General features: G+C 38.6%; 1 protein-coding gene and 2 long non-coding RNA genes across 5 annotated transcripts in view; 2 read left to right on the forward strand and 1 right to left on the reverse strand.

The window, feature by feature from the left end:
- Positions 1–21,574: 21,574 nt before the first annotated feature.
- On the reverse strand, positions 21,575–40,888 carry RDH10 (retinol dehydrogenase 10). The gene is made up of 6 exons (XM_072411055.1): positions 40,319–40,888; positions 38,244–38,482; positions 28,069–28,167; positions 27,463–27,608; positions 25,948–26,079; positions 21,575–24,084 (listed from the first exon to the last, which is right to left on the reverse strand). The coding sequence occupies exons 1-6, from the start codon at positions 40,599–40,601 to the stop codon at positions 23,961–23,963; spliced, it is 1,023 nt and encodes a 340-aa protein (XP_072267156.1). The 5' UTR covers positions 40,602–40,888; the 3' UTR covers positions 21,575–23,960.
- A 22,482-nt stretch (positions 40,889–63,370) lies between these two features.
- Positions 63,371–66,028, forward strand: LOC140331965 (uncharacterized). Of its 3 annotated transcripts, XR_011920996.1 has the most exons (4): positions 63,371–63,524; positions 63,807–63,983; positions 65,078–65,123; positions 65,885–66,028. It is a non-coding gene; the product is annotated as an uncharacterized lncRNA (long non-coding RNA). The 3 variants fall into 3 exon arrangements; XR_011920995.1 differs by having other exon boundaries at positions 63,371–63,983; XR_011920997.1 differs by lacking the exon at positions 63,807–63,983.
- A 3,459-nt stretch (positions 66,029–69,487) lies between these two features.
- The window catches only part of LOC140331966 (uncharacterized), a 7,900-nt gene continuing 5,298 nt past the window's right edge, over positions 69,488–72,089 (forward strand). The window contains exon 1 of the long non-coding RNA XR_011920998.1: positions 69,488–69,614. This is a non-coding gene — a long non-coding RNA (uncharacterized lncRNA). The remainder of the gene's footprint in view (positions 69,615–72,089) is intronic.

Raw genomic sequence — 72,089 nt, forward strand, 5'->3', positions numbered from 1 at the left:
ATCTTAAATGTTTTGTTTTTGTTTCTGGACTGCCGATTTGTTGGGTTTGTACTAATTTGTTTACTCTGTAAACTTCTAAAACTTGAACTATTTATCCATGGCCACTTCAATTTTAGGATAAGCAAAGTTTTGCATTTAGTAAAAAGAAAAAATAATCACAAGATTACTTTGGGCGGCTTTCCTATTAACAAAAAAGTAATAACCCAGTGTGTTACTACATGAATAGGTTCCTTCATCCATCTCTAATTAGCTTGCCAACAAGTCAGAGAATGTTTGAGAACATTCTCATTAGCACTCACAGTTATACAAGGTCTATTGTTAAATTAAAGTAATTGATTTTGTCTAATCTTTAATCTCCCATCATGTGCAGAAGTTTGGCTTTCCATCTCTATGCCACTAATGAGAAAATGTAGATACCTTGTGAAAAACATAAAACCTAATGTTTTCCATCAAATACATTTCTTTTTCCTTGATTGAGGGACAGGGGAAGTATTTCACCTTCAGTTTATACTGCCACCTAAAAGAGGACTGGACACTAGTAGACAAAAAAATGTAGGCCGGCCAAAGATGATCATTTTCTACCATCGTGCCTCAGTTTTAGGGATGTACCGTAGCTTGGGTGATAAAAAAAGCAGAGCAACAGGCATGTGCCTCCCTTTCTATACCTGAACAGCCACATGCCTTACCTCAACATTAGGTGGTCTCCTTGTCAAGGAACAGGACCTCTTCCCCATCTGACCTTTGACATGAATGTGAGGGTTTGTTGGGGGACTTATGGTGAAATCTGGAAGAACCTTTACAAAGGGGCAAACCAGATATCCTGGTATCATGGTACCTATTCCCACAAAGAGATAATGTAAAGCCAACAATAGTACAGCCAAACCAAAGTAAAAGTCGAATAAAAAAATAACTTAAAAATTATAACTAAAAGTAAAGCATATGTATGTCCTCTGTTTAGAAGTAGATCCACCATCATACTGCATGCAGCGCAGATCGGTCACTAAACACCGGTATTTTGTCTGGACTACTGTAACATCCTCCTCTCTGGTATTCCACTAACCCAACTCTCTCCTCTACAATTTATGAATGCTGCAGCCAGACTCATTCATCTTTCCCACCACTCCTCTGGCGCTGCCTCACTTTGCAGATTTCTACATTGGCTTCTATTTCACCTTAGAATCAAATTCAAGCTCCTGTGCTTTGCCTTCAAATCCCTCCACAGTTATTTTTCCCACTTACATTTCTGACCTGGTAAAAAAATATTCCCCCAGCCGCTCTCTCTGCTCCTCCAATGACCTACTAATGACTTCCTCACTCATAACCTCATCACACACACGGATACAAGACTTCTCTAGAGCTGCCCCCACTCTATGGAATGGTCTTCCTCGTCCTATTCGGCTTGCTCCTAATTTCTGCTCATTTAAAAGAGCACTCAAAACCCATTTTTTCAAACTTTCCTTCCCATCTTCTTCTGTCTTTTGAAACTGTCACTGCTTCCCACCACTACATATCTCCCATCCTATTGTGTGTAAATTCCCCCACCTACTAGATTGTAAGCTCTTCAGGGCAGGGTCCTCTCCACCTGTATCACTGTCTGTATTAGTCTGTCATTTGCAACCCCTATTTAATGTACAGCGCTGTGTAATATGTTGGTGCTAAATAAACCCTGTTTAAAAATAATAATAATAATTTTCATGAAAAGTAGGAAAGTAGAAGTGCGGGGTGCTGTAGGCCTTTCTGTGGAAAATACATTGTGCAATTAAAATACATTTCCTCAGAAATTCTGCATTAGCCTGAAAACCACAAGAAGAGTGATTCTGCAGAAATGGGACGCTCATTTCTAGAGGCTATAAACATAAATGGATAGCAACCAATACAGGTATTCATATTCACTCCTGCATCTGCCTAAGCATTTGTATTTGTTTTTTGCTTCCCTTGCAGACATCTCTAATTCCATCTCTTTGCTGCTGCATTAGACTTATTTCTTGTTGTCTTTTTCTCTCACTAGTGTACATTTGTGAGATTGTAATATCACGTATTCTCCATTTGTGCTCCTGTTTGGGTCCTGGTGTCTTCCTTGTTTTTCCAGACACCATACTGTGTCTTATCTTTGTTATGTTTTTGTATTAATTTCCACGTCATTGTTTGTTCTGATTTCACTGTCCCCAACACTTTGCACTTTGCATATTATTTGAAGTCTTAAAAATCTGCACAATGATTGACAATTTTTTGCCCTTGTATTGCCATCATATCCTTTTTGTTCCCTACATATTGTCATGTATAGCCATCTTTTTCCATGCACTATAATGATTGAACGTAATCAGTTTATTTTCACCATTGTCTTTTTGTTAAACCAAATATTGTTATGTTGTTGCCCGTTGCAAAACAATACAAACAAAAACAAAGCCACACCACAATTCACACTAATAGTTCATGAAATATTATATTATTGCTAAAAAAAATGTAAAAAGTGACAAATTCCCCTTTGCAAAAAAGTTCCCTTACCTCCCTTCTATCCCCTCTGTATATGGCAAAGAGAACATAGTAGAAGACTTTCTCCATAATGACAGACATTTGCTCATAAATACATTATTTTCCACATGCTTCCTGGATATATTCATGATTGCCTGTTTTCAGTAACATATTATCATGGTTGCCTGTTGGTAGGCCATGCATTTTTATGACCAGGGGAGCTCAGAGATCAACAGCCCTTCACCACTTGGGCAACCAATTGGCCATTTCCCACTCCCTCCACTCTTTTACTCCTCTAAATAAATAACAACAATATGTAATTATGTGAGTTTTATGTGGCATTAATTAACACTTGTGATATCAAAATACTGCATATAAAACAATCCTTTAATAAACATGAATTTTAACAGTTGTCTAACACAATTACAGTGTACCCCTAACTTCAATCTTTTTAACTTTTACTTTAAACCCTTTGCCACCACCTCAGCCCAACTGTTCCCAGCCACACCACAACGCCTTGGGAATGATATTAGTCAGATGCAGCCCCTTACCAGGATTAGGACCACACCACTTCTTACTTTTTGGAATTAATTTTGGAGTTACACCGGCCGATAGGTCCCCAACCCCCAGACAAAGTACACCCATAAAAACACTGCTTTTGAGGAGCTATAACTGCCGAAACCAACCCCAAATCCTAGCCTAAAACACAAGGGACAGGCAGGAAATTTTCACCCTGCAGATTTTCCAGTGGCCTCCCCTTCATGATCTCTTCCTTTTATAACCTCTCTCCTCCTGCCCACTCTTCATCTCTAAACAACCACCTCACCTGACCTTTTCCTCACCTCACCACCCCATCCTTAAACCTGCACTTGCTGCCTCCCCGAGCCCCTTGTCATGCTAGCCTTTACCTATGGTCCCCTGTCCCTTGGCTCCAGGTTATCCCTGTATTGCTATTTTCCCTATACAGGTAGCCCCCGAGTTAAGGACATCCGACATACGGACGACTCCTAGATAGGAATGGCGTTTCTCTGCTCGCTCGTGTGTGAGCTTGAGGCTTGATGGGGGGGAGGGGGCGATTTGCATGACTTACAGAATATATTTTTTGTTTTTATGCAACCTCTTGTAACTCTTTAATGACCAAGACAAACTCTGCAGCTGTTTCTTTTTGCATATCAAAGCACAGCTTGCTCTAGAAGTTAATAAATGTCTAGGCTCCATAAAGTTTTTTTTTGCTTTGTTTGTGATTAAAGCTACGTACACACTTCCAATTATTATCGCCGGAAAACGAACGACGAACGTTCCTGCACGATATATATGAACGATCGTATAGCACCGATACTGCACATAGAGGTAACGACACGATCGTTCGTAGATATTGTACACACAATAGATACGATCGTTTAAGCGATAGAGGAACTATGTGCACGACAGGAAAGTGAACGGACGTTCGTTCATCACGCATGCTCTGAACATGGACGATCAACGAACGACCGTACACACGAACGATGTTCAACGATCGTCGTCCAATCCGATCCGCCGGTCCGGTCGTTCGTTTCCAGCGACTTTCCTCGTTCGTCGGCGTCGTTGGTTACTTTTTTACGAACGATTTTTTGCCCAATCGATCGTTCGTCGTTCGATTGGAACGATAAAAATTGGAAGTGTGTACGCACCTTAACTCACAGTGAGGATTTTACACTGTAACTGACACCAGACTGCCTAATAATATTTTGAGACTAACATTTGTCCTAATTGCATTTATTGAAATAAACTTACATACAAATTAAATTTAAGAACAAACCTACAGTCCCTATCTCGTATGTAACCCGGGACTACCTGTAGTATAATCTCTTTCTGGCCTGTCACTATTAAGCTTAACCTCTATTACGCCTATATTTAATTCCCCAAAGCATATGATTACCTTATTAGTTGTTGGGTGTGGCTTGGGGGAATACGAACAATTGTAAAGCAATATGTAAACATTTTTAAAAATGGAACATTTTTTAAGCAAAAAAACTAATTCTAATTATATGTGATTGCCTTCCAACTGGAAGCAGACCCAGCTGGACCATATGACCCGTTTTAGAAGACAAGTGTATGGTATGTTCACTATTAACATTTATAAGTTAAGTGTTTTTATATTGTTTTTTTTCTGAATTATATCAATTTCCAGGATATTTGCTTCCTTTATAAACCTGACCCCATTAAAAGGAAAACTACTTTTATTCTTAAAAAATAAAATATTGTAAACCCGAAGAAATAAATGTCAGCAATTACTTTAGAATAAATCATACATTTACATCTATAAAGTGGTAGAAGACTCCAAAATATTGTAAATTCTACATATACTACACAGTTGTTAATTTTAGGAGTGCCAGCCACATGCTTTTACATTGATGGGATACCATTAACTTTATGACTAGTTTACCAAATTTCTGTTATTGTGTCAGACCCACCACAGTTCTCTCTTGGAGCTGTTAAATATATACTGGGAACAATTACCTCATATTACTTTCTTCTGATCGTGACCTGAAAATTACTCACTAAATGTGAAGGATTTTGTTTCCAAGGTAAACTGTTAAAAAAAAAACTGTTGCCCTGGAAATTTAGAACAATAATTAGTTTGGGGGATTAACTTTTTGCTTTGAGAATTATTTCACACTTCCAACTCATATGAACATTAAAACATTCAGAAAGTCACATGTAACAAATGAATCAAGAAAATACAATTATTTATTTATTTTTAATTGTACAGGGATACTGGAAATAATAACAATGGTAACAGCAGTACAGGAACAATTATGTTTTCCATAGTGGGTGGTGGAAGTGAAACTCATTTTCCGATAATAGGTCATATTTCTTTCTTTAGTACACAGTGTAATATACAGCTAGTAGCCATACAAAGACTGTGAATTGACTGTTTTAGATTTGTTTGTGTAGTATACAAAAATCAACCTAATCTTTCTTTTGATGTTTCGTGTGTTAGATAATTGATCGCCAATGTATAGTGCTAACAACTGTACCAAAGCAACATGTGTAATGAAATAGCTACTGGTCACATGTCTGGTATCTGAGATGAATGAGCAGTGAGAAAGCGTGGGAAGCTTGGGATTTAACAAATCTAGGATAGTGCATACCTGTACACAGATCAAAAGGGTAAAGCTAATCACATAGCCTTTTAGAAGTTTGTGAAATATTACCAAAATGTGTTTTTTAATAAAATTTCTTGCTAATTTAAAATAGTTTTTGGCAAAACAAATTTAAACCCCTCTGTTACTTCATCTGCTATAACTGCTGATGGTGCCCATGCCTTCACTCTCACAGCTGGATTTCAGACAGGGATCTTGCAGTAGAATTGCCACTGGCTGACGTGTTTTTATATTTCCAGGTTAGCAGTAAATGCAGGCAAGTTGACAGTACCTATACCAAGTATGTCTTTGTTAGCTGCAACAGTACACTCATAGATAGCTAAAGCTGGTACATACAAGCAGGTCCATTGCCAATTTTGCACTTAACCAACCAATTTAATTGATTTTCCGAATGGCAAATGTACTGGATGTAACCATTTAGATTCCTAAATGGTTACATCCAGTAAGGTTTTCATATTTTATGTGCTTGTATCGCAGTATGGGGACAAAAAGGTGATATGAACCAGCCAATGGGAGCATTATTATTGGTAACCCAAGGCTGCACAGGAGACAGTTCTATAAAGTCTGTGTGGCTTTATTACATAGGTAGGGCCTTGACACTGAAGACACAAAGGACAGGATGTAAATAAATACAAAAGGCTGCTGAATCAAGCTAAGTAGGTATCTGAAGAGGCCTGGTGGGCTAGGTTAGGCAAATGAATGGGGCAAAGTTTAGCAGCACACAAATACCATTAAGGAAGAGGTTTGATTATTTAATTCCTTATTCCACCGAAGGAGGTTTTATGTATTTCTGAAAGCCTTATAATGAAATAATCTTAAAATACCGGTATGCAAAATTTGTGTGGTTTAGGCATTGGAGATTAGGGTTTATGCAGGATTGACCTCATTTATACTAAAGGCAAGCACAGTATTCAACCTTTTTAACATACACTATTAGCTTGTTCGTGCATGTCAGGTACAAATCATGTTGTTTTCTATGTGGCTGGTTCACACCTATGCAATTGCAAAAGGAAACTAAATGGGGCCATTTCCACCTTAGCATATGCAATACCATTCAATACAATTAACACAAAACAGTGTAAATTCACCCTAAAGCCATTATAAGTGGTAAAATAAAAACAGTCTCTATGTCTCATTTGTGCCCCTTTGATGTGGATTATTTTATTTTGAACTATTGTTGTAATCTTATAATGTTTCTTTATTAAAGGATATTCATTTACCCAGAGACATATAAGATATTGGTTGCATCATATCCATATATATCTTTAGAAAATAACAACATTAAAGAAAACAATAACAAAATGCAAGGAAAAAAGATCCTAGCCTGAATTGGCCAGAAACACATAAAACCATAGAAAGAAAAAGAAAAGGAAAGGAAGAAGAAATTAAGACAAGATAGTCAGAAAGAAAGAGGAACAAAGAAACTACATTACACATAATATATAAACATTACACATGCATATTCCAATCCATAAACCTTGTAAATGTTTTAAATGTGAGGTAATACAAGTGTTCTTCTACTAGACGTTTGCACCAAGATCCTTTTACCAAACATTCTGCCTTTCCAGAGGAATATGCTTATATGTATGATTCATAGCCTGACCAGGAATAGAACATATATTCACTTGTAATGATTAAACTTAGAACATTTTCCTTTGCCCAGGCAATAATTGGATGATTTAGTATCATTGAATTACATATCGCTGGTGGATTTAATTTCCTCACTTTCTCCGTGTTTTCCTGTTAGTTATTCTTCATAATTACACAGTCATTTATAACAAGCCACACACTCATCAATGGAACACGATAAATTTACATCAAACACTCTGCCAGCATTTAAGGAAACAAGGAAATTGCACACATTCTCATTTGAGGTTTCTCTGCTATAGTTTGTTAACTTTGTTTAAACACATTTTAGGACACGGGAAAAATGTTCATTTTTTTCATACATTAGCTCATCAGATGTCTTGTTATAGAGAAAAAAACAATTTATTAATTCACACTACATGGAGAAAATGTTTTCAATATCTGATATAATGTGCAGTAGGTTTACAGATTTTTTTTTATCCAGTTATAAGGCAAAAAAAGCGTTCTTGTTACTATGCTTTCTTTTTGAGTAGCAATTGCACATAACTCTACACAAGACCTGTATAATCTGGCCAATTTTCCTTTGCACCTATTCAAATAGGGTAAATTTTGTCTAAAGGAGACAACCTGATGCAACCACCAGGAAAGTTTATCACTTCTTGTCACACACAAATCTGGTGATGTGTGTGCAGATAATCTGCATCTGGGGCCTCTTTAACATCCAACCCCTGTCTAGATGTGTTTATAGCTTAGACAGTCAACTTTCTAGTTTGTCTAAGAGGTTACCTATAGCCTTTAACAGGATAAAAAACATATAAAAAGAACTCTTTCTGTGCATTAGTATTTTAAAAATCCTGGGTCTGAAACCTCCCCTCAACACCACCATATATCTATGTTAAAGAATTAACCTCAAAAGATTTAGCCTTTCAGAGTGGTAGGAGTAACATTCTCTACCTAAATCATGTAAATTCTTATTACACAAAATTGACTCTAGAGTATGGCCATGATATTGAAAACACGAAGGCGGGGATGTAACAATGTAGGGAAAGCTGTTGGATCAAATTGAGTAGGCATAGGAAGAGGGCTAAGTTTTTTAGGTTAGTTCAAGAGGGCAGATAACTTACAGTCCACTAATAAAGATTTTAATGAATTCTAAAAGTCTTGCATTTAAATGGTATTCTAAACAAAGGTGCCTCTATATTATATCTTTTTTGTTTACCATGAAAATGTGGCAAGAAAACAATGTCAAGTCTTTATTTATAACATATTTTGCTTCCTGGTACTGTGGCAACACACTGACACAACCAAATGCAGTTACAATGACCATACAAAATTTGTGTGGTTTAAACAGAAGGGATCTGGATCTTAACTCATACTAAAGGCAGGCACTAAATTTCATCTTTGAAAATACCCTTGAAGCCTATTCACGCATTTCAAGTAGAAATCTCAGTCTATTCTTTGTTACATCTATGCTCTGCTGTTTAGCTTTGTTAGGAAACTGTAGGGGTCCATTAAAACCCATGTATTGGGTAATCATCCTCAAATTATACCTTAACTCCTCAGAATGATGTGAGAGTCAACACTCTCCATTCAGAGGCACTTGAGACAATATTGACACAAATACCCGTTTTGATAGGGGTATGCATTATTACTAAAGTAATTAATGCAAGTTTGCAAGAAGGTTCAAGCTGGTTTGTATATAATGCATAGCATAGTATACAAGTACAACAGTTTTGTTTGTCCATGCATGGTGTGGTGTGAAAAAGTTTTTAAGTTTTTTCAAAACCTTTGAATGACAGTACATGATCAGAGATTACATAGTAAGGTTTAAGTCTCTTTTTGACATCCAAGATATACCACAAACTTATTCTAGCTTTAGGTAGAACACCTAATCTATGCAGGGATTTGTTTCATAAAAGTTTATCCCTAACAGATATTATTATATCTAGGAATTTCCCAGTTATCTCTTTATCCTTCTAAATTTTGGGATTCTTACCTACTTTTCTGGCAGGTAACTGCTAATTTGAAGTTAGGCATGCATATGGCAGTTGGATGGATTTAGACAAAGATATCTAATTGTATCAAGTTTAAGACACTCCCGGATTCAAGATGGAGTCACACTGATGAAGATACCATGAGGTAAAAAGATAACAATGGTATTGCAAATCAATAGGTGTAGAAAGTTGGCTTTGTGTAATGACATGCTATATAGTTTTAATGCCATATCCTTTGCTGGGCATCTTCTCAATGATTGCGGCTGTGGCTGAATTCATTGAGAAGAGTGTGCGATCCCCGTGCACTAGAGGTTATCTGGGGATCGCAAACAGGGAATCCTCCTGTTTTAATTTCCTCTTCCGATGGTTTTGCGAAAATGGTTAGCTGAAATTTTGCGGAACCAATGGAAGGTCGAGGAAATTTTTGCAAGAATGCCGGAGGCTCGCTCATTCCTAATGCAGATGCTTTAGGGAGATCTGCAAATCAATATTTGTAGAGATAATGTGTCAATTCTAAATCTTAATAGGGTGTTGTCTGAATATCAGGCCAACATCTTTTCCAGTTCACCAGTAATAAAGACCTTAACGTATTCTGACTTTTGTTGTTCTGGGAGCAAGAGAGAAGAGACCAAGAGACTAAAGTAACGTTGTGTGGTCCCTCTGTGAGGATGACGCGGGGATACCATATAGTCCGTATTTACTTAGGCTTTGGAATATGCTATGTTGGCAAGTAACCTTCTATGTAATAACCTAACTGCATTTGGTAGCTAGTATTTCTACCAATATTTTTGAGCATTGAAAAAGTTATTGTGCAATAAAAGCAAAACATTTGGATTTTACTGTTAGGATTACAATACTTAAGATCCTGTAGACCCAACAGAATGCAAGAGAAAACCTCTTAAAGTTGAGGTAAATGTATTCTTAGTTGTCACTGCAACAAGTGTTGCCGTTGGGACACTTCCCCTCTAATCCCACTCCAGTGACAGTGTAAAATTTAGTATTTCCTATATATTTACTAGGACAACTAGAGTGGGCACCCCAGTGGGGACACAGACAGCAATAAAAACTGACAAAGATTGCAACCAGTTCCTACTTTATCGAAAAGGTTTGCCTTTAGTCATTTTTTCTTATATTAGCATAATGTTTACAGATCACAGTGGGGAGCCTATCTACCCCAGGAGTTTTCCCACACTGGAGGTGAGAAATAGAAGCTGTTATATCAGCCTCCAATCAAGACTTCTCACTTGTTCACTTCAGAAAGTCAATTGACATCTGTGTTTGGCTATGCTTGTTATAATCTAGGCCTGCTGTTGCTTACACACATGGCATTTCTTACTGTTGTGTTAAATATGGAAATCAAAATTACAATAATAAAACATTACTAAACAGAAGAAACTACTACAAGCACAACAGGTTTACTGTAATTTAGTTTTCACTTCTAGGAAAAGTGGTATCTCTTATCCTCTATATGCCCTTTGATGTGTGTGCCAACACAAAAGAAAGATTCATACGAGACCTTAAGTGATACACAGTGTTTAGGGAAGGATTTACAGAAACCGCTCTGTATAGTAACCCATATTAAAATAGCTTTACAACCAAAGGTTATTATTAAATTATTATTAGATGCAAACTCATAGGAAGATAAGGGAAGTATAAATACAATGAAGATCTCTGTGAATGGGGCTGCTACAGGAATCTAAAAATCAGCTAAAATGACAAATAATTGTGTCCTTAAATTTGATCAGAATTTCATTCTCATGGGGATATGTTCCAGATCAGGTATGCATTTCAGACCAATGCTGTGTGTTCGCAATCCGTCTGCTGTGACATAATACGCCATAATTTAGTGCAACTGCCCAGTAAATAGGAATGGAACATAACTTTCTCTGATGTGGCAGGGTTGGCTCCGAGGTTTGCACTCTGGGCTTTACAGCACTAGGGTTCCAGGTTCAGATCTCAGCCTGGACACTATCTGCATGGAATTTTGTATGTTCTCCCTGTGTTTGTGTGGGTTTCCTCCCACAACACAAAGACATGTATTTAGGTGAAAGTGGATCCAAAGGTCCACTTTGAACAAATGTCAGGCAGGTTTTTATTGCAGAAAGAAACAGGTAATGCCCCTTCTGCAATAACTGTTCTTACCTGCCTGAATGCTGCCCTGCTGTCAATTTTTATTGTTCAATTGGTATTTGTTTGTTGCACAGTGTGTTTATTGCCAGGTATACGTGGCTTCCCTTTGCAAATGCTGGGAATGTATAAACTTCCATGTGCCTATGTGGGAGTTACATCATGCCAGCCCAGTCAACCAAGATGGCCAATGATCTTTTTCAGGAAGAGAAGGATAACAAAGGTGGTGACCTGCAACAGAACAGGGACAGGGGAGTATTGCAAGCTTAGCTAAGCTTTAATTGGCTTCCCCAAAAAAATGGCTCTAGACTTAGTAACATGTAAAGTTGGAACATTAGATTGTGAGCCCCTTTTTGGGACAGTTAGTGACATGACTTTGTAACGTACTGCGTAATATGTTGGCACTATATAAATACACATTAATATTAATAATTTCTCAGAAGAATCCAGGAAGAGTTGAATTATTACAATGATTGGCAAAAAAGCAAAGTGTAAAGAATAATGCCTTTCTAAAGAGAGACACTTTTCATTATGTTGCCAATCCCACATCACAAAAACATGCACCTAGGTTGCCAGGGATACCCAGCAATCCCAGCTTTCCTTGTACGTGCTGGGATAGGTTGAACTACAACACACCTATGTAGGAGTCAACCCAGCCAAGATGGCCAAAGACCCTTTTCAGAAAGAGAAGAATGATGGAGATGGCAACACCTTGTAATGGAACATGGACAGGTGAGTAACGAAAAGTTTAGGTAAGCTTTAATTGGCTTCCCCCAAAAAATGGCTCTATACTTTGTCAGTGACATGTAACTACGGTAGGGACATTGGATTGTGAGGCCTTTGCGGTACTGTTAATAAAACAACTATGAACTTTGTAAAATACTGTGTATATGTTGGCACTATATTAATACAAGTTATTAGCAATTTGTAGAAAATCCAGCAAAAATTGAATTATTACGATGTTAGACAAAAAGCAAATTGAAAATATTGGAAAAGACAGTAAAAAGACTTTTTTTTTTTGAAAACGGTTTTAGTTTCATTTATACATATACATATACAACTATACAACTGTAACTAAAATGAGGGGGGGATAGGACAAACAGGGAGAATGGAAAGGGAACACTCAGAATTTTAGCATTATTGACATCATAATGTAAACATCAAACGATCACACAGTCATCCAGATATATTGGTGATATACCATGTAGAGTATTTGAACATTTCAAGAATCGAGGTACAGTCCGAGTCAGTAAAGGCATAGACCAAAAACTTGTACTAGTGTGTCCAGAAACGAGTAATAGAGTCATCGCCTTGCATTTTAGCATCCAACATCTCTCTGTGGAACAGGGTCCTCAGGGTGGAGATAACTTGTTCCAAGCCAGGGGGTTGGGGTTGTATCCAGTTTTGCATAATTGCTCGCCTGGCAGCTAAAAGACACATATTAGCCCAAGTTCGTACAGGTCAAGGTATATTATCTATATCTATGCCATCCCAGGAACCAAACAGCAACAGAACAGGAGTGGATGGTACGGTATGACCAGTTACATTGGATATAAACCTAATTATTTGAGACCAAAATGTAGTGATCTCAGGGCAAAACCATAACCGGTGTGACAAAGAAGCATTTTGAACAGCTGCACTTGGGGCATTGGAGATGCCATGATCTAGGCTGTGAGGCCGATATGGAGGGTCTGAACACTTTGTAGGCCCTGTGCAGTAGCATAAACTGAGATTCTCTCCAATTCTCATTGACCATACTTTGTCTTACCGTTTGATAACCTTGTATAATACATTCCACTATATCAGGATCTGGAAAATCTTTTTGCCACATTTTTACATTAGAAGATGACAGAGGTTTAGTAAAAATAGGCAGAAGCCATGCATATATATTAGATATATTAGGTGGAGACAATGTTAGAAGTTTGTCAAAACTATTGGGTCGAAACATCTCTGCATAATGGAGAGCTAAAGATTTGAGGTATGACATAGCCTGATTGTAATACAGCGGATGGAGGGCCCAGCGTGGGATATTGTATGTCACCTGTAAACTAGACAAGGAAAGTTTAGTTGATTCCTCCGGTTGGATAAGCTCTCTAAGTACATCAGACCTTTTTGTTTTCATATCTCAAACGCTGCGTGGTCTTGTGCCTGAGGGAACATGGGGTTACCACAAATGGGTAAATAACGAGATATACGAACTGGCAGTCTGAACCGCTGTCTGAGCACCTTCCATGTAACCACTGTGTCTCCAATTAAAATATTATGGCGCAAAGAGACAGGAATGGAAGAGAAACTACAATGTAACATAGCACAGAGATTCCAGGGATAGGACATTGCACTCTCCAAATGTAGATTGGAGTAACAGGATGAACCCCTAAGCCAGTCGTCAACATGTCTGGCCAATGTGGCCAGATTGTAGAGTCTTATATTGGGGAAACCCACACCCCCCTCTGTCTTGGGTAGATATAATTTAGCCAGAGAGATTCTCGGACGTTTGCCGCTCCACAAAAATTTTGTGAAAGCCCTATTAAGAGTGTTCACATCAGCATGGGTCAGTAGAAGAGGCAATGTCTGCATCGGATAAAGCAATTTCGAAAATGACATCATCTTCACTAGGTGACAATGGCCTAGGAACGATAGGGGCAGATGTTCCCACATCCTCCTTTTTGAATTTTGGCAGTCAGAAAAGACTTTTTAATATGCTGCAATCTAACTAATAATAACTAAATCATCAGATTATTTAAAATAGATTTGTCAGATCATTATGCAGGTATATTGTACATACAATCATTACAAATGGTGTTTTTTATTTATTAAATAAATGCCATAATTCTATTGAAAGGAGTTAGTTTGCTATTTTGTGGATTAACACTGCCGGACTCTATGAAAAGGGGCTAGATGGATCTGTCTTTGGACACAGGTACTTAGAGGGTCAGTGGGAAAGCAGAAGTTCACCTTTTAAAGTTTGTGCTCTGTAGGTTCTCTTTATGCTCCCTACATGAATAATACCCGCTAAGCTAGTAGTAGTTAGTCAAATTCAACTGCACTTGTTCTTGTAATGTTGAATAAGTTTATCAGCATTTGCAGTTGCAAGACGATGTTAACATCACAAGAACAAGTCCAGTTGAATTTGACTAACGTATGCTAGCCATACAATGACTTGGATAAATGAGAAATAACATCTAAGCTTTCAAAGCAGGATTTTAGTTTATTGGATGCTGTAATAAACGTCATGTTACCAGCATTTTTTCCTTTCTGTGGGAGCAAAATGGCAGCATGACTCTTTAGGAAGCACCAAATTACAGTGAAAAAAGAGTTTTACAGAATAAAGTCAATGCTCCCAGTAGGTATCACAAGGGTTGATTTTTAGCTCTGACTGTCTAAGAGGCTCTTATTATTATCCAGTCCTAATGTAAGAGGCCCGTAAAATGAAACATATAGAAAGATCTGTAGGAATAAGCTGTGCTGGCACTTAGAGTCTATCATGGGCTGCTGCTTTAGAAGAACACAGCAATTGTTATAAATACTCAGCAGCATTATGAGCAAGTAAAAAAAAAGACAGGGATCCCATCATCTCACACACACACTGTCTTTTGTCTCCTCCTGAAAGATGAAGAGTGGATGCACACAGACAGTCTCTGATATCCTCTCATAGTTTCTTTTGATCTTCGCAATTACAGGTGGGGATTTCTCAAGCCATCCGCTGACTTTTTATCCTGACTCGAGGCAAAAAGCACAAACGATGTTCCCACAAACAAAAGACTCTTAAAACTAGTGTAATGGGATCTATTGAAATCCCTGGCAATTTGTAGACATCAAGAGACAAGTTTCTCATAAAGCTGAATATTTACCAGTCAGCCATTTTGACAGATATTCTCATTTTCTTTTCCATACATAGAGACATGCTATTAAAAGCTGGGCAAATCCAGACAGATTTGTCTGTATGTACCTTCACTGTTTTTTATACAGCTGACTAGCAAATCTTGTTTAAAGCAAAGCAGAACAAAGTTATTGGGGAAATTTCTGCTGCATGTGTGCTCAATCTATAAAGAATGTAATTGTATTCAGCTGTTTGCCTTGGCACCATACTTTCCAGCATTTTTAAATATGCAAAGAACAGATCAGTAAACGATTCTGCTCCTTCCATAAGAAACATTAAGATTGTTAGGACAATTCTTTTTTCACACCCATTCTTCAAAGACAAAACCAATTTCCATCTTCAAATATGCCAAGTTACTTACTGCATTTTTTCGTTCTCTTGGTGACATCAGCAATTTTGGATTTTACCTCTCTTCCCCCATGCATACCATGGGGAATCTAAATTCTGTGTACAATTAAATAATTATTATTTTAGGAAATCATGAATCTCCCCTTATTACTGTCACTGTAGGAAGCTAAGGCTGTTGTGGTCTGGATGATTCAACCAACAAAACTGAAAAAATGTGCTAAAATCTAATAATTTATAGAACATATGATATGCTAGACGGAGATAACCACATAACACTAAATAGAGCTTAACTCTAGCATAGATTTCTATTTATCAGCAATGTCTGCTACTGAAGAAAAAGAAGACACCGAAAGCTGTGGATTTAAGGCGTGTTAAATGTTATTGGCTCTATATAAACAGTTAATAATAGCTGCTTGGAGCACTTGGTCTATTCCTGGTATCCATGAGATAATAAGAATAAAGCCAAAAGCTTGAATATAGCTAGAACAGTAGATAAGTTGGGCCTGATTTATTAAAGCTCTCCAAGGCTGGGGGGAATATACTTTCACCAGTGAAGCTGGGTGATCCAGCAAACCTGGAAAGTAATTTGCTATTTGCTAGAAAATGTTTTAAATCCTGGACCAGATCCATTCCAGGTTTGCTGGATCACCCAGCTTTACTGATGAAAGTGTATTCACTCCAGCCTTGGAGAGCTTTCATACATCAGGCCCATTGTCTCTGACCACTCATCAGCTGAAGTAAGTGGATGCTAATATGTAAAAGGAGGTTGAAAAGGAGGCAAGATGTTCCCCTAAAACTTGAGTTCTTTAAAAACAAGGGTTCTTCGCTCACCAATATTATGGTATGTCATTATGTGTCTAAGTGATCCCTTTCTGGTTAATTCCTACTTTATCCTGCAAACAATTGGGAAAACAAATACATTTAAAAATTATAGGAAATCCAGAGATGTAGTCTGAAATTCTATGTGGACCACGACTTTTGCTGCCTAAAATGATCTTGACCAAGTGTTTACTACTTCCTAAATCACCCCATTGGTAAATAAGACTATCTTTCACAGTAAATGACTAATAGCTTAGGAGGGATGGGAAAAGTCAAAATCTGCAAATAAACCTCTATTGATTAACCTCTTCTTTTTTATTGTATCCTCGTATATTTTTTTTTTTTTATTGCCATGATCTACATATCAGGTAACCTGTAAACAAATAAAATAGATTGTAAGCTCTTCGGGGCAGGGTCCTCCCCTCCTGTGTCACTCACTGTCTGTATCTGTCTGTCATTTGCAACCCCTATTTAATGTACAGCGCTGCGTAATAGGTTGGCGCTATAAATATCCTGTTTATTATTAAAAAAAATAATAGAGGTTGTCTTTTCTGGTCATTTTACCTAATCCTAAGCCTTCCCCCCATTATAGGTAATTTTGGGCTTCTCTTGATTTACTGTATCTGTCTATCCCTTCCTCCATAACATATTTGTATTGCATAATTGTATACGTTGTTTTATTTCCTTTTTGGCTGCATTGAATATATCTCAGAGTATCACATAAATTGGTATAATATACCATAACCATTATTTTGTAAATAATACTCAATGACTTTCATTCTGTTTTTGCCTTTTGCCACGTGATGTGTTTCATATTGTTAAAAATTGATATGAAGATATGAAAAATCCTAATCCAAAATCTCCAAGTACCTTATTCCATGGTCCTGTGATATACTAGGTCCAAAATCTTTTGCAGAGAATGGCGGTAGGTACAGTAGAGGAGTGGGTTTTTCCAGGGCCACACAGTATAATATAAAAATAATATCAAATTATAACACTGTAATTCACAAAGGGGTTTATTTATCAAACAGGGACTCTGAAATTTCCTCAAACATTTCCTCATTGGAATCTTCCAGGTCCATGTGTTTCAATGGCAGTACTTGATTCCTACCCAAGGAATGTCAGATTCCCCGTTTTATAAATAGAGCCCAAATGATTGATTTGTTTGTATAGTTAATAATTATAAAAAAGGGATACAAAGGCTTAGGAGTGTCCTTAGAAAAGACGTAGCGCACAACTTAGCGCACATATTCTTTGGGTCATTGTTACACTGGGGCTCAGTTTTGGCTTAGTTGCAATAGCTTGCTGAAGCCAGTGATAAAATATACAAAAGTATATTTTTTCATCTTATGTTTACTAAGGCATTAGCACATGTTTCCCAGACTGCTTAAACTGCAAAAGCGTCAGTTACACTGCTGTGAAAACAGACCAGTAGTTCCTTTTAAACTGAGCCAATGCTTCATTTGTCATATCAGATGGGAATAACAAACCATCTAAACAGTAATCTAAAATTACCAAGATTTAAGGATTGTAACAATCTCACCATCAGTAATTTATAACAACAAGCAACTTTTGTTTATGCTTATTTACAGTGCAGAAAAATGTAGCGCCTATAAATAGTTGTGCACTATAGCAAAATCCTTAAAGGGCTCACATTCAAAACCCCAATAAAAAAAAACTTCAATTAAAAAAAACTGTCTCATCATACAACATTTGAAGGTCCCAAACTCCAAGAATAGAAATTATATTAGCTTTAGTAATCTGAATCATAAACTGACATTTCAATTCACTCCAGGTTGAACTTGTATATTTAAGAACAGATATATTTAAGAACAAAATATTTAAGATCTAATTGCTGCTCTGATAAAGGTTATTGAATATAAAGCTTGTTTAGGTGTTTCTCTCTAACACTACTGCCATAGTCCTGGATTGCAGTTTGCAGGCCTAAAATCACCATTAATAAAATGTATACAGTCAGACCAGTAGGGATCAGGGAACCCGGGGACTATCTGTAGTAACTTATAGCATGCTTTAGGTAGACATATAGGGCAGATAAACACAATTGGGGAAAAGCTATGGAATCAGATCTGGTCACTATGTATCAGAAATGAAGAAGTGTCAAAACTCATCTCCAACTGGTTGTCATACATAACAAGATAACTGAAGGAAACTGAAAACACGTATCTGTCTAAATTACCCTTCTGTATATTGCCAATTACCCTTACATGTTTCTACTAAGTGTTTTGGGAACATGTAGGTAATGGGTGCAATTGACAATTTCTCTCATGGAAAGTTCTTTTTTTATTGGCACCCTAATTCCACCTTCCTAACACTGCTATGCAATGCTGTGTTCTACATTTTCAAAATCATGGCATGTATGATACAGTTACACCAGTTACAGTAAAACTTTTTTTCTGTAGCCCATTAGAGGAGAGAATCAGTGATTGTGAGTATAAGCTTTATTATAGTATACACATTTCTTAAAACAAAAGATTTACAAGAATCTACTGTTAATGTTTGTGCAAATGTTTTGGCACAGATAACTTGGCTTGGTTTTTTCAGCACTGATATTTCTGATCTTGAGTTTTTTTGCAGTATAAATGTGTATTTTTCATTGCAGCAGTATCAACATATGGTGTAGGGGTTTCATAATAAATGTAACTAGACTTTGAGCCAGATTTACCTAAATGGATACCATTCAGCCTGCACTGTATGTCATTAACATTACTTTTAAACAAAAATATCTTCATATTTTTTTAACATCCTATTGTTCTTAGTGATACCTTGCACCATATTTATTTACTTCCTGTCTACATGCACATTATGCAAATAACCATCTGCCTGATAATGATGAACCCTGTCTGTGCAATCTAACTGAATTAGGTTAGGGTTGGAGTATTAGCAGAGTTAGCATTATTTAGGTAATAAGCTCTGTTAGGATTGCTAAAATTTTCAGGGTTACCATAAGAAACTTCTCCAAAAAAAAAAAAAAAAAAAAAACTTTGTATGCCTGACTTGTTGAACTCCCTTCTAGATTCCTATTTTGTCTGGCCTTAATATATTTAATATCTGACCAAGCACAGATCTGCAATAGATGAAGCCAGAGATAAGGGAGTGCTGATCTGCACACTTGTTTCGGGTCAGGGAGCTATAGGACTGAACCCATTCAATTACCATAACAGCCAGGCTAAAAGCAATTTACAGTGAAATTTTATTTTAGGGATCTTTGCATTTTCATTACATATGGTAAGGTATTTAGAGGCATTCCACCTAGGATGTCCCACCTTAAAAAAACAAAAAAAAAAACATAGAAATGTATTGTCATGTTTGTGGTTGTGTGAATGCACAGCAAAATGTGAAAAATAACAGAACTATAAGTCATAAGCTACAAAATGAAAAATACATTTTCCTGTGAAATATAGGAGACCTGTAGAGTAGGTTGTACTGATCTGATGGAGTCTTCTGTGCAGCAAATGCTTTCACCAGCAGATCCCTGAACCTGCATACAAACCTGTCCAACTATTTTGTTGATAAAGAAGAGTCCACATTAGGTGCCTTCTACCTGTGACACTTTCCAGATGTCCTCAAACTTTGGGGGCAGAGATCACAATCCCTGGTTCAGAAGCTGTAAGCTGCCATCAGAATCTTTATAACACAAGAAGAAATAACTTCCACAACAATTGCCTCAAAGTCTGATGCCAAGACACAGACAGCCAGGTTTTGGCAACAAAGAGATATGACTGTCTGGCAGAATGGACATAATAATGACAAAATATTGTGTTAAGTATTCCAGGAATGGAACTGCCTTAAGATGGCAACAATCAGACCCAAAATGCTCATATAGAAGCAAAGATGTCAGATGGCTCATCGACTGGAAAATTTGACATTCTCCTTTGGAAAGAACTTGCTGGCCTAGAATATGTCTGGGACCAACTCTAGATATTAAAAGCAATAGGGTTGAGTCATTGTTAACTTCAGGAACTATTGAAACATGTCAGATATCCACTAGGGCCCTAAAATTCTGTTCCTTCAAAAGAGGGGGTCCAATTTGCCCATAATGAGGACACATTACAATTGTAAGTGATCCAAACACTGAACCCCGCACCATGGTGAACACTTGAAGGTGCAAAGGACTGGCTTTGAGAATAAATGCAACGGCTGAGAAAAAGCTCATTTATCAGCAACTTGAGCAATTCAATATCAATTTCCACAAGCAAAAGCTTGAAAGCAACACCTGATGGATTTGGACTATAAATGTGCCATGAGCACCATCATGTAGGTAGACTCTACGCATGACAACAGGTACAGCCAGAGTGTCACTGCGTGTCTAAAACTAGACATGCACTGCACATGTGCAAGGTCAGAGTCTAGACCTATTAGTCTACAGATCCTGACCAGGAGCTAGCAAAAAAAAAAACAAAAAAAAAAACACTGGATCACTGGATTGGAGAAACCAGGGGTTGGAGGCAATTTTGTGTCCCTAAAGGTAGTGGAAATTCATCTGGGAATAAAGTACCACGTAGCTGTCAAAGCAGGAGCATCACAGAGTTTTTTTTTTTTTTAATGTGGACTGGACTGCCAGAAAGATGGCCACTGAAGTCGTGCGACATTACACCTCATAACATCAGCATTACCCCCTTTAAAATATAAAATGAGAAACCTCCCTGCATTTACCATAAGGGGCCCCACTCACAAAAAGTCTGAAGACAGAACAAAAGGCAACGCTAACTCAAAGCTAATGTATCCAAAGCCAGACTTAAAGTGCTCCAGTGGGGCTCAGTACCTGGGGGGTCGTTCTACACTTAGTGCATATATCTGATCTAGCAGAAGTCCATTTATAGTGACAGCAAAAGTCAAGACTGAGGAGAATTGTAAGGTGTAACTGCAAAACTGTTAAGAGCCCTTCAGCAGCTACATGGAGATGACTGTACATTGTATTCTGTTAATGCCACTGGATCAATAGGATGGCTAGGTAAGTAGCATTATCAGAATAAAGCATAATGAGACCGGCTGTATGTGAAATCAGAGCAATCATCTGTCATGGAATCATGCTTAACCCTTAAAAGGTGTGCATCTCACATTTTAAGTCACAGCCCATACAGAACGATTGCTTTCACAGACATAAGTCTCTTCACATTTCACAGTAATACAGGCACACAGAGCTATTCACAGTCATACCAAAATCTCAGCCGACAGACCACTTCTTTCAGTAAGGTAGTTTGCTTTAATAAAACCAGACACTGGTCAATATTTAAGACGTCAAAATGATAATAAAAATGTAAATCACAGAAGTCCGATAGTAATTTACAAGAAAAATTGGATATAGATACAGAGGTAGAAATTCGCTATACAATGTTTTCTAACTATATTTTACTTCAAGGCACAACTGTAAAATGTTTTCTATACAAAAAAACAAAACATAAAAAGTAGTTTTTTTCTTGTAGCACACTCACAAAAAGAAATCTTTACACCTATTTCACATGTACAAGTATAAGGAGAAGTAGTTGATACCTGTCTGCAAAACAGATTATGCAGGTTTACTTTTCAGCGTTAAGCAGTACATAACCATTTTGTGCAGGCTTACACCACCTTAACTGGAGCTTATTAACCACAATGGCAGACATTTTCAGAAGACTTAAAACTGTGTAAGTTTATGGTTAACTAGTGGCAATCACAGAGTCCTTTCTAAGGAAGAACCATAAGGCCTTCCTTATAATAAAATTAGCAATATTAAAGTGGACCATTCAGTAATTTTAAACCTGTGTTAATTAATTATTGACATACATCAAACAAATAACAAAGAATTGCATTAAAAAGCTCTGTAATTAAAGCATCAGTCTTTGACCTCAAATCAGGTACCTTTGCTGCAGGAAAAAAGCATTTCTTCTATCTCCTTTTCTTCAGTAGTCAAATTGAAGTACACTAAGGGTTTGTATAGGGGCATTGCTGTAAAAAAAATGCAATAAAATGCAAAATGTGAGAAAATGTTGTGTTGAATGTGCAAATATGTCTCACTAGGACCTACTGCATCCATAGAAACCCAACAAAGAGCAGCCTCAGATATGCCAGATTAATAAAAGGTAAGTAACGTGTAGGTGTAAAGGTCTGATGCAAGTTTGAAACACTGAAGTCACAATGGTGGAGGCTGCAGCAGGAGCTAATTTGCTAGCTTGATACAAAAAAAATTTCATAGACACAAAGCTTTACATGACTATGGCATCTCTGAGCTTTCCCAGCCCCAGAAATAGATGCCGACTCTGAATAATCACTTGTACAACAAATGGTGCTTTCCTTCAAAGAGGCAGATAAAGGAACTGACAGGGGTAATGCTCTGCAAGAGGTTTGAAATACCTGTGATACACTTGAGATTTACAGAGTTACCATATTAAAATATATCCGATACTTGGTCCACTTTAATAATGCAATCTAAAACCACTTAAGCAAAAAAAAAAACCAAAGCAACCAATAAAAATAATGGTAATGGAATGAAACATATTTTGTATGGATTGGTTAGTGTAATTTACAGCACAACACTGTGCCAGGGCATAAAATATTTCTGAAATTAAAATCCATATTGCCCAAAGCAAGTAGATGGCAGTAGTTTTTTTTAGTAGCGATTAGAGATGATGGCATGAATTACGTAGTTTTGCTACAGGAAATACATGCTTGTCTAATTTTCTGAACAAAGACACCCAACAAAATTGCTGTCCTTTACAGTGTACCCCAAGCATAATGCATCCAATGCCAGATTAGAAAAACGCATCATGTTATTAGCAAATAGGACTGTCTTAAAATATGGTTGGTGGAGTACAAGAGGTGGTTATATTCCTTTACATTATCTTTTCTTACAGCTGACCCAATGGAAAGAGGAATCTGAGGGGCTGCTATAGGCAACAGTCTTATTCTTTCCTTTGTGGTTAGAAGACCTTCAATTCTTAGAGAACCAGAATGGCAAGGATAAGATATTACCTTGCTAAGATAGAGGTAATGTTTAATACACAGCACCATCACATTCCTGGTTTTAAAAGTGACATCCAGTTGGCTGCTTTGGGGGAATGCTCTGGTTTTGCTCTATATTTCTTTGCTCCAGCCTTCATACAAAAATTGGACTTGCCGTGCATTACAATTTAAAGGGAAAAGAAAAAGGACATGCTGTCAAGCTGCAGATTTTTTTACAAACATTTTAATTTTATCTAGGTTTTATTGATCCTTTCTTATAAACAAGCTAATGTAACAGTGCATTTGTAGAAACTGCCTTTACTGTTTATTTACAGTAGCTCTACAGAAACAGTTTATTGCTACATTTAAGCTTATAGTAGGCCTTTACTTGGGTCACATTTTCAAATGCTTTTGCCAAATTTACAGTGTGTAAAACAAGAACTGAGGAACCAGTTACGAATTCAGAGTCCAGCCACAAGTTGAGATAAGTCGATCCATAGTGTAGAGAAAAAAAAATGTCCCATACATAAATCTGTTGCACAAGTGCCTTTCTCGAATCAGTCTTTAAATGTGTTGACTGTTCAACAATAAAAGAAGCAGTCTAATCACAAGACAAAAAAAAAGTTACACTAAATAATGAAGGAAAAATTATATTCCGTTTTTAGCTTCATTGTTATTTGTGGCTTGTTTCCGCTGAGCAATGAAGGGGTACATGCACTTGTCTGCTCCAAGGAACCTGTACATACAGACCACAGCTTCAAACGGAAGGATGCTGCAAAGACAAAAAAGGATTGCTCATCACCAAGTGAAATAAAGTATGTGTATTTAATAAGGCAGTGCACAAAACAACAAGATTTAACAACGTGAAGTGACCCATAACCAAAGTTTACTACAATACAAAGGATTAGGGATATCTGATTGGTGGCTATGGGTTAATGTATTTTGCACTGTCCTGAATACAAATTAACTAAAGCGCCCAAAAGCACTTTTGGGAAAAAAAAAAAAAAAAAAAAAAAAGATACACACAGATCACAAACCCTTAAGTGTCATGTAGTCAATTAAAAAATGCTACATAGGCAGGAAATAATGAAGGAGGTGAGGAAACATGGAGGTGTCTGCATGTATGTTCTGCATGCCAGCCATGCCAGTATTTTTCTCATGATATTTTTTCACTAAAGCACCCTTTAGCTCCAGTCTGGAAGTGATAGAATAAATGGCTGTCCTAATCTCTCCAACATTGGAGCTGAAGGTTGGTTTTACCTAAAGTTTGCTATACACATTGCACATCTGGGTAGTGTTTGGACAAGCTTGTCACTTTTTGCTAGGTTAAGCAATAAACTAATTTATGTAAATAAAAAGGAAAACAACCATGGTTGGACAATTTCTAGAAGTCTTTCATTCTTTGTTTCTAGTGAGCCTTGACCCCACTTGGTTTTCCCAGTCCATGTTCAAGTCATTTGTTCTGCTAGCAGATGCCTGTGGCATGCAATCCAACCACCTAGGAATTTGCTGGAAGAACAAATACCAGAAGTGCAAAATTTTTTCTTCCATACAGGCCAAATCTAGAGGGCGCAATAATATTTGTCAAATTTAACCCACAGTTGTCATATTAGGGTTAATAAAATTAGTTTACCCTGAATGTGCATTTGAATATATATAACTGCTATATTTTTTGAAAAATGCTGAATTTTTTGGGTTGATTTACTAAATAAATTCACTTCAGCAAATTAATCATCACTTGGAAAGGTAATGTTCACTTAAGCTTATTGAAGCTGATGAAAATTCACTTTGCAGGGATAACTTAAGGCAGCAATGAAAAGTATTTAGTTAGATCTGTTAGGGTATTAGCTTTCTTCCTCATTCCCATACAAGTCTATAGGAATGTAAAAGCTGCTTGGAGCAAGTTGATTTTAGTTAAGGGGAAAAAAAAAAAAAAAAAATCTATTCACTGGTAAAAACTACTCTTTTAAAAAGATTGGCACTTTTTTTCACACTGATCATTCTAACTGTCCAAAATTGCCCACAACTGGTCATAATTTTATGCTTTCTATAGATTTTTCAGCTGTAATTGAAATCCTTGAGACAGAGTGGAAAACTTTGGATTTCTCAGTGGGTTTTAAAGTGATCCTGTGTTTTGAAGAGCAAAGCAACTGGTTCATTGTACCACAGTCCTATTCTGTGCCACTTATCCCCCCCACTATGAGTTGTCAAATCTAGCTATAGACTCGGGAATGCACCAATTGGCTAGAAATGCGTCAAGGGACAAAAGTCCTTCGATATTTTAAATATTCCAAAATCATTCCTGAATCTACCTATTGCTTTGTGAAATGTTTTAAAGGAAAGCACTTCTTTATAGTGTTCAGCGACATGCTCGCTTTGAATTGTCCAGCAGAAACTATAGAAAAGATTTAGATTGAATCTCATCTTGAAACACTACATTTTTTTCTACAGACCATTTTGTAATCTGTATACAGGAGAGACCTGGATGGTCTATACTACATAACAGCTTTAAAAGCTTGTATTATTCTTGACAGGGTATCTAGGTCAGCAGCATGCCGGGTAAGCTGTCAATACTCATACAGACAAGTACAATGGAGTTTGGTAGAATAGTCATCAGTGCGGATAACCCAGTTACCTTTTCATGCAGGTCACAATATACATGAGACGTGGCGTACAGATCATCGGCTGGTCTGTAAGGATGGCTCGCATGGCCTGCTTCACACAGTAATCTGGTTTCAAGGGCGGGAGGAAAGGCTCAATTTCTTTCCTGAAAAGATAAATGTTTCAGTGAGTTTTATTTACACATTCCATCTCCAGGTCTGGCTCAATCCTTCATAACAGCATAGAATAATGAGGTGCACCTGGATGAAAGCTGGTTGGCCGCCCATTAGGCATTGTCTGGCTTTGCTCAGCAAAAGATATATTTCAAAATATTACATATAGATAAGAGCCCCTGCTAACCGATTTACAAAATGTAGATATGTGGTAAACCAATTCAAAATAAATTTAAAGCAACATATGCTTGGGAAGTGCAAGCTTAGATTGCAAAAGAACAATATTACTATTTAAACGAATAACCAAAATATATGGAAGCCTTTAAAATTCCTGTGCATTAGCTGTAAATAAGCTTTGGCTAAAGTTGAACAACTACTGGTTGCAGGGCAGTGAAGCTGAACATACTCTGCAGCAGTTTCACTCTCCTGAGTACAGGTATTAGGATCAGTATTTAATATGACTGCCATTAGAATTTGCCTTGTTCAGAATTGGGTTTAGTTTGGCTTTTATCTCACTCCTACCCCAATCCCAAATGGAAGATTGTGTTGAGAGTTTACACAACTGGATTTGTTTTCTACTACCAACTCAAGTCTATTAAAATGAATTCAATAGAAATGTGTAAGCCATTAATACAGATTGGCCAGATACAAATATTGGTTGCTCAGCTCAAAATAGGTTGCGCGCCTATTGAATGCCAGTGAATTTAGTAGTTGACTTCATTATTAAACAGTATTTACATAGCACCAACATATTACACAGCAATGTTCAATAGGCATCAATCTGCTTAATTGCTCTCATTCAGAGAGAGAGCAGAGGGACAAAGATGACTGCTTTTCTTTTGCTGTCCAACCATAGGGTGGGGAAGAGACGTCTGAAAATGCTTCAATAAAACATCAGGTCCACTACCCTGCTAGAGAGAGCAGTTAGCTAAACCGTGTACAGCTCAGGACTCATGGGCAGGAAATAAGAATCCTGCAACAGAATATTAAGTATTAAGCTGTCCACTTGGAGTTCAGGCTTGGGAGCTAACATTGAATATACAGGATTTTTCCTAGCAAGCTAAAACTTAAAAAAAAAAAAAAAAAAAAAAAAAACCAACACCCCATCTTCATCACCCTGTGTGTGGTTAACTTCGGTCAGTTCCTTTTAAGAAACTGTCCAGCAGCAATATACCCATTGACTACAGAAAATACTGGGGATTGGTAACATCATGGGAAGAAAGGGTTACAGCACTTCAGTGACATACATGTAGTGGTTTTGATTCACGTGCCAGCAATAAAACGCTTTACTTTCTATTAATATTCCAGAAGGTAGATGAACAGACATTACAACTACGTGAAGGACACAATATTGAAATGAAGCTATATGCACTAACCTGATTCTGCAACCCCGAAACATGCCTGTGTCCACCAGATAGGGACAAACCAAAGTAGTTTTAATCCCATCTTTGTCTGCAGCTTTCAGTTCATGGCTAAGAGACTCATGGAAACCCACAGCGCCGAACTTGCTAGCGCAGTAATCCTGTGTTGTAGAGAGAGGGAGATATACATTAAAATCCATGTATTGGCATCTAAAGATTTTAACTCATTTTAACTGAATAAAGGAGATAACATGTATAGCCACTAGTAAAGAGGTGTAAGATTTTAAATAAAACCCACAATCAAAATGTGGTATTGAGATACATTTTGTTTTTTTTACACAAGATCAGAACCTGTGTATGGGGTATGGTACCACACAACAGACACTAACCCTAAAATGGACTTTAGCCAATGAAAAGGATTTCCCTCCCCCACATGAATTATAAAACATGGACAATGGGAAACATGTGTAATGTACCAAACACCCCCAAACTAAATCCAAAATTGGTTGAGGAGATCAAAAGGAAAGGTGGTGATTGTTGGTACAATTTATAAACTATTAGACTGACCATGTGACACTACAGGGCGTTCATTAACACTGACACCGATTTTACAGAACTTACCTCTACACCTGCGGTGCTAAATAACCCCAGCGAGCTGGCCACGGTAACAATGTGCCCATGATTCATGTCCATCATTTTAGGAAGAAATGCCTTTGTGGTCTGGAAAAGAAACACCAAATGGAGTCAATACCTCATTTACACGATTATCTAAGACTCTGCAGGCAGAAAAAGGAAGATTAGCTAAACAACCGCTATCAATGCATTTACCATCTGTCAACTATACAACAATAGCAAGTGAAGTGACAGTGCCAATCAGCACAGTCCACAGCGTTCCATATAAACCAATTTTCTGGCACGGAACAAGCTGAAGCATACAGAGCAATGTTACAAGTAACAGAAAAACAAGTCTTTTGCAGTGCTTCTTCCCTTTGCATAAAGTGTAAAAAAATAAACGTCTGCTATAAATCTCCACCAATCTAGAGATGAACAGAAAAAAGCTCCATAATAGACTGATGCTGGACTTTTTTTTTTAATTTAAGAAGTTTTAAGACCTTTTTTCTGTCAATATAACATTTACAAAATATTGTTATTAAAAAAAATAAGGAAAGTCCTTAACACTTTATGCCAGACTCAGGGTCACTAGAAAAAGAAAAAAAAAAAAAAAACAGAACCAACATACCAAAGAGAATACTTTAATTAGGACTTGTTCACACCATAGCATACACATTAGCACATGTTTAAAGTACACAAGCTGGTATGTGGTTTTAAATTTCACTGCACTACTATGTATTCATTGGAGTTGTGTTGAGTTTTTAATCGCAGCACTGTATGCTATTAATGTGTGCTGCAGTGTTGCAATGCACTTCTCTGAAGGAAAATGCAACCTCTTAGGTTGTAAGCTCTTTGGAGCAGGGTCCTCCCCACCTGTGTCACTGTCTGTATTCGTCTGTCATTGCCAACCCATATTTAATGTACAGCACTGTGTAATATGTTGGCGCTATATAAATCCTGTTTAATAATAACATCCGATTTCAGCACACCGAATCTATAGCGCTTGACGCTGGGCAATGAAGCCATACTGGTATTAACAAGCCCTAATTTGTAGTACTACATTATACAACACTTAGGAGATGCAAAGAACAATGAAGCACTCAAAATATTACAAAAACAAAATTGGGCCAAAGTTAGATTAAAGTCAGATGACCCAGCAACGTGTTTCTGAATCATAGAAAAGCAAAGATGGAAAATAGGTCTATGGAAATAATCCACGATGGGCTGCAAAACAGAGTTCTATTTGAAGAATGTTTTAGTCTGGAACTTTCAATACTCACAAAAGCAGCCAATTAGCCAATCCAATTTTATTGTCATTGGGGTCTTCCAACCCCCGCAAAAACTGGAAACTCCCCTCCCACCCATCTCTATCACAGGGTTATTTATAAAAGAGGGGGAAATTTGCACAGGAAATTCATTTACATTTCCCTGTGTCTGGTGTTGCAGTAAAAACACACCGTTCCACACATCACCCATGAGGTGCATCAAGGCAGCCCATTCATTTTAAACAGTCTGTAAACAATAAGGAGCAAATTGAAAAATGGGTATGCAGTATTTTTCCCCCCAGCGTAACTAACCAAAATGCAGTTTTGTGGTGCATTGCAATGAACATGATTATTGGTTCTGCAACAAACTAACACTAAAGTGTTGCGGTAACACGCAGTTTATGTGCATAAATCGTACTTGCCTAGATCTTTACCTGTCTCATGTTTTACAAAGTGCAGAACCAGGATCATTACTTTGAGGTATATATTAAATATAAAATGATTCTTTTCAAGCTCTTTAAAAGGAATTGGCCAAAGCGATTTTACTGAAATGTTCTTCTGGCTAGGCCAAGAAAAACAGGTAGTTTTCGGGTCTCTTTGCACTTTTAAAAGATTTCCAAGTAATTCTTTGAAGCATTCTTAATTTCTGTCTAACAAGATTATCACTGCGTCCCCTGAAATCAAATCTGCTGTAATTTCTGACTTTGTTAGTGCCAACTGCTGAGCACAGAGTAATCATTGTAATTTAATCAACAAACTCCTGAGAACCATCTTGTGTTTGTTTAAGATCTAACAAAATTCTGTGATCGCGCCATGTCCTTCCTTCCAACACAGCTTCATTACAACATTTGCCAATTCAGAAACACAAAATGCTACAGAAGGGGGGGGGGGGCATATTGATAGATCTTATAATAAAATAAAACATTCACATAAAAAGTGACTTCCTTCAATATGTAAAAAAAAAATAAAATAAACATTTAAACAGGTTAATGGTGAATATGAGATCTGCTGCGACATTTAAAGATGACAATTTCAGTCTAAGCAGCCCCTCATGTCCTCTTTGCACAGTGGGCTTGCAGGTGTTAAGCAACTAATCCATGCTGGCTCCAATGCACAAAGCTGAGAGAAGGCAGTTGTACAGATAGCTGGCTGCCAAAGGCAGGATTAGCAAAGATCTCCAAAAGGTGTCCCCCCCCCCTCTTCTTCACAGGAAGCATTTAGACAATTTAACAAATTAAATCAAAAACTTGTCCATGAGTATACACTATGATGCAAAGTCAACTTTAAATAATGAGAGTCATCTGGTTTAGAAAGTTCCCCTCAGACCCTTGCAACTGGTTACTGCTCACACTTCAAAGTGGACCTTTCACTAAGTTTATGTAAACTGCCATTGCTGACCTGGTTCTGGAATATACTGGCGGCCCGATTGGTGTTCTGATCGTTTGTTACGAATACCTTTGGAAATAATACCAGAGAAGGAGCATAAGAAAAGGTGAACTGATAACTGTGACCCCATTATATGTATGCTGGTTTCCTGTGTGTGACAAACTACTGAGACCAAAAGATCAGCCTCATATCCAGGCAATTAGCATTCTTTAGAATGAGTTCAGCAATGGCAGCTTTTTCATTTTGAACAGAATTCCACTTGCTAATGTGCAATAAGAGCAACTTATTTATTTCAAATGAGCAGCCAACACACAAGAAAAATTGGACCTGGGTTATGTGTATATAAATATTTTACACACACTGCCCTGGACTTAGGTATGGGTCCACATTACCATTTTAAAAAATGGGTTTTTGTTTTTGCCTTCCTCTGGACCAACTATGTCCATAGGGTTTTATATCTGGGATATGAATATTTCCTCAGTGGTTTAACTTGATGGATTTATGTCTTCTTTCTACCTAACTTACCTAAATATTTTACATGTGATATATAGTGCAATACAGTTTAAAATGTATAGGAAGATGATGGTATTTAGGATTAGGAACATTTTTTATTGCTCTGAATATAGTGTCAATAAACAACCATGAAGCAGGTCTATAAATTAAAAAAAAAACAAAAAAAAAAACTGACTTGTTGAATAATAATCAACTGGATCACAGCAACCCAACCACAAGAGATTTAAGAGGTTTGCTAGGAATAATTGTTGAAACTTTTCTGCAATTGTAAAAAGTAGTTAAAATTCCATTGAAATATTTGTGTTTAGCTGGTATTATGATGTGTTTTATAATTATGGTACACAGACACAAAGCTTTCTCTCTATAGGACATCTCAAGGACTTGGCCTGACCACATGCAATCTGCTGAGTTTGGGATCACACAAACCATCAACTATCTATTAGGCACAAATGTGTGAAAGTGGACAAGCATTTACATGTCACTTCATAGCTTTAGTAATTGGTTCTCAACGTTCTTGTTTATGGCAAATTAACTTCTAACAGTCTAGCACTTCTTCCCACCCCTGCTCCAGAATTCTTTAGGGCTTTTCATGAAACACAACAGAGGAAAGGTTTAGCCACACAAAAGGCTGCCACAGCTGCAGTGTCAAGACAAATTAGGCAAAAGTAAAGCAAATGTGGAAAACAAGGAAATAACGTATTGGGAACTACTGCAGTGTCATAATTACATTTTAGGATAATGACTTTTACAGGCAGATTAGAAGGCTTTTATTTTCCTTCTTTTCAGCTTAACCCCTTGTGGAATGCATGTGGTAGTGGAGCGTCGGACATTTGTTCCCCAACCCCCACCACAGTATAGGAAGAGCCCGTCTCTGCATTGCACCTAGGTATGAAGCCGCCCAGGCTGATCATAACGCTGAACTCGGATGTGCCCGTTCAAACTATACATTATAATAATACGTAGGCACCAGCTATAGTGATGTTCTGTTGAGTGTAATGCAACTCGAGTATCAGACTTATGGACATAAAATGAATGTTTGCTTGATCCAGCAATTTACAATTCCACAAGCGAACATTTGTATATCCATAAGCTGTCCAATGGCTGAACCTGCTAGGATACTTCATTGGTTGACATGAATTTTCCAGACTGATCATGATTTACCTAAACTTGTTGCCCGACTATCCTCTATAAGCAAACACAATAAAAGTGGGGGATACCTGTACATTACACTTAATCAGAAGCGAAGGGCATTCAACTCCGAGTTCTGTCTGTTCTTCTGTGGCTTCCTAATGATCGCAGCATTATAAATAATTATATCATAGAACTCCAAAGCCAAATTATTTTCTCAAAGCTAAACTCCAAGAAGCTACGTAAACCCTAGGCAAGTAGAATCCTATATCGGAATGGTGTACCTGCCCAAGTATTTACAATTCTGCACAGCCAGGTATGTGATTCAAAAAGCAACTGGAGTGGAAAACCGCTCACCAAAAAGAAAATGAAGCCGCAATATGAGGCCACAAACCTGTTCATATATTCACTGTCGGCACAAGCACGGGACACGGCCCTATTGAAAGAAGAAACTCAGAGCCAATGTCAGAATTGTTTTATACTGTATTACAGAAAACATAAGAACATGGACTACTTTTACCAAGAATATATTGTTATTTTTGTTAAATAAGGGGGATCATTAAATATTGGTTGTAAGCGAAAGATTGGCTGCAACACAATGTCACCTCAAGTGTTCCACACAACCCAGAGCTATAGACTGTGCAGGCAACACCACCTGAGTGCTTCTGTCAGTGAACAGGCAGCCCTGAACTAGAAATATTGTGCTACTGCCAAGAAGTGACTAAGATAGCTGCTACTGGAGCCAAGGCATGCTTACAAGCAAGCATTATTCTATGACAAAATGCAAGAATAATGTAAAGCATCAGAAATGTGCAGATTGGATATGCTACAGAAGGCCAGCTATGACCTAAGAGCTCCATAAATAAAAACGAATGGAAGGGGAATGGATGAAACAACTTTAAATGAGCAAGCTAAACCATCTATTCTTCCACAGCAGAGATATTTTCCTAAAGGAGAACTCTATCAATGAATAAAGAATGGACTTAAGGGGTGCTGAAAACCAAAACTAGGCATTACCAGCATCAAAACCTGTGGTTATGTGACACCAGCACACCCCGTCCTTATCAAGTAGATTTGACCCAAGCATTACAGCACAACGTGCAGCTGCTGGGAGAAAACAATTCACTGTATGAAATAAACTAGTTACCACTGAAATTGGCTGCCTCCGTCCTACAGATGGCTCTCGTCACTAGAGGTGCTAGATGACATCAAGAGATGCTTGTAGACATCTGTTCTTTGCCCAGTGGAGCACATTCATTGTATTTCACAAATTTACGTCAATTTCCTTTCATTTGGGAGAATGCAGCCCTTAAAGGCCATTGCTACAAGTGCCATATGTTTTGCAGTCATGGGACAAAATCTGGGGAAAAGATCAATTATTGCACAGCAATTTCAGCTCATAAAAATGTTGCCCCTTTATCAGTAATAAATATCTCAGGCTTATTTAAAAGTTTAATAAAAACCAAGTAAACCCTGCAGCTTGTAAAGAAAGGGGAAGTAGGCCGTTTGCTATTCACAGTCATTAAAACTACATCAATAAGTATTCTTACAGCAAAACTGCTCAACTGTGAAATACATGCACTGTAGTATATTGTTAAACATAGAAGGTCAGAACAAGGGAAACAGCAGATTGCTTTAAAGGCGGACTGGTGGTTCATTAAATGCTCAGCTCTGTGGTTCCAATGGGCCCCCCTTTAGGGTAAAGGGTCACTGCCTATTTTATTGTATTTTCTGAATATAAACATCATTCTGCTGAAACTCTCACACATTCCACCATAGCATGGGTGCAACTTAGAATAAATTCAGACACTTGAGTGACCGCTCACTTCCAAGCGCACTTCCCAAGGCATGCTATATGTAACAGATAGTGAATGAGGATTTGTGACTGTTTTGTACTGGTTGTAAAGCATCACAAGATCTGCTCTCCTGTGGTTATACCCCAAACCACTGTGAAACTGGGTTCAACTGCAAATGCTTTTAAAACCGCTCCTGTTTGGTTATTCAATAATAACCAAGGTATATGGGGTAAGGGGATGATAAAGACAGCTTGGCTATCAAACTAGTCTGAACTTGGGCTCAGCCATTTATCAATATTTTTTTTTAAAGCCTTAGAGTGTCTCTATTTCTACACCACCACCCCCCATACCAATAAGGACAAAAGCCTTGGAAAAAAAAATAGCAGTGGCAACACAGTGTATCATAGTGCTTTTAAGAACAGCATTGACTAGTCTGTAATACAGCTCCTGCACAAAGGGAAAGTTTTGAATTAGATTACAGCACAGATCTTGATGAAATGCACAGCAGACCCCACATTTCAAGTAAGTATACACATGACTCTTGTATTTGGACAAATTTAAATACTCACAGGTTTACATTAACGTCCGTGTTCTCTCCAGCCCCACTGGGCTGGGCGCACCACCCGGCACTATTTAGTAACCACCTGGCTGTTTTTTGGGTGGCACAGTACGCCTGCCCACATGGAGCACAAGAGGGAGCCTGCAACTCATACAGAGCTACTGGAATGTGTCTAAACTGGCCGGTATTCTCTATGACTGGACACCTGTAAGCCAGCCTATGGTTGTTGGAGAACTGGGTGCCAAGTAGCTAAAGAATAATTTTGTTCTTTGAGGTTTACTATGCGATTTGCATTCAAAAAGTAGGGTGGGATAGGACATTTATAATGTTAGTTACCTTTGATGAATATGGGTTATTGCTGTCTGCTGCACACCTGTTTTACTGATATCTGTACAAGGACTATACCCCCTACTATACTATTACCCCCTTTTCCCATGTAAGCAGGTACTAACAACTGTCACACATACTTGGAGAAATTCTAACATGTAGTCAAGATTTCTGCAGAAGACTGTCCCAAGAAAACAGTAAAGTATATGTAAACTCATTTGGTCGCTTAAACATACTGTTGAAAACTTATTGATTCAGTTACCTAGTAAGCAGATATTTTCATGTACACTCCTTCTCTGCTGAACTGTTATTAGTTAGCATGGTCCCCATTTCTAAATTACAAAACTCCCCTATGTTTTGGAGATGGGGCTGTATACTGTAGTCCCAACAGGGCCTGTCCAAGGAGGAGAACATTGCTCCCTAATGGATACAGTAAATGTTGTCACCCTAAGACAGTTTGTGTGTTATTGGAAAGATCGCCAAGTAAAAATACAGCTAAAGAAAACTAATGCAGCCACTGTATTCAAAGACTGCAATACAGTACATTTGTTTCTAGGCTATAGTTACCTTTTTAGGACTTTTAAACCTGGATTCAAGACAACCACTAAAATTATTACTATGGTGGTAAAAATACAGAACTGTAACAAAGCTGCAGTTTTCAGCCTATATATCGGTGTGTCAGTATATTATCAGCTCACCAACTTCCATCACGTTTCACTATACCCAGTTTGTAAATTACGGTCGGGCTTGCAGCCTGCTGTACCATTCTAGTCTTAACCTGCCTGAAAACTAATTGAATCAAAAATAACCTTTGACATATTCTCAGAAATTCAGACAATATGCTCTTTTCTACATGTCACCATCTTTCATTCATTCAAAAGGTGGAACAAAGACAATGCAGTGCTGAAAATGACAAGCTCTCCAAGTCTCAAGGATGCCTGGGAGAGCAGACATCCCAAGGCTGGACAAACCCCTTTCATTTGCGGCATGAATTTTCCATTGAAGTCAATAAAAAGACGTCAAGACATGAATTAGGTTTTGGGTCATCACGATCAAAAATGCATCATGGTGGGCACTGATGCATGCTATAATGTGTGACATTCAATACAAAGCGCATTGCAACGTCGAAATGCATTTTCATTGTTGTCAACAAAAAAAGCATCCGTGGAAAAAATGCAAAGAAAGAAGGCCTGGATTTCAGATTCAAGGTTTTACCAGAAATTTCTAATAAATTGGAATAAAATCACTTTGTAATGACACAACCTTCCATCTCCAACACAAATCCAGCAAACATCAGGCTGAACCATGTTCTACGGTAAAGAACGTCAAAAATCAACACATTCTACTTATCCAATACCATCATTAAACACAGGGGGTAGCACAATAAAAGCCCATTATTGTTAAATATCACAATAAATATTAAAACGGAGCTCAGTCAAAATGTGGTAATCTCCTGCTATGTGTGCAAACCACAGTGCAGATAAGTTCCGAGCCAGGCTTTTCTCCAAGCATACCTGTGTGAATCATTCTACAATCTGCTCTATAGTATATGTTAGTCATCCTAGCATCGGGTTCTTCACACATGGATCAAACAGGGTGAAGAGCCGCACCAGGGGCTGGTATGGAACACTTTGCAATAATAAAATGTTATATATATTTTTTTTTTTATTTACACAAATACATACACACACACCAGATAACTCATGTGACCTCCCAGCTCTAAAGCAGAAAAACCTGTATAGAAAACCCATTGGGAAGAAAAGTTAAACAAAAAACAGTCAGGACTGGCTCACATTAGTTCTCAATAATCATTTGCTATTAGCTGGCAAATGTTTTAATTTTTCAGATTTGCTGAATCACCCAGGTTCTCCCATGATAGTCTATCTTCTCCAGTCATGAAGGGCTTTAATAAATCAGGCCCATTATGTTAAAGTAGCCCATACATTTAAATGAGCTGTTCAATGAAGCTATTTGCACACAAATACGGTGCATGGTAATGATAATAGACTTTGCACTGGTAGAGTGCACTTGAGGTTCTATTAACAATGAATAGCTACTCATTGTGTTAAGGCATCACACCATTGTGAATGGGCCCTTGTGCACCGTTGAGTTTAGAGAGTGAATGTAAAAGCAGTATGAGCTTTGGCAGTTTATTGAACCCTGCTGCCAGACCTTGGATGACCTCTAACCTCTGACCTAAAAATAAAAAGGTATATGGATGTATGCAGGAGACAAAAAGGATCTACAATAGATATTTATGTAATAACTTTCCAGCATAAAAAAATTGGAGGGATTCTTAGATCATTAGATTCATGAAAAAAATCTAAAGGTTTAATTTTTAACCAGAGTTTTAAGGAATACAGCAGAGTTGACTTCATACCCCACATGAACTAGAGGATGGTATTCTAACCACAGCTGTATAAGGCATTCTTCCCACTGGTCAACAATGTAAAGACCTGAACATAATTTTAGGTAAAAAAAAAAAAAAAAAAGTTGATGTGGTGTGCGGACCCTTCCACTCGAGTTCTGCAGACACTAAATATAAATGATAGAGATATAAACCAGTGTTTTTTTTCCTTGGTTTTCCATAACTTTATGTTTATGTAAAGACAAAACTAGGTTGTGGATAAAATGAAGAAGAGTTTGACCACCCAATATTTTTTTTTTTTTATTGTTGTCCATGTCCCCTCCTATTGTATGTTACTTCCCCCACTTCCTAGATTGTAAGCTCTTCGGGGCAGGGTCCTCTCCTCCTGTCACTGTCTGTATCTGTATCTGTCTGTCATTTGCCATTTGCAACCCCTATTTAATGTACAGCGCTGCATATTATGTTAGCGCTATATAAATCCTGTTTAAAAATAAGCCCTCCTTGAAGAGATTTCACCCCCTTCATTAGTCCTGGTGTCTGACCAGTGTCACCAATACAAAAAATGAGAGGAAATCCAAACATTTTGAGTTTTTGCCAGAACATCACTTACAATTGCAGAAACTTTTTTTCAGAAAAAAAAAATCTAAAGAATACAGCACCGATATCAGACAAAACGAGACCTCCTTAAATAATGATGGCTTAGATTTTGGAGTCATGATACCAATATTTGTTAAAAAAATATTTGTTACTGTACAAACAAGTACAGTAAAATTGGTTATAGTAGTATATCAATATACTACTATAATGCATAAAACACACAAAGATTTTATACTGATCCTTACCCAGAAGTGTGCATGGCAATTTACCATCATAGTCCGTTCAATCAGCTCATCTGGACACTCTAGGAGATGGTGTCCCGAGACCACTCCAGCGTTATTGAGCAGCAGAAAGATATCTCCTACTTCCCGTCGGACCTTTTCAGCCGTTGAGTAGACACTCTCTCGCTTGCCTACATCACAAGTGTATGTGTACACCTGGAGATTGGAGCATGGCAGCACTTCTTCCTCAACTGGATTGCCTGCTGTTAAGAATAAAAAAAAAAAAGAAAAAAAAGAATGTTAGTGTACAATATAAATGAGAAATCTCAAATTTATGCCAGCAAGAAGAATGTTAATCCATCGCTGCACAAGTGTTCATTCATCAAAGCTACTACACTATTTACTTTACTAGACCGCCGCTCATATCAGCAAGTCAACGCCTCTGACGTCATTTGGACCAGCGCATGTAATATAAAAATATGCAGCTTTAAACATAATACTAATAACAGATGTAGAGGGCATTTATTTATGCAAAAGGGAATGGGACCTCATCCAAAACAAACTGGGACTGTACTTTGATCATAAATAGGACAATACGTAGCCAAACAGTTTTACAGCTTTGAGGCAAATGTGTTGTGTAACAGACCAGCAGAGCTGAATAATGAAAGTCGTACTGTATATCAAAGAGGTTAACCATTTATGAATGCCAGTGCTCCAGACAGCCCGACCTAGACCGGAGGACACCTGCAATCCAGTAACACCGGATCACTGATGTGCAATTTACATACAACCTTTGTTTGGTCTGCAAGTCTTTTACATTTGGAAAGCCCACTCTGCATACAAATAGGTGTACGGCCAGCCCTCTCTACATTCTCTTTTTGATCAATTGTTCTACACATCAACCTTTTTATAGAAATGCATGGCTCGTAAAAACCGCAGGATTTGTAAAATGGACTAAATACTTAATTATTTGATATGAATGTATTATAGATTTCAGAAGATGCAGCCACATTACATTTTGGCTGATCTTATACAAGGTGCACACCGGTCTGATAATACAATTAATGCTGGATACAAGTGTATATAAAACTTTAAAAATGCAACGCATTATGGAAAGGAATGAATCAGCCATGTGAGTGGCATAGTGAGTGTACAATTCCTGCAGTCTGAGAGTAGCACAGATTCCCCACTGAAGCTACAGGTTACATTACTACAAACTATGGAATACAATGTTGCCACTGCTATGGTCCGCATGCAGAGATAACCGATTTACTGTACATGGAAAAAAAATGGATCTCATGGAGGCAGAAAAGTGGACAATAGAGTCCTGGGCACACTGTGCATGATGGGTTTAGATAACACAAAGCCAGGTCTAGCAGAGTTGGTAAAAGTTGTGTAATCAGTTCCTTGACAATGCCGACATCTGCCCTATGGCACAGCATTGATGATGCCAGAAGCCGGACAATGGCACAGTGCAGATTGTGCCATGGGTCTGAGCCTGACTGTGCTAAAAGCTAGATCCTGGCAGTTGGCTACCAATATGGCCCAGACTGAATTTTAGGTCAGATCTGTGCCATAGGTTGGATCCAAGCATTGTGGGGGCACCAGTTACAAAACTTACAGACCTTCAATAACTCTGCTAGAGCAACTTAAGCATCTATGGCACAGCCTGGTCAATAGCAGGATTATTATATATGGCACAACAGGGCAATGCCAGTATCCGATCATTCAAACAGCCAGGCCAGTGTCTGATCACTGGCACTGCCCAGACATTGCCAATATCTGAATACAGGGACAGATCTGGCCATGCCAGTATTTGATCATTGACATTGCTCAGGTATAGCTGGTATATGATTCCTGGCACAGATCTGGCATTGCCGGTATATAATTATTGGCACTGCCGGTCTATAATCCCTGGCACAGATCTGGCATTGCCAGTATATGATCATTGGCATTGCCAGTCTATGATCCCTAGCACAGATCTGGCATTGCCAGTATATGATCACTGGCATTGCCAATATATGGTCCCTGGCACAGGTCTGGCATTGCCAGTCTATGATCTATACCCAGCTGCCCTGTGCCCAGCCTGGCTCACTCACCCCGCACGGCGTCCTCGGCTTCCAGTTCCCGGTAGATCTGGCGCACCATGCCCGCCGTCTCCTCGTTGCTGTCGGTGTTGATGTCCCATAGGACGAGCTGTGCTCGGCGCCGAGCGAACTCCAGAGCGAATAGCCGGCCGAGTCCGCTGCCAGCCCCGGTGATCAGGCACACCTGGCCGGACACACTCTTCTCCTTGGGGCGCACCAACCACTTGGCCCCGGCCAGCACGAAGGCCCACAGAACCTTAAAAGTGACGACGAAGAACTCCAGCACTATATTCATATTCCAGCCGGGGGTGCTCCTCCAGAGCCGGGCACAGATGACGGAGGAGGCTGCGGGGATGGCACAGAGTCGGCAGGAACTTATTGCAGGATGAGAGCGAGGCTCACAGTCCCTCTACCCATGTCCCGTACACGGAGCTCTGTGCTGAGAATGAAGCCCGGTCCCTCCTGTCTGACTAATGAGGATCGCGATATCCCGGGTAATGGAGCTGTAATGCTGGGGGCCTGCACACTGCATGGTGCTCCCCGGGACCGCGCTATATACCCGGGCACCGGCCAGGAGGTATCACACGCCCCGCCCGCACACAGGAGTGGGAGGAGCAACCAGAGACGGGCGGAGCTAACATCACATGCAGCCTGAGGGGGAGGAGGAGCTCTAATCTAGCGCCCACATCCACTACTACAGCCAGCCCAGTGATACCTCAGCCTGAGAGCTGAGGGGAGCTCCACTGACTAACATGTCTGATAGTGTACATTGTCAAGTCCCCATAATACACAATAAATCACAGCTGTGTCCAATATATAACAATGCTGTCACCACAATCAGTTATCATACAGGCCGTACCGCGCAGGACAGTCTTCTGTGTAATGTGGCCTCTGCGATTCGGATACCATAAATCTGATTCTAAAATACAGAAATATTCCTAGGCCAAAATGTTTGTAAGTTGCCATGAGTGAAAGTCTGCCATCTGTCCTGAATGACCGACATCTACTGACCAAAAATCATTCAATGCAAAGGTGTAAATAAGCTCCACACTGACTTTTTTTATTATTAAACAGGAATTATTTAGCGCCAACATATTACGCAGCACTGTACATTAAATATGGGTTTGGAAATGACAGACGTATACAGACAGTGACACGAGAGGAGAGGACCCTGCCCCGAAGAGCTTACAATCTAGAAGGAGGGGGAAGTAACACACAATAGGATGGGAGATATGTAGTGGTGGGAAGTAGTGACGGTTTCAAAACCGGGTAGGTAAGTTTGAAAAAATGGGTTTTGAGTGCTGTTTTAAATGAGCAGAAAATAGGAGCAAGCCGAATAGGACGAGGAAGACCATTCCAGAGAGTTGGGGCAGTCCTTCTCCTGACCCCGCTGGGGGGCGCACCAGCCAGAGCCATGGTCCATGTCTCCACCCATTTTTACCACCCAGCCCCAATGATCTTTTTGGTTATCTGTAGGATTGGCATTCCCCCCACTGGCCAGTACTGTGTGCTGAGGGTAATATCATCATAGTTAGGGGTTCTCTAAGACCAAGGGTTCCTCCATGTATAAAAGATTGAGAAAGGATGAACTAGTGTGAGTGGCAGCAAAGTTTCCACAGTCTTTGTTTAATTTTTCCGTAATATGTTGGCACTAAATAAAGCCTGTTTATTATTAATAATAATAATAATAATAATAAAAATAAGAATGCTCTGTTCATTATACTTATACTTAAAACTTTCAACAGCCATAGATATATTTATTTTACTGGGGGTTCTCTGAGACCTAAGACTTATTGTAAGGGTTTCTCCTGGGAAACAAGTTTGAGAAAGGCGAGTGGGTTCCTAGCTCATGGTGTGACTACCACAGATTCACAGAGGAGTCAGAGAACTAGGCACAAATTCTACACTGCTTGGTGCGATGAGCCGCAAATTAGATAGAACCAAGGCTCCTCTACAATGGGATCTGGGTGATCTTCATTGTATGGTGTATACATAACTAAAATTCTTGTAGTGGAATACATACAACTTGTGCCAAAATTATCATTTAAATAACCGTAACATTATCTGTTTATAATTAGTTACATTTGGTCCACACATAAAGATATTGGCTTGGAAACCAATTGAAGATAAGTTATCAAGGTAGAGATAAAAGAGTTCACTAATTCAGCCAGTAATAATTGGATTGGGTGAATATTTCACATGTGTTTGTAAATCCTGAGCTTGGTACCTATACCATGGCCTTGACTCTCAGGTGGAGATTTGGTTAAGCTGAATTATCGCTGCTAACTTATATTAATTATCCCATCCCAACTCCCATTATTTCACTTTAATATGCAATATGTATGATTGTCCACCTTGTACATTGGTATCACGCTTCACCCCCATCCAAATCAGTGTTTCTCAACTAGGGTTCCTCAAGAAGTTCCTTGGGGTTCTTGAGTAAAGGAGCTGTTTATACCGCCTAGGTCAGATGCCACTGACACCATTGATCTTTTTGGCTATTTGTAAGAGACATTCCTCTCAATGACACCCATGGTAATGTACAGTGAGCTGTGCATATAGTAATTTTAGTAGGTGTTCCCTAAAGACCTGAAAAATGTTCCCCTATGGTAAAAAGGTTGAGAAAGGCTGATCTAGTGTCTATAGGCAGCTCTAAAGTTAGCCTCCAGGATTTTGGATGAACTGATCATTTGATCTAGGTAGAAGATTGGAAGCGTACTGACAATTTAAATGTCTTGCCTGACGACTGCACTGAATTTTTGCTTGGCACTGATACACATCTTTATTTGCTTGGCTGATTGATTATTGCTTTTTAATCTAGTGACTGTATTTCTTAGAAAGACTCAAAGGTAAATATTTCCATGTGTAAGATGCTAGTTATGTATCTGTTTTTATCCCCTATTTTCTATTTAGAACTACCTACATTTTTTTCTGTGTATATAACATTGTATTTTTCATTATAATAGGAAGAGGAAGTCAGAACAATTGAGGGAGATTATAGACAGGTACTGAGTACATATTACATCAAACAGAAAATTCCAAATATTTTAAAGATGAATGAACTGAAATAGAATCTTTACCTGAAATAAACAAAAGACCGCATGTACAAAGTGAATGGGAAAAAAGCTTTTGGGGTGAGTCATGCAACAACCACAAAAAAAGAGCAATGTACTCTTATGAATGGATATATACATGACTACAAATACTATACATGCAACTAGTTATTAGAAAAATAGCTACACTTAGTATAGCAAATCAGATGGTGGCCATATACTGTCTAGTAATACAAAACTTACATTTGGTATAAAATAATACATTTGGCAATATGTGGGTTAAATCTCACATAAAATGGGTTAGGGTTATCACCCTGTTAAAATGGAATTGGCCTTAAATAGGTAAGTGACTGGTGCTGTCCCTTTTGCAATGTAAGAAACTTATCTACCTGTTCACAATCTGAACACAGCTGACTGCTGGCAATGAATGAACTATCAAACACGTGCTTAGAGTTAGATCATTCTAGCTTAGCCAAACAAGATGGCTGAAAATCTTGCACTCAGACAAGGACCAGGTGGAGATGCCAGTGAATTGCCTACAGGCAGGTAAGTTTATTGTATTGCAGAAGAGACGTCACCTGTTGCTTTTGTAATAAAGAATGCGTCTGCTCGCAGTTTTTTAATGTTTGAGTTTACTTTCTCCAGGTAAAAGCACAAAAAAGTATTTTAAATTCATGCTTGCAGCATTTTCCCGTCCATAAATTATTACTTTATTGACTAGCTAGCAAATGTAACTACTTCAGCTAATTCCCTAGCTCAACTCCCTGCCTCCTTGCACACCATAGATCCCTGCTCTTCTGGAACTGGGTAAATTTTACACACTGGAAAATCTTAGCAACTGTTTTTATTCTTTGTTTAATAGAGAATAGTATACTTCGGTTTGTGGACTGCATAAAAACATTGTATGAATTTGGTCTGAAAGAAGTGGTGTAGCTACATAACAGGGGCCTGATTGATGTGGACTTTCATGGTCCTATTCCTTCTGACAGGGTCCCAGAGGGGCGGTGGGCACTGTGTTCTGGAATCTGTTCCAGAACTGGCCACCGCTCTATTAGACATGATGAGGAGGGATTGTAGATCAATGCCCGATTTATGCATAGCAGAGGCAGACATTGTCATTTGCAAGGCCTCTATGACTTTAAATCTATAGGCCTTGCCCTCACACAGTGCCACATAGTACTAGCTGCCTCTTGCTGTGCACAACCTCTGTTTCCCTGACCTCTGGAGAGACCAGCACCTACCGTGGCATCCATGCCCCAGATCCACCAGTCCCTATCTCTCGTAGGACCTTCCGGTCTCCTGCATAGGCCCTCACCCTTTTTAGAACCCCTATTCCCCACAGTGATATCCATCCCCATCCAGAGCATTTTACCCTCCCACCCAGCCCCACCAAAAAGCCAGGGTATTTTTTTTTCTTTGTTTGCACTACAAATCAATGTATGCCAAGTAATTGTCTGCATTAACTAACAATCAATCAATACATGGCTGCAATTGCACAGTCCTTCAAATGCACTGACCATCAATATGTAACAGGACACACATACCCACCAATGCAATAACAGGGATATTTCTATGCTGATCATCAATATAATAAAAAGGCCATTTTTTACTGCTCGTTATGTCATGTGAACTCTGATCAAAGGTGTAGCATAGCAATGGTGAGAGGTGTACTATTAAGGATGAAATATAATCAAATGGTCACCAGTGCCATGTGCTGGGTACCACAGATCTAGGTTACCAGGTAGCTTCATCAAAATGTTGCAATGGGGCCCTGTGATTTGAAGTTACACCCCTGGTGAAATGGAAGGGACAATTTGACAGGTGTATAATTATGATGACATCATCCATAAAACAACTCTCCCTTCAGCTATATAGATATATATACCTAAGAACTATACAATAGAAATAAAGGTTTTAGAAAACTTTATAAAGAAACTGTTTAAAAAAGGCATGGAAAAAGTTAAGGGGTCTATTTATATTGCGGAGAATCTGACTTTCACTGAAACATACCCTGGTGGAGAATCATTCATTGTCATTGAAAAAACATCAAGACCTAGAACAGGGGTCGGCAAAGTTTTATAGCCATTAGGCCATTTATGGGGTTGGCGGGAGCACACTAGGCCGGCTCCGCCCACCACCGGGGATTGCCCCCTGAAGTGAAATCCCTCTCCCCTATATGCATTGTGGAGGAGAAGGATTACCTTCAGGGAGCTTTCCTATTTACCGCGCCAACGTAAGTATCAACGCTGGCCGTGGTAAATAGGGAAACAACTACAAGGGGCGTCACCGGAGCTCCGTCAGCTCCAGAACTTAAGCGGCTCTGGCTCCGGTAGTTCCTAACACCCCCTGGCCAATCCGCCTGCAATCAGCTCCAGAGCCGTGGGTTGCCGGCCAGCATTAGGCCGGATCCGCCAGTGGGCGTTAGGCCAAAACAAACTACCGGCTAGGCTGTATCTAGCCTAAAGGCTGGAGTTTGCAGACCCCTGACCTAGAAGGTTCACCATCAGAGAAAGTTTTGGTGAATGTCAGATTCACTGCTTTATAAACAGTTACTGCTTTATAAACCCCTAAATGTGTAAAATGTTTGTCTGTTTTTTAGAAGTGGACTTTCACAAAAAAAGTTGTTTACGTGCTACATCATCAAAATGACTTCACTGCAATAAATAGGGAATATGTCAACAAGATTAAATAACATATTTTAAATTAGAAGAAAAAGAACCTTAAAGCAGAACTGCAGTTCCACTTTGAAAATCAGCGATCCAGTAGGTCTTAAATGCAGAAAGAAATGGATGATGTCCCTTCTATGATAAAACATACCTGCCAGTTTGCATCTTTAAAAAAAAGATGCCTGGCATATGCCAGCACTGAATGAACGCCTGTGTGCATATGTGGGAGTTACATCATCCTGGCCAATTAAGATGGCCAAAGGTCAAGACTCATGAAAGAGAAGATGCCGGCACCTGTGATGGAATGGGGACAGGTGAGTGTATTTAAAAAAATGTGATCAGAGATCAGTAAGGTTATTTTATTACAGAAGGGACATCCCCTTTCTGTTCTGCAATAAAGGACCTGCCTGGTCCCAGTTTTTTAGTTTTTAGGTATAGTTAAGCTTTTAAGCTGGGTACACACGTGCAATATTTGCCGTTGGAAATGATCTTTCACAATCTTTTCGTACGACTAAAGACTGCACGATACATGAACGAGTGCTGTACTTACAGCACCGTTCTGCTCTATGGAGCGGAGAGGGGGAGAATAACGGAACGGCTCCCCGCTGCGTGGTTTCCCCCTTCGCTTCCATTACGATCGTTCGTCGTCCATCTCCCGTGGTACCGCCAGATTCTTGTCCGATATCGGCCCTGAGCTGATTATCGGACGTGAAGCATTGCAAGTGTGTACATAGCCTAAAGAAAAATCAACCCTTTCATGTCAGTTAAGTGCTTGGCAGAGACAATATAGTTTGTTTTATCTACCAAGTGCACTGTGGGCTTTTAACATCTTTAAAGACTACATTGACCCTCATTGTTTCTAAAGAGATATAGACCTTATCTTAAAGATAAGTGGATCAGCTGCAAGTATAGTTTACTTATGTAATGAGCACATAAGGCCCACTCCAAGAATACAATACAAATCATTCATTTTATAAATGTTGTTTTCACTTTTTTTGGCATTCTGTCTACAGTATACGATTTTTACACATTAGCATTACAGTTTTCCAAGTCAAAAATATTCTGATAAAACTAGAGCCAGGCTTTAGGGCAAAATTAAAAGAATCAGGGCATATTGAATATAATAAATATACAAAGGCTTTTCATATTAGAACCAAAATACATGTGCTATACAGTAGGTATAGGTAGGCTTTAGGTTTCCTCTCCGTAGTCTAAAACCCACAAAAATGTATTGTTAGTACTTACATTACCTAATAGTACCTTAGGCTGCATACACACATGCAATAATTGTCGTTGGAAAGGATCTTTCATGATCTTTCCAATGACAAACAACTGCACGATGCATGAAGGAGTTCTGTACATACGCATCATTCTGCTATATGGAGAGTGAAGGGGGAGAATGGCGGAGCGGCACCCTGCTGCGCACTCTCCCCCTTCACGTCCATTGAGATTGTTCGTCGTCCATCGTCCGTGGATCCACCAGAACGGTCGTTCGGATGATGGACGACGGGTGCTGTACACACGTAAAATTCTCGTCCGATATGGGCTGTGAGCCTATTATCGTGCAAGAACCATTGCAAGTGTGTACGTAGCCTTAGTCTAACTGCCCCTTTCCTTAACCTTATGGGAAACAGCATATTATAAACTCTGCATCCCCTGACTTCCTACTCTGGAGTTTTATTCCCAATATACAAATGACTGAACTACATGTAAAATTTAGCAGAGATTAATTACAATATTTGAATTGCTTCTGGGATCACTTAAAATTCATTTTCAGGTGCATTTGACGTGTAGTTAACCTGTTTCTGAACCATGTTTCAGTGGTTTTGAACTCCCTGGGACTCACAATCTGGCGTTATAACCTTCAGTCCAGATCAGTCCAGGTAGACTTGGTGAAATAGTTCTGCTGCTTAAAAAAAAGACTTTAAAGATTGCTTTTATCAAGATAGGTTTATTTGTTTTATAAAATATTTAGGGGCCATTTGTAAGGGAACATGTTATTCTAGGATGATTTTGATGTTCAGAGTTTGTGCATGTTTTTAGCAAAAATATGCCCAATATTGTCATGATTTTTACCCTATCATGTCTATTATTACAACTTTTGCTGATCTGTTTTTTTTTTTTATACTTAAATCAGTGTTGCAACTTCTAATGTCAAATGTTTCCAGCCTGGACAAAAGCCAAGTGAAATTGGGCAAAGTGTAGGAAAATGAAAGGCAATCATCTTTCAGATCACTTTACATAAACGTAGGACATATGTGAGAATGTGATGCTGATCATTGCCTGTGAGTGACATTAAGAATACAGACGTAACAGCTGGAATTGGGAAAGCAGTCCCTGCCCTGCTTACGATCAGTGAAAAGCGTTTGTAGGAGGCTCCTCCATATCTGAGCTCATTTTGGGACACCTGTGTTATAGTTTGACAGGTAATCCGCCTTCTCCTCATTCAGCTTCTCCACCTGCCAAATGTCCTTACTATGTGAGGGTCATGCAACTCCACCTTCTAGGAATCACACAAACAACACATGATTTATAAAATGAAGGCTTTTCTTATGACAATGTAATATATTAGCTGAGTCTGAAAAGTTTACATTTTTTGGTTTAGGAATAAAATGTGAAAACGTACCAACTTTCTTCATTCTTCTCTTGTTTTTTAAAGAACAAATTGCTGCAAATTGTATGCCAACTTTTATGATTTTTCTTTTTTGTAAGAGATCACAAAGACTTGTTGCTTGTGTAAACTTGTTGCTTTGGCTCATTCTTTTTAAAACATTCTGGGAGCTTTGAGTGTGGTGCTGTTAGTGCCATGTAAAAATCATAAGGCTAACATGCAACGTATCCTTTACACTAGTTCATTCCCTGCATCTAATGCAGCTTCCTGCAATGGGGTGGCAACGATACTGCACTGCTTCTGAATTCAGAGCACAGTTGCTACTCCCATGTAAACTGTGTCTTTTTACAATATAGTGGCATGAAAAATGTTGAAGGGGGATTGTCACCATTGTCACTGCCTGATGCTTGTTAGTTAGTATATCCAACACTTCTCGCTGCTTTGTGGATGGACAGCACTGCCTCTACTACTAAAACCCTCCCACTGTGAGCTGCAGTATCTGGGAGGTGAAGCATATGAGATACAAGAAGAAGGAAGGTAAAGAAGTTTAATTGTTTACATTATGATTCTTGTGCACAGATTAGGTCCTTGTTCAGACTAACAATCGGATAAAAGTTGCCTGAAATGAATGGTCAAGCTTGTCTTGGGTGAAAATCTGACATGTGTACAGTCCCACCCCCCGGCACACACACATTGTTCGGCAATCTGCTACAGTTTGTTCGTTTGTCTGTCACTGCAAACAATCACGGAAGATATTTTCCCCCCGACAATCCTCTGACGTTCATTGGACATCTGTTGGAGGGTTAACACTTAGCAATCTTTCACCCAAGATTTACACATTTTACAATTGGATTACAAATTTCTTGGGTAAAATGTACATGAATCTTGTGTGAAAACATAAACAGAAGGAACAAATAAACTTTATAAATAGACCTAAGTGGTAAAGTGAACAACAAAACTCTAAACTTCCCCTAACATTAAAAAGTATTAGAATTTTCAATGTCTTTTTCAAAATTGGGTAGGTATGGTAGTGACACAGCTGATTCTAGTTAACGATGAGATTTATGCATAAACCTGAACCTATACTTGTTAGATACTTGTTAGAGATTGGGAACCCATAGGTTATTGGCTACGTGATGGGGTTGTTCTAAAAGTTAAGGCATTATGTAACGGTTTAGATTGAGTTTAAATGATTCAGGTGGGGCAGGGCTAAATGTTAGCAGCTATGGTAGTGTTTTGGACACTTTACAACACAGGAACACTTATTACAACTTCTGGAATTACACATCTTGGCACTGATAGATCTGTGCTAAGACCTGACATATTGCTTTGCGGACATTATATTTATGCACACATTGTAACCACCCCATTTGATATTATGCACACCCATGATCACGCATGCAGAAAACAAAATATCTGTTTGTAGTTGTGGTGGTTTCCAGCAGGGAACCTGAACACAACATGTAGCTTCTGGCCATCACTTCCTTTGAGTTAATTGGGGACATGTTCCAACTGAAGAGAGCTGGATGGGTCCAGTTGTGTTGTGGTTGTATTGCAATTGTTGGAGGACTGGAGATTGTCCATTATCCCTTGCAATGTAGTGAACCACACTGCAACCGCACTCATCTGCACGACAGAGTATTCGTCAAATGTTGCAGTTGATTCTAACAACTGCTCCCAGGGGCATATAGGAGCACCCAAACATGGCTAACCAAACAGTTTTAAACCTTACATTTAAAGTCCTGAGAGTGCATGCATACTAGGTCCTGTTGTCTGATCTTTAGGAGTACATGTACATATTGACTTGTCTTCTGAACTACATGCACATGCTTGTCCCCTGATCTTACATACATACAGGCACCTGTTGTCTGATCCCTAAGCATACATGCATACAGGGGTCTGCCATGTAAGTTGTTTCAAAGCATTGTGTTATTCTTGCTTAGCACCATAGCGCAGCTGTCACAAGCTCCTACATCTTTCTATAAAGTTTAAATACTTCATAATACTTTTTGTATACAGGAGGTGACAGGTTTACTTTTAAAAATGTTGGAACTCTTCTATGATACTCTGACTTGCCTGTGTTGTTTTACTTTGAGATTCTGATTTTGATTGCCATCTAGTGGCTTTAAAAATAATATTTTGAACTGCAATGGTTTGGAAATAACTACAAAAAGCATTATAAAACATGCGCATTTCAGATAAGATGCATAAATGCATAGAGAATACACACAAAAATTACATGGAAATGATTGTGTCCAGAAGGAATTGTAATTAAGAATCTTCATAACAAAGTGATACTTTTCTTGCTGCTGATATTTTAATCCAGATCTAGTCTTTCGGTTAGAGGAATACCGGGGATTTGGTGTTCTATCATACCTCCTTTTGGGAGATAGGGATGTATGTAGGCAAACTACACCCCTACCACTCTTCCCCTTTGCAGGCTATAAAAAAATAATTAATAAAAAATGATTGGGTATCATAATGCTTATTTTTATGTTCTGACATCATTCTGTATTTTACACCTACCCTTCTCCTATTGTTTATATTATGTCTTATTTATTTATTTTTTGTGATCCTGCATTGCTGTATTCTTATATATGTTAAAATCTTTAATAAAAAATTACATTAAAAAAAATGATTGGTTAAACCAACAAGTTCTTTTTTTAAAAGGTACATTTCCTTTATAATTAGGGCAAGATTTTTAAAAATACACACCTGTATTACTTTTTCCTCCTTGCCTATATATATAACAATACAGAACAAGACATTGACTATGAATTTATAACTCTAACATATCCAAAGCAACATGGACGCCCTCTACTGTCCATGTAAGAATACAGCTAGTATTAGAAGATTTTGCCACATATGTACAACAGATGTCATTTTTAAATAATTTTGTGCTTAAAAACAATCATTTTTAAAGGTTTCTTTTACATTACATGCACCAACTCAACACATGTTACAAAAAAAAAAAAACAGGTGTTAGTTTTCCTTCATCGACCTAAAATATAAATTCAGGTCAGATGAATGAGGACATTTGGGACAAAATAATTTCTATGCACTGATGTGTAAATGAGTACAGTGTGCTTATTGAGACATTATAGAGAAATAAAATGACATTCACCTATCAGTCTTGCATATGTAATGGTAGGAAATTGATTTATTATAAAAAAATTAATCTGAAACCCCAGCAAATGTTTTTTTTCTTGTGGCAAGAATGTGGAAGAGTTAGAACTTCTGTTAAGTTTTTATTATTACATCCATAAATTTAGATTTTAGGTGTTTAAAATAAAATGCCCATGATAAAAAATTCCTTAAGGAGTATATAAGTGGATCTTGTCCTATTTAAACCTCCAATGACGCTAATTATGTGTATGGTGTCATCATGTCAACATAGAAAAAGTCCCTAAGATCCCTTTAAAAATGTTGTGTTTTCATATGAGCCTAGCAAAATAATTTAAAATAGTAATTGTTAAATCATTCAAACTCAATTGATCCACTGTTCGAAAAAAAATATGGCATATATTTCAGATGACCATTTTTCTTCCAGGATTTGCCAGCCCAGCAATTTTAGCCCATAAACTGTGTGGTGCTTATGTCTCCAAAAACTCCAAATTGTGATCTAAAGGTAATTCTTACAACAGTTTGTATTCATGTGCATGCATTTAAGAGTTTTCACTAATATGCATAGTAGGTGTTTACCAGGAAAAAGCCTTTGTTGCCCAAAAAGAACGTTAGAGAAAGACAACACCTTGCCCTTGAACATACAGGCACCTGGACTTTTGGAATTATGTGCTAGGGACTGGTGAATCAAAGATAAAGTTGTTATCAGTAGATATTTGTGGCATAAACTAAAATCAGCATCAGCAGAAGAACCTTACACCAACCATGAAGCATGGTGGTGTAAATGTTACGGTTATGGGCTGCTTTGCTGCACCAGGGCCATGGTTGCTTGCCATCATCTAGTCAAGTGAATTCCACATCACAACTGGTGATGGGAATATGGGGCCATCATATTTATGTTACACTGGGAATGGAGGGGATGTTTAAACGTGACAATGACCTGAGACAGGCAAATCCACCAAGGAATGGCTCTTAGAAAAAAAGGAGAGTTGTGGACTTACATATTCAAATCCCTGATTTAAATCACAATAAAATGGTGTGTGTGGGGAGAGGACTGTTAAACAGGCAATTTGGCCAAGAAAGCACAGAAAAAGGATAACAAAATCAACATGCAACTGAAGGAATTTTGCATGCAGGACAAAGCTGTTGTCAAAGACCGGAGATCAGCTATGCAAAATGCCAACAGGAAGGTATTTTTTATCTAAGAGGCATTATCAGTTTCTGAGGAATACTTGCTTTTTCAATAGTGCAGCATCACTTCTACAGATATTTGTTATTGAATAAATGATTGTTAAGGCCCATGTTCCTTGTTTTCATGTATTACCTTTGTCTGTAGCACGGTTCAGATAGAGATCTCATGTTGGCCCGGTCCTAAATGTTTTTTGTATAACTGAGGCTCCCGTGCATGAAAAGCTCCAATTGTTCCTATAGCCATGAGATCTCATGAAGTCTAATCTACTACAGTTTCCCTATTATACTTTTCCTAAAATAGAAAACTTTGTATTGAAAAGATTGTTTTAAGGCCAGTGGCTTTGTGTGAGTTTACAGACAATATCTGGGATGCGGGATGATCTTGGTTTCTGGAAATAAAAAATTCTTATTATTTGTCATTCTAAACAGCTAATTGGTGGCCAAAGTTGATTATTGGAAAAAACATATGGGTAATTCTAAATATGGGGTAATGGTATTCCATTGTAAATCTGAACATTTACAAAGATTGTCGCACTTCTCAAAGGCTACTGTTTTCCTATGATAATGACTTAACAATGATGGAAGGGGTGGAGGGCAGGGGCTGTTGACCACAGTCCATAGACATGAGTATGTATACATGTCTATCATTGGAAACTGGGCTACTTTTGGTAAGCCATCAATTCTTTGCCCCTTCCATTTTTTCATTCGGCCAGACTAGGCTTTTGCAGGACAGGCTAAATTGCACCGTACACAACTAGTATAAAGCTTCATACGGACACTAGATCTTTGTCACTAGATACAATCAATTGTGACTGTCTTGAGCTAAAAGCTCCACAGATGTCCTGCAATGTTGTTTAATAAACCACCATGCCAAACCATTCAGCAACTAACTGCTAATGACATCTATTGTTACGGTAATAGAGAGGACTCAATGGAGCGCCTCCTGCTTATCCTATCATACCCACTTAGAAAAAAAAGAACAGGCCGCTCAGAAGCCTATCTGTACAGTGATTGTTCATTCTAATGTCAGCCCAAAACTTTACAAAAGCATCTTTTATTGAGGTTATGATCATATGGAGATCTTTTACAGACAAATTAATTGATTCTTATATTTGGAGACATTGATGCAACAAATGTAATGCCATCCAATAACTAAACTACAAGCTGTGAAATAGTGGAGTGGGAGCTATGGTAAATGGCATGGAGTGGGAACATTCACGTGTGATAATGTACTTACCACCGATTAATGAGATTATTGAATAAATTGCCTAATTCCTGTGTAGTGTTAGGGCGCTCCCCAGGAAAGCAATTTACGCATTATTTGTCTTTCAAAAGACAAAGACTTGGTAGCAGTGTCAAGTCAATTCCACCTTGATGCTTGTGCTTCAGATTAATACATTAGGATAATTAGCAAATACTTGTGAATACATACACTACCAGAAAAGAAATGTAGGTAAACCAGGAAAGACATAATGGGAAGACACAGGGAGCAGGGTTTTTGTATTCCAATTTTCTAAATACAAGTTCAAGTCCTACATGCAGTTAGGTTATTTGTCTTCCCTCAAAATTGACCTTAGACTGTTGTAATGACATATGACTATGGAAGGGACATTAGATTGTGAGCCCCTTTGAGGGACACCTAGTGACATGACTATGGACTTTGTACAGCGCTATGTTGGCGCTATATAAATACTGTGTAATAATAATTGTATAACAACCTAAACATCCAAACAAAGTGAGGTGGAATAAAAGGATCTAAAAAGATATATAAAGCATTTTTTGTAAATAAAGCCTTCTTAAATCATGTCTCATATTCATTATTATATGAAATCAATCAGCGGTCCCCAACCTTTTTGGCCCCAGGGACCGGTTTCACGGAAGGAAATTTCTCTGAGGACCCTGGGGGGGGGGGGGGGGTGCACAGAGAGAAAAGATAAGACATACTCTGGCGTCTTCTCTTTTCTCTCTGTGCACCTCTGCTGCTTCAAAGCGATCACATGACATCTGACAGCCAATCGAGCTGCATGTCATGTGCTCGCATTGCTTGTACACAGACTACTGTGTACATTTACCGGCATCTCATACAAACACCGCTGCAGACCACTTCCGGTCCGCGGATGGTGGTTGGGTGCCGCTTCGTTTTCAATAATGGATCATGTACTCGCGGCCCACTGAAAACACCGCCGCGGACCGGTAGTGGGCCGCGGCCCGGTGGTTGGGGACCGCTGAAATCAATGGCTTCTACCTAAAAGCCTTATGCTGCATACACACACTCAAATATTGTCCCTGGAAGCAATCTTTCATGATCATTTCCAACGACAAAAGATTGTCAGATGATGAGCACTGTACACACAGTACTTTTCTGTTCTATAAAGAAGGGAGGGGGAGAATGAGTGGTGCTACTGTGCACACCTCCCTTCACTACAATTGCATCTCCTTTTGTTCATGATGGAGAGAAATGCACATATGTTCCCATGAATATCTCAAATGTATAGAAAAGGAGCAAGAAGGGTACAAGTCCAGTCAACCAGATTGAAAGACATGACCAGCTCTGGTAAATTCCCCACTAGGCCTAGGGGTAAAGGAAAGGACCTACACGTAGAATAAATCTACACCAGAAGCATACTTCAGGCACTCAAGTAACCTTACTGCTTCAAGACTTCTTTGATAGACACTTTCTGCCTCTGCAAGAGCTCATAGACCTGGGAGCTGGGGGTAGAGAAGTTTTCATATTACAGATATGTACAAATCAATAACCATATATACAAAATTCCTAAGAGACAAGTTTAAGGTTAAGGTATTGTGTCTGCTAGCAGAACCGCCAATTTGCAAGGGCACTGAATCACCATATCAGTGTGTGTTACGCCTTGCCCTGTGCCCAACACACCATGGTGGAAGGTTCCACTTTTCCCAGAATATGTTAGTAATTGTTTCAGAAAATGAGCTAAGATACAAATTTGTGTATTTTTAGGGACCATAGACTTTTAATGGGGGGAAGTGTGTATCCTCCTGCGGGGGGGCTTTGTTGCTGTTTGGCCAGGACATAGCCCTTCACTCTACCCTACAGAACAGCTAGAGGGGAGACACCTATAGTTAGGGCAGTCAGGGTAGCTGAATGGTCAGAAAGCCTTATGAGGTCTGTGCTGTCAGAGATCCACAAGTGAGAGAAAAGAGTCACCCAGCCAGCAGTTTACCCCTCTGACACAAATTGTGGGGCCAGCAGGTAAATCCAAATGAGAGAAAAGGGAAGCCAGGTGCTCCATGGCCTACCCTCCCCTTACACTTCTACAGCTACAAGCCAAAGAGAAAGAGTCTGGGAGAAGAGACTTGCCTTTGCTTGACTGACCCTAAAAGAGTCATCCAGAGGACTGCGGCTTATCTGGTATCCACTCTTATCCAACCTAAGACAACAGAGACTTCTTTTAAATACATCATCTGTCAGACATGAGTGGTGAAAGGCATGTGACCAGATTCTTTGTGAGTCTCCCACACCCTAAATGAAGGAAAGTAATAACTGGTGTAGTGGCCAATGTTCCTGTTTATAGAATAAGTGTACCAGTCAATTGTAGTAAGACCACTGTGTACCTAGTATTCCAATTTGTACTTTCAATGGTCTTAATATATTAGTACATTAAATACAAATACATTTCTAAGAACAGAAGTGCAAAATATTGTACCTGTTTGCAGTATTTTGTGGCTTCTCACTGATTAGTTACAAAAAAAAAAAAAAAATTGGATTAGTTGGCTCAGTGCCAATAGTTTTCTGGACCTAGGCCTCTAAATCTGTATTTTCAGCTTTTGGGCAAATAAATTCTATTCTTAGCTAAAATATGAAATCATAGACCTAGCTGTGTCCAGCAAACCCCTCCTTAAGCTTAAGTCACAAACTTGAACTCATTTTGTGTTGTATCCATCCCTTCTTTGTTCTACCAATATGTCATCTGGGTGATAACATGCAAGCTTTTCCTCCCTGTGACTTAATGCCTGCTACTGTGTTAGATGAAAGTGTGCTCTCCCAAGCAATGTGTGTGTTAAAGAACATTCCTCACTGACACCAAGATGATGCAATTATCGGCTCTGGAATTTTTACAAATTTTTTGGCAGGAGAGCTCATCTGACTTTATTGGGGAAAACTTGGGAAACCATTTGGGTGGCCTGTTTCCCTGAGTGATAGGCTATCACATTACTAATACATTATGTTTATTTTCTTAGGTCACAAAGTAATGTCACAACCTCTGAGGATATAAAAATTAAAGTGTGAATAAAGGCGACCACTTTATAATACTACACTTTTTCTTACCATGCTATCTTCTAGTTTTATGAAAAGGCCATGTGCACAAAAGTTACAGTGAACACAAGTCTGAATTGTGGTGTAAAAAAGCTTTTAATGTGCACAGCGGTAAGTTAGGATGCCTTTAAAAACCTTGAATAAATTAATTTGAGGCCAAGAGTTGAGTTTAAAATTCACAGGGGAACACAAAAACTTTTTTTTTTTTTTTTTTTATCATTCATGCTTATGTCTACTTCTTTAAATCCGAAATCCAGGATCATGCTCATGTTGTACTCTAAGCTATCTTTACCTATGCATATTATAAACATTCAAATATTTTATTAGCTTTTTTCAATGACTTTCTCCAAGGTAAACCTATCCCACCTACTATGTCATATTCCCATATAATTGTGTTTCCCAAACCGGGTAAAGATCCAATGGATTGTGCTAATTATAGACCTATAGCACTGTTGAACTTGGATCTTAAAATATACTCTAAGATTTTGGCAAATAGGCTTTCCACATTTTTACAATTTCTTATACATGGCGACCAAATGGGCTTCATACCATACCGCCATGCAAGCGATAACACTCGGAGAGTGATTAATGTTATTGATATCCTCAACAAACGCAAAACTCTTTCCCTGGTACTTAGCTTAGACGCTGAAAAGGCATTTGACCGGCTTAGTGGCCATTTATGTTCTCTACCCTTACCAAAATGGGATTTTCTGAACCTTTTGTTTGAGCAATACGTTCCCTCTACAGTTGCCCTGCGGCCTCTGTTAGGTTGCCTCATGCCTCCTCTATACTATTCCCCATTAAGAACGGGGCACGAAAAGGCTGTCCTGTATCTCCTTTACTTTTTGCTTTTAGTATTGAGCCCCTTGCGGAGAGAATCAGATCCAATCCCAATATTCAAGGTGTTACAGTGAAAGATTCCTCCTACAAAATTTCGTTATATGCGGATGATGTACTTCTTACATTGACACAACCTACCACCACCCTCCCAAATTTGTGGTCTGAACTTAATGCCTTTAGTACTGTCTCGGGTTATAAGGTAAACTCCTCGAAGTCCGAGGCTCTACCTTTATATATACCACCTGCGCAACTCTCAGCGTTACAAAAAAGCTATCCTTTTATGTTGGGGGAGCAGTCTTTAAACTATTTGGCCACTCAAATCACAGCTTTATACACTTAACTGTACGCTTGTAACTTTCCCCCATTGTTCCAGGATCTAAATAATTGCTTGAATAAATGGAAGGGACACTCATTGTCGCTCTTGGGGCGAATTGCGTCAGTGAAGATGATGTTGTTACCCAAGTTTCTATATTTGTTTGAAACCCTCCCGGTTAAGATTCCTCTCCTGACCCTGAGAAAGTTACAGGCTAGCATTTTGAAATGTATCTGGGCTCATAAATGTCATAGACTCTCCAAATCGGTGGTTTGTACACCTAAAGAACTTGGACGTCTGGGGGCTCCAGACCTGGGTAGGTCCTATGTGGCGACACACCTTCGTTACTTGCCTTCCTGGACTATGTTAGTCTCCCCCAGTATATGTCGGAAGTTGGGGGAAGCCTGGATCTCCCCACTACATCCCAATGTGATGCTTTTGAGCTCCTCCTGGTTAATACCCAAGAGGGATTTGCTGTCCCCGATTGCTTTTATGAGGAATATATGGAGAACATACAAATCTAAATATGGTCTCTCCCCTCGGGGCTCTGTGCTTACATCCATTATACAAACCCCTTTGATACCTGACAGTTTAGCTAGAAATATGTGGCAGCCATGGAAAGACCGAGGGCTTTTTCATCTCCGAAATATATTACACCCAGTGGAAAAAAGACTGCTTTCCTTTCTGGAATTGCGGGAAAAATTTGATCTCCATCGAACCACCTTTTTTTACCTATCTACAGATTAGACATTATGTCCAATCACTCCAATCTGTGCCCAGATTTACTGAAATAACTCCCTTTGAGAGAATTTGTATTGGAGGTTCGTACTCCAAGGGCCTTATTTCCTCTATTTATCGTCTTCTTCATGAGTCAGCAAGGGAGGTACCCTGGAGAGAGATACGTGGTCCAAGCTATGGGAAGCAGCAAACAAAAGCTCAATATATACGCTTTATAAAGAAAATCTTTACAAGATTTTGTTCTGATGGTATCACACGCCAGCTGTGTTGCACCGATTGTTTCCAGATGTGGCCTGCGGGTGCTGCGGGTCACAACATCGGACTCTGGAACATATTTTTTGGTCTTGTCCCCTTGTTCAGGGCTACTGGGGGAGAGTCAATGAGCTAATTGGGGAGGTGACTCATCAACGATTTCCCCTTGACCTGCTCCACCACATTGCCCCTTTCGGGTCTCCCTAAACCCACCTGTAAGTTCACCACACATCCTCTTTAGAGGATTTATATGCTCGCATCCAGGATATATGCCTGATGGAGTACCTTACTGCTCTCCTTTGGAACAGGGTTGCGAAATTTGAACAGGTGTGGGAACTCTGGGATGCCTACTATACCAGTGTACAGGTTTAATATGTCACTGCTCCCGTGTATCAGTGAGCTCCCCACTTACCCTTGTTTGTCTTCCCCACTCCTTTCCCTTCCCCACATCTACCTACCTTTATGTTTATGATCTTTTAATTTTTTTCTTCTTTCTTATTGTTTATGTATCTTAAAAGAACGGTACTGCACTGCCGCTATATTACTGTTACCTATACAAGAGATTTATGTAACATTATTGGATGTATCTATCACCCTGTATGCTATGTTTATGATGTGTTTCTATACATATGTCTGGTTCTTTTGTTTTAGTGCTTCTTTTTTTGATTTTTTTGTTCTACTTTCTCCTCCTATCTCTGTATATGAAAAACATTCAATAAAAACTCAGTTTAAAAAAAAAAATATTTTATAGCTTTTGCTGTCATCGACAGATGAAGAAGACATTGCTTTGGCCAGGAGATGAATAAGGTTGGGTAACGCATGAACCCCACATCACATCCAACCATGGGAAAACTCATAACTACACTTTCTTTGATTTCATGGGGATATGTTGAACTTCATAATGAAACACAGAATCATGGGACAGTGATGGAAGAAAAAAGGCCATGAAGTTTGTGTTTTTGGGGGGAGGGAGGGGCTGTTTGGTTCCGAATGTGTTTATATTTAAATTACATTTAAAGTTAACTAAACTCTGAGATACTCACCTGAGTTTTGTTGAAGGGAGCCACCATCCTCCTCTTTCTTCAATTCTTTCTTGTGAGGGCAGGATGATGTATCTCCCCTTCAGGCACATGGGAGTTTATTCAGTTCTGGCAACTGCAGGGGAAGCCAGGATTGCCTGGTATCCTGGCATGCACAGCTCAGTGATTTTGACAGCTCAATGAAGCAATCAGCAGGTAAGAATGCTTATTGCAGAAGGAACATAATTTGCTGCCCTTTTTGCAAAAAAGTCCTGCCTGATTTTTAAGGTGGAACCTTAGTTCCAAAGTTTAGTATTGAAATGTACATTTTCCCAACAATGCCAAATCCTTCTTCATGGTACGGACACCTCCAAGTGTATCAACTTTTTTCTGCAGTTTTGTGTCATCAGCAAAACAAGATTACGACTGATTACAGATTAGTTTCTGTTATGAATGGACACCTTTTAAAACCACATTCTAATTTCTATCTTTTAGCAGAGTATCCACTAATCTACCCAAGAGTTAAGTTCCAGCTTGTAAAACTTTTTTTATGAGATCATTATATGGGACCATATCAAATGCTTTGCAGAAATCAAGATATGATATGTCTACAGCTCCACCCAGGTTCCAAACATTTGTGACATAGTAAAAAAAATCAACAATAGTCAATACTTATTTCTGAAAATACTGTTAAAACTCTTGGATGAATACATTAAGGTCCATAATTTTTTTGTTTGGGGTAATAAAGTAAGACCCATATGCGCCAGTAATACAAATGGAGACTATGTTTGTACAAGGTAACCACATAGCTTTCAGATAATATTTGTCTTCTGAAATGAGTTCAGCTTTAAATCCATAACCCAGCCAAAATTTGTTTTGTTAATTTTAGGTAGTGTTTGATAAAAGGTTAAATCCTCTGAAGGTCAACTGAAAATGACCTTAACCTTTATTGAGAGAGACAAATACACCTACATTTCTGTTTCACATGCCCGCATATTAACTTCTAGTCATGACCACTTCCCAGATATATTGTGATAATAGGACTGGTATTTAATAAATTGCTAACGTATATAAAGTACATATATGCTGTCATCTCTGACTGCAGAAACTAAACTCAAAAGTAAAAAAAAAATCTTACCTTCAATCCCGCAGGGCAGTCTGATTACTCCGGGGGTGTCCTGCATTGGGTTCCGCGTCTTCCCGGCATCTGTCCCAGAGCCGGCGCTCCGACCGCCACCATCCTTGTCTTCTCTTACAGTTTCTTCATCCTGCGTCACCTGACCTAAGCGTGAGATTGGAAAATTTTTCTCTTTGAGCTAAAAGGCTCCTTCTGCACACGCCCGAGCATCCAAGAGCCTCCTGGGATGCCTGATGTAGGTTTGCCAGGAAGCTTTGCGCTCCCATTCATTCTCGACTCCCTAGGCAGCCGAGAATTATGGGGTGGTTCTGCAACCTTTATTTTTTAAAAAAAGGGTGTTGTACCTAAAAAATAAAAAATAAACAGAATTTTTACCTTACGTAAATGGGTTGTCTACCTTTTTATGTAAATTGAAAATTCTGAGTTTAGGTACACTTTAATACTAAGTAGGATCTGCCATGTTGCAAGGTGGTCCAAAGATCGAACATATAACCACATGTAAATTGAAGGCATGTGTGTGCCTTGGTAATTCACACAGTGTTGTATGTGTTATTATAACACACATATGTGACCAAGTCCTTACATCTTGTAGCTGATGTTATCCCCAATCCCCACAGGCCTAACCCCCTTTTTTTTTTTTTTTAGGTGCAACACCTTTTTATTAAAAAAAAAGAGTGCAGCACCACCCCCTAATTCTCAGCCACCTAGGCAGTTGAGAATGAATGGGAGAGCAAAGCCTCCCAGGATACCTACGTCAGGCATGCTCAGTGAGATCAGCAAATTTTTTTCATCCTACGTCACCTGGGTCGGGTGATGTAGGATGAAGAACCCGGAAGAGAAGGCGAGGATGGCGGCGGCCAGAGCACCGGCTCCGGGACAGATGCTGGGATGACGCAGGACCCGATGCAGGACAACCCCGGAGTGACTGGACTGTCCTGTGGGATTGAAGGTACGTGTATTTTTTTTTTTGAGTTTAGATTCTCTTTAATTAACTGCTTCAATGCAATGCGGGAGCAAGTGTTGCATGCTGCAGCAGTCCATTCCTGTAAATGAGCTCTAAGAGTACAGTCATGGCAGTAAAATCCACCAAAATCTGGTCAGGCAAAATTGAAATGAGAATTTATGTAATTTACCTCTACAGACTTACAGTTTTTGTAATCATTCATCTGGAAGTGTAATCTGAATAAAGTATGGAGGTCACTTTTTATGCAGTTAAGTAACGGGATTTGTCATAAATCAGGCTGCCCTGATTCTCCTACTCCCTCTAAAGTTTATATACACCTATGCCTTTATTTCTGCAGCCACATGTGACAGTTTGTAAAGTTCTGAGACAGATTTAATACTGATGAAATGAGAGATTTTCACTTCAAATCAATGCACAGTTAAGATGTGATCAGGGCCAGGTTTTATTCTGTAGTGCAGAGCAGCTGAAGGAGTAATACCCTTGTTGTAAATCTGTTGCATACTTTACCAACTGCTCCTATTTAGCCCTGCTTTGTTTTTTAACAGAACTGATGAATGTCTCCTTTCCTAGTCCAGTCTTCTGGTTGCATTGGAAAATTCAACTCAATAAAGGTGAAAGTGACTGGACACCATAGACCTGCCTAGCAACTGATGGCACAATGCCATCGGCCTATTCAGCTTTCACAATCAGCCATCAAATCATGCTCACATTTTAATCCTAGTATTTGTAGTGTCACTCACTGTTACAGTTTGTTGTTTGTTAGGTGACTAGGAGACAGCCACTGCAACCCTAGAACGTCAGACTTTATAATTAGAAACAATCTTGCCATTGCTGTATTTAGTATTTATCCTTCCCTTGTGTATCCCTCTGCACCTATTTACTTTCCAAAGAGCATGCTCACGGTTAGGTCAGATTTTTGTGCTGCTCAGGAGTTTTTTTTCCCAGGTAAAATGCTGTCTGTCTGTCCTATTGGAAGTGCCCACCTATCATGAGGAGGGAACGCAACTGGGTGCAGCAGCACAGTGAGTATATAGGAGATGGCCGGGTGGGCATTCACAGCATTTTACAAGGAAAACATTCCACAAAGCGACACAAATAGGGTAGAAAGAACTTGGTAGGAGTAGTTGTCAACAGTTCTTAAAATGCTCCTAAACAAAAAGATAACATTTCTGCATGCCAGTCACTTTTGTGCTGGGATGGGTACGTTCACTCACTCCACTGTGTCTGTTAAAGGAGCCATAGTTGTCACCCTGGGGTAAGACTACAAACACGTCTTTCTCTCTTTATGTCTTGTGCATTGACAGCGGATACATAGTTCACAGAAGACAGAATGAAGGAAAACAACATTGTTCAATATATCACTTAAAGACACAGAAAGTAACAAGGACACTGTTTTTTTATCAGGATCAATAGGTATTTGCTTAGCTTGCTAAAATAATAAAAAAAGGGAAACTGATGCAGACAACACATCAAATTAATAGGTAAGCTGCAATATATTACATTTCTGTTTTAGGGTTCGGATACTATTAAATTTCCATGGACAAGCCCAATCAGCTTGACTTGCATTTGATACACTCAATTCAACACAATTATAATTCTACTGCAGTAGAAACTGGCCTATTAGTACTTTAATAGGAACAGTCTTGGTTATGGGGCTCCCTTAGAAATAACCTCACCCCCAATACACCTTTTCTTCCTCCATGCAATGGTCATTTCAGAGTGGCTGTTCACTAAGTCTGGACAGGTAAGGAAAGAAATTTCATCAATCCCATGTAGACCCCAAAACCGTGCAATATGCGTGAAAGTATGCATGAAATTATAAGTGGGTTGTGAGTGAGCAATCAAAGTGGGGTGAGATATCAAAAGGGTCTGTAACTGATCCTTCCCTTAGAGTGTTGGGGTCAGATTTAAGAATAGGGCTTATATATTTTATTTATTTTCAGTGTAGAGAAATGGAACACATTGCTGCCATCCCCCCATAAGCCTTTTATAGATTTTAGGTATTGGATTTGTATGGAAGGATCACTTTTCTTTTGCCCTTGTGTTTCTAATTGTCTTCCGGTGTTTCCATGCTTCTGGATATATCCCTGCTGTTCCTCATGTATTTTGAAACACAGCTTTAGAATTGAAATCTAATTCTAAGCTCCCATTTAAATTGGAAAAAAATAGATTTTAATACTCATCTTCTTTTTGGCACTGCTCCACATGACCATACCACTCTGTAGTCCAGTACCAGTACTCTTACAGGTTGAAATGAATGCCTAACATTATTAAACCCTAATCATATGGGCTAAGACTGTCAGGAGAACACTCATTGCTTACACATCTTTACCTGAGTGCCATTCTGTTTAGTATGAATAACCACCTACCCGATACCAGGCATGGATTCATGATGTCATGTGATGTTTCATTTAGGTGGACTGATCTATGAATAACCAAGTATTGCATGCTATTTAGTGAAATCCATAGAAAGTTGAAACTGAGGAATGTGAGTGAAATACCTAATTAAAGTCTTGATACCTATGCTCCAGTATTGTATAGCCTCTTATATTGCTCCTCTGTTTAACCCTTACAGATTTTCATGTTAGAGGTTCAGATTGTCTGGAGTCTCCATTCCTCAGGTATGCAATGCACATTTTACCAAACCTCACCAAAAAATAATTTTGTAATTTAGGTTACACAGCAAATAATGGGATTACTAGCCAGCTTTTCCTTTAATAATCTTTTGGTAATATTTCTAAAATTTTCATCCCCTTTCTGTCCTTTAATTTTGCATTAAGTGTGCGTTATTTATCTGGGATACATGATATAATAATCTGGCTCTATGCCTGCCCTACAAGCTTAAATAATGATGGAGTGTCTTATCACTGGAAATACATGGAATCAGCATATGAATTTGGGAGCATTATCATTGCTAACTGAAGAGATGTACTAGTGCTTATGACAAGGAAGGGAGGCACATCAGACCTCACACAGACCTCACACAGATTACAGCATCTTTATCTTAATCATCATGCTCTTAGTTTATGCATTTATATATATTTCCCATGAATGGGAACTGAAATAGACTTGAATTAGGGATTACACATTTTAGAGAGTCCTTGAACTGGCAGTGTGGCTTTTAGATGTATGTGCGGCCTCATTTGCCAGACAATTTCACAGCAAACACTGTATTCTACAAGTTGAGGCCATAGTAGTGTGAGTACTGATCATGCAGCTTGGCACCTTCATAGAGGTCATCCTGAATATAACTGACTCAGCCTTTATTAAGTGCATTTTTTAATTAAATTACTTCCTGTTGGAAAATACTTACAAAGCTATATATAATTACCTTTCTTTTAAATTGAAGTTTCCCATTACTCTTTTTATATTTTATGGCTAGGTTCATTCAATCTGATCATCCATTAAAGTATGGGCATGGTGTTTTTTCCTGGACTCCAATGTCAGCGTATGACTCTATCACCCCATTGTGCCAACTCCCGTGTTCATGAGCTCAGCTGCAGTCGTATTCCATCAGCAATTCAGAACAATGGCAAGTAACTAATATTGAAATACAGTAGAAACTACTGGGCTAGATTTCATGGTATAGCTTAAATATATATATAATATATATATATGCATTTAAGGTGATATGGCCACATGTTAAGATTCTCAATTCACCCTCTGCATGCCGATATATACTCTTATATACTTTTAGCAAATTCTGCATAAAGAAAACCAAATCTTGGTTTGCATGTACTGCAATACAATTTCAAGTTGGGTAAATGTGAAAACATAATCCTTCTCTGACCACAGCCTACTCAACTTGCAAAATGTAAATACCTACTTGCGCATGCCATACTTTCAATGGGCATAGAGTGCCAAATACGATAAACAGACGTGCTTGGAGGAAGAGCTTCTTTGATGCAACATTTGCATTCAGCACCATCTCTTATTTTTGGTTGTACAAATGTACGTATAAAACATACAGCATATCACATCAATAATGCATAGCACTGCCTTGGAAATTAAATTGCACTTAAAGTAACCTCCTGTTTGTGGAGTAAATTTGTAATCTATCAGCTAAAATAGTGGGACTTGCTGGAGCTCAGATAAATCTAACATCTTGTGTACATTATGTAATTCTGCTAAGTCTAAGCTGTCACTTGTAGATAGAATTGGATTCTAAATCTCTCATACAACTTCAAATAACAGACAGTTTTAATGTATTTATCTGATATGAACTTAGAACTTGTGTTATATTCATGAAAAGTACATTGTACTCTCACTCCTGGCTTTAAAAACAGACAGTCTGGCCCCATTGGATTAAAAATTCCGTCTTCTGCTAGATAAAAAATGTCTAAATATCTCATGGTCCCAAAAGAAAAACAAAATGCCACATATTAATGTAACATCGTCACATAACATCTCAGCATGGTGTCAGAGTATTGACGTATTCTTATACAAACTCTGATCTCCTGAGGGTTCTTCTGTCCAGCGAACCCTCCCATAGACTTGGCTCTGCCACCCTATTGTCTGCTTCATATTTGAGAGTTTGCATTTTCAGAACTTGTGCAATAAAATGGTTTGGAGATAAAATGCTATTAACCTTTTGTGTAGTGCTGTGTGCAAAGTTTAGTAAACCTCTATGGAAAATCTAAAGCTGGACTATAGGTAGATATATAGGACACAAATGTTTGCAGAACTGTAATTGATAATAACAATCAAAATATTATTGGTATTTTGGTATTAAGGTAAGAGGTGTATGTATCTAAGTTTGACTTGGTTTTGGCCTCCTGTAAGCCCTGTACTACTAAACTCAGACTGGGGGAGGAAGAAGGAACACAAGGTGCCAATTGGTTTTGGTGCAATGCAAGGACCATGAGGATGAGATGAGAAGGTCGCGTGACAAATAGATGAACTAAATATTGGACTTGAGAAGGAAAATTAAGGAAAAGTAAGGTCTTTTGCACCGCTGGAGCGATTGTGCTGCATGATAGAGAGTAAATCTCATAACTGGACGGACAAATTTACAAATCCTTTAATAGATAAAACATCTCCCTTATATATACCAATACAATCATCAGCCCCTAATAGACCTTTTTTTTCTTTTAATGATTAGTCAAATAACTGATCTGGCTACATAATTCCATTTAAGAACACAGCTATGGCACATGACCCCAGATGAAGTTTGGCCATGGGACGGGAGTCACAAATCACAGTAATAGTGAGCTGGAACATTAAAGTTGTAATAATTTCTCCATGTGGTGCTGCTAGAAACAATGATTCCAGGCATTATTCAGGTATTTTACGGCTGCAGTATTGGATGGATGTGGGCAGGCTAAACAACTAACTTGCTTCCTAAATATCTAAAAGAGGTCAGTGCTGAGATGTCACTACTGTAGTTCCTAGCAGTTAGTTCCTCACCTTGACTGATGAGGCAGATTAAGCTGAACATAAATCTGTTTATTCATTGCTTTCCCTAGTTCCTCTTTTTTATAATCTTCAAGTTACATATTACACTAAGAGATAAAATATTTCAGTTTTTATTATGAACTTTATTTTGGACCCAGTGAAGTCATGACTGGTCCTTGTGTTTCTGGATCCAATAATGAAAAGTTGCTGAACATATTAGTCCTCTTAGGAACCCTCAGTGCTGATAAAGCAGTCAGCTTGCCTGGGAGATGTTATGCAAATATTCAAATATTTAAGGGTTAGTCTACTGTAGAGAAGGAAACATGAAGACTGCACTAGATAATATCCATGTATGATGTTGAACCTCCATCATTAAAAGAACTAAAAGAAGAGTCTGGCTGGGGAGGAGAGAGCCAAACGATGCTGGAAGTCCTCCAGCCAGAATATGGTTTGAGGATCAATCTGACTTGTTGCATCTTCTATGTAACACTGTGAGAAGTTCACAATATACATTCAAATTAAAGTATACAATTTTAGTATAGAAGAGGAGCCTGTAAAACTGTGAATGGCTATAGGCAAGCTTGTAGTTCAAACTTAAGGCAAAACTAAATTATCTTTATAAAAAATGTAAATGCTATAGGAAAAGTTATGCATGCATACTTGCAAATCTCTGTTACCTTTTGTGTTATCCAAATGTCAAGTTATCTGTATGCCATCTTGCTTTATCTATTTCTTTCATTCTCTTTTCTCTATACTTGTTTGAATACAGCCAAAACATGGATAACCTGTGTCCACCAACACAAGCTTGGTCTCCCTGCCATGCCTATTAAAATAAACATCTCCAGTCAATGTACTCTCAAAAGAATGTGTTAGGCAGTGAGCAGACCTTATGTTTTTTCACCTAACAATGTTAGGTGAAGTTTTAGGTGAAAGTGTTAGGTGAAATGCAGGTGAATCTGCATTCTAAACTAATGCAGCTGCTTCCTCCCTGGCTCTGATGCCAAGCTTTATAATCATCTCATGATCCACAGTGTACATGAGATCTTGGAGCTGTGCCTGTGATGAGGTTATGAGTGAGGAAGTCAGTGGGTCATTGGAGGAGTGAAGAAAGCGGCTGGGGGAATATTTTTTTTTTACCAGGTCAGAAAGGTAAGTGAGATAAAAGTTGTGAAGGGATTTGAAGGTAAAGCACAGGAGCCTGAATTTGATTCTAAGGTGAAATAGAAGCCAATGAAAGAATTACAAAAAGATGCAGCAGAAGAAGATCAGTGAAAAGGATAGATGAGTCTGGCTGCAGCATTCATAATAGATTGTAGAGGAGATAGTCGGGTTAGTGGAATACCAGAGAGGAGGAGGTTACAGTAGTCCAGACGGGAGATGATAAGAGTACATGGAGTTTGGTGGTCTCTGGGGACAGTTACTGGCGGATTTTGGAGATGTTGCACAAGTGAAAGTGAAAGACTAATAATACAAAGTGCCTCATTTGTATTGCTGGGTTCCACTGAACTTTAAATCAGCCTTCTTTAAAATATATAATAGTAGATAATCCATTATGAAATAGAAATCTTGGTAATTTGTTTATAATTTGTCACAGATAAGCAAAATGTGAACACACCTGTCCTCAGCTGGAGAGTTCCAGGAACCAAAATGAATCGATTCCCTCATTTGCAAGCACACAGGGGATATATGATGAGTTCCTCTCACATGTACAGTGACAGGTAAATGAGGCCTCTCATCATTGTATATTCACTTGTAAGTTGCTGCTGTTTTTATATTTGGATTGGTTATCAGCTGTCTATGGATGGCAATCAATTTATTGATTAGACTGTTGTCCTTTTAGTAATACATCTGGGATGGGATGAAAGACATTCTGCACACTTCACTGCCAAGCTATACCTGCTTAAATAAACTAGCTAGAGAGTAAGCATGAAACTTCTAATCAATCCTGTCTTCCTAAATTGGAACTGAAGCCAGAATTAAATAAAGACAAGGATTACTACTATGTTGAATTGAATGATGACCACTTTCTAACATGATGCCCACTGATGTCCTAAAATCTCACAAACTTTCCGGTCCACTCTGCGTTCCATAATTTTCTCAACAATATACTTTGCCCTCCTATACCATTTTGCTCTTCTACCATGACTTCTTCTGAAATCACCTCAAATTCCTCCATGGCTATTATGAAGTTATTCCCTAACACTAGTGGAGTGATGATCTCCCAGCCATTATTATTTTATTATTATTATCAAACAGTATTTATATAGCCAGGGCCGCCAAGAGAAAATCTGGGCCCTAGTACAAAGGTGTGTGGGCCCTTTACAAAATTCTACACACATCTATGTGTGTATATTATTATTTATTTCTAACTATCATAGATTACATTGGTGTCTCAGAACGTGGCGACTACGTGACATATTTGTTTGCCGGCTGATGACATTTTTCTTACTCCGGAACTCCCTCCTCATCACTTCCCACCGAGAGGGGAACACCCTTAGACCCTTGTAGACCACATGACTTCTCTCCCAGGGCGGCCTTCGTGAATGTCTTCTATGTCGTAAACTGTTGACCGCTGTCAAGTACCCTGTGACCTATGTGCCTTTTTAATTTTGAAACAAAACAGACTTGCAAAATTAAAAAAATACAATAAAAATGAAATGAATTTAGTAAATAAATGTTCAAATTATAATAAAAATTATGGGTTGCGTTGGGCTTCGTGAACCCTATTGAGCTTCATAGGCCCTGCAGCGATGTACCGGCTGGCACCCCCCTCTTCCTGTATATAGCGCAAACATATTACACAGTGCTGTACAATAAAAAGGAGTTTCAAAGTACAGACAGATACAGACAGTGACACAGGAGGAGGAGAGGACCCTGCCCAGAAGAGGAGGGGGAAGCAGCATACAATATGAGGTGGGATAGGGAATGTTGGTTAAGTAGTGAGGGTTTAAGAGACAGAAGAAGATGGGTAGACAAGTATGAAAAAAATAGGTTTTGAGCGCTCTTTTAAATGAGCATAAAGTAGGACCAGTAAGACCATTCCAGAGAATTGGGGCAGCTCTAGAAAAGTCTTGAAGCCGTGCGTGTGATGAGGTTATAAGACAGGAAGTGATTAGTAGTTCATTGGAGGAGCAAAGAGAGCGAATGGGGTCAGAATCAGGTCAGAAAGGTAAATGGGACTATAGAGGGATTTGAAGGCATCTTGAAATGCTCATTTTGGTAAATTGTAGTGCAAGAAGTTCAAATGCAGGATGCATTCATAATATGAGGATGCTACAGCCATAAGGGACATCACAGAACAGCCTATGCATTTTAACCACAGAAAAAATAAACCCTGGGCTCAAGGTGGATAAACTTCATACCTCCAATATAACTGAGATTTGTTGATTCCAAAAATCTATTGATGTGGTTAATCCCCAGAGCCACAATGGCCAATCTAATTCTGGGGCACTTATACATCCTAGCCAAACAATGAGCGCATTGTCAATGGTACTCATATATAAACTGATAAAAAGCTTGAGAGTAAATTTACTCGAAGATTCCAGGGGCCATACCCTCATAGGATGCTGGTGATACATTTCTTGCATATTGTGAACCTTTTTGCTGCATCCTCCATTCATAATAACGTGACAACAGCACTAGCATGTAAACAATCTCCTGACCATTATAACAACCAAATGTGTTTCACTGGGTTACCAGCTTGTTTGTAGGACTGATCAGGGCTGCTGTAAAACAGATTAATCATTTCTACATTTAGCAGAAGGTGCTACTTATACTTACCAGTCCCTCCTGAGTGCTCAGTGGTGGGTTTCAGAATGGAAAGTAGTAGGAGATCAGCAAACAACCAATTCAACAAACAAAAAGAAAATAATTATTATTACACTTTGAGGATTTATTAATAAAGAATGGTCAGTCCTTTAACAGTTCTACAAATAGCATACTTTTTACACTGCACCATATAAAAGTAGACAGATTGTCACATAACTGATCCAGAATAACCTTTAAATTCCAACCCATACATACCATACTATAGAAGGCACATTTTTTCCTATTACTAAAAAAACAGTTTTTTGTTATAGTCACCTATAAATGGCTTGTTGCTAAACAATAAAATAACATTTCTGCTACAAATTGTAACACACTGTCACAGGAAGAAAACAAAAAGCAACCGTGCAAATGTCTAATCTAAACAT

Source organism: Pyxicephalus adspersus, chromosome 5, assembly GCF_032062135.1.
Source record: "Pyxicephalus adspersus chromosome 5, UCB_Pads_2.0, whole genome shotgun sequence".
NCBI lineage: Eukaryota > Metazoa > Chordata > Amphibia > Anura > Pyxicephalidae > Pyxicephalus > Pyxicephalus adspersus.

Bases quoted from the DNA above. Each gene is read 5' to 3' on its own strand.
- RDH10 (XM_072411055.1), bottom strand. From the start codon at position 40,601: ATGAATATAGTGCTGGAGTTCTTCGTCGTCACTTTTAAGGTTCTGTGG. The intron at 27,609-28,068 runs GTAAGTTCTGTA...TCTACAACACAG, and splicing joins TTAGCACCGCAGGTGTAGAG to GATTACTGCGCTAGCAAGTT. The intron at 26,080-27,462 runs GTTAGTGCATAT...TTATCTTTTCAG, and splicing joins TTTCGGGGTTGCAGAATCAG to GAAAGAAATTGAGCCTTTCC.